Genomic DNA, 72,089 nt, shown 5'->3' with positions numbered 1-72,089 from the left:
CGGGGAAACCCTTCCTTCTTTAACTTCCTCCATCCTCCCTTTCCTATAAATTAGGGAGTTAATACATTTTACACTCTCTCAAAACCAATCCCTTACGCTTCCATCGCCGCTTTTGGCGTTTTGCGCGCTATACCTGCGGACTGCCGCTTCTTATTTTCGCGATTGACAGCGTAGCCCTCACGTGACCTCGGCCTACACCGGCATTGTAACAACCCGGGTCACAGTCACTGCTGTATGTGTTGCTATCACCTGATAGCGCCAGTAACCTCCAAGTTTAAGCTCCCATGGGGGACATATCAGATGGGAGTAGCCCCTTTTCCCTTCTCCTTTTCTCTTGCTGGTAAGGGGCAAGTGTAAATGTAATGGTGATGCGGCTATCTCCGCAAGCATCAGAGTCGCGCGTAACTTCCTCAGGCTGAAACTTGGGTGAGTTTGTAGTCTTGCGAGTGGGCCCGGACCTTAGACTCGTGGTTCTGCATATCATGGTCTCATAATTTCAGGGTGGGTATATTTCCGGTTACTATGTATAAAGCCTTGGACGAATGCACTCTCTCTTCGTACAAAGCGTAGTTCAAGTGACATGAAAGGTATAACCGAAGAGTCAGAAACGTGTTTAAAGTAGCCGAATGAGTTCGCGGGAGTAGAGGCATTACACATTAGTTTCTGGAAGCATCATCTGAACCTTCGGTTTCAAGACTTGTTGCATGTTAATTTATTAGGTCAGCTGCAGCATTACCGTTTGTCAAAATCACTTGTCGTCAGATGGTGTCAGTAACATAGGGTCAGTGCGATCAGCGCTAGTGGAGGAAAGAGAAAAAACGTTCTTTTCACCACAAAAAATTCCACGTTGCTTCTACCGTTTGTTAATATTACGTGCCGTCAGATGGTGTTAGTAATATAGCGTCAGTGCAATCAGCGCAGGGCGAAAGAGAGAGAAAACATTTTCTTGCTACTACAAAAAACTTTCCCATCGCTTCCTTGCGCTCTTTCATTATTTTCACGCCTTTGAAGCATAAACGCTCTCCTTTTGCCCATTCGAACGTGAAACTCATGAAGGCAGCCCAGCGCATCCGTAAAACAGAAAAACAGCTTCTGCACTGCCAGCGATGATGGGTGAACGAGTTTAGAGCAGCAAACCGAAGCAACGTACGGCCTGCTTTCAAAGAGTGCTGCCACTTCAATATAGCGTCGACCCTTACGACGTGTAAAGGCGCGGGCTTCCGTAACGTTGACTTAGCGTATCAAATTGTGTGACTGTCTTTCGTGCCGCGTCGATTTCACGAAAAAACCTTGCACCAATTCGACAAAAAATCGATTTTTTTCTCCATCAGCTTAATTTCCCGAACTACTGCGTTGTACCGGATCGCACTGGCTGTAATGAATGCAAGTCGTTTGCTCATACAAACTGATTTTGTACCCTCCCCAATTCAAACTACATATCAAAATTCATAAATAAGGATATGAATTTCTCCTGCCGCTTTTGCGGGGAGAAAGACAACTTCGATCATATGATCTGAACGTGCAAAGCGCATAAGCCTTCCTCAAAACTCTTGCCTGATCCCTCTATAGAAGCTTGGGATAAGCTAAGGTTCAGCTATGACCCTGACATTCAGTTCAAGGCCGTCGAATGGGTCGGCGTCGCCAAAAGTCTACATGGCCGGCGGCACGCTATAGCTGGCTTCCCTCTATTCCTCCACACTTCTTCACAATAAAGTTTTATCAGCTTCATCAGCAAGATCACAGACATAAACATAAAACATACAAGGTGTTGAGCGCGCTACTTCTAAATATCTTTGTATGCAATACTCTTGCAAAGCTTTCTGCCGGAGTCTGCAGCAACTCGCGCAGATTTTCATTGCGGTGATTCAGCTTTAGGCTAAAATCCGAAATCAAACGGTCGTAGTTAGCTGTTTATTTTTGAAGACGCGGCCCATTGGTTTTTCATGGCAGTCTTAAACACTCGGGGCTAGCGCTGAAAAAAACTTTAAAATAAAGATTTGGCTAACCATAGAAAGACTAGAGTATTGCAATCAATTGCTCATAAAAGCGAAAGACTTTATAATGTTGTACGATTGCTCAAAAATAAAAGCATTGAGCAAGAAAGCTGGACTGAAAAATAAAATATTCAAGAAGACGCTTAGGTACCCCTAACAGTGCTATGCCATACCATGGCAACCAGTGCGCTAAAGTGTGGTAAAACTTGCTACCAGCGTGGAAATGTGTGATACCACTTGGTACCTGTGTGGCAAAAGGTCGTACCACGCCATTATAAAAATAGCTGGTACGATTTGATACCCTCAAGGAAGCACTTGGTACTAGTGTGATAATGAGTGGCACGAAATGATATCAGTGCGAAAATGATCTACCACCTTGTACCAGTCTGTTAATGAGTGGCATTGCTCGGTAAATTGTACCGATTGTTACCAACTGATACCATATTAACTAGTTTGGTACTTAGCAGTTAGTCTTAGGTAGTACCATGGAGTATATACTAGGCATACTAGATGTACCAGACGTTCCTGTTGGCGCGAAGCCACAACCATGTCAACCAGTGCGGGGATTTCAGGACACCATTGGCTTTTTCGCGAAACGGGACCCCTATAATGTCTCATTAAAGAGCACGGAGGTTTAGCTCTTCTTAACCCTAGGTACAGATCGAGAGCTGTGTATGTAATCGCCGACGGTCCCGCCGGGCTCTCAGCTATGGCGAAACTACCGCGTTTGCTCGATTCTAACCATCTTTTTTTTTTTTTTTTTCACGCCAAAAGGATATCTCGGTAAAGGCGAACGATGGCTTCGCCTCTGTCTATGGTTCCATTAAAGCTACGCACATGTTCACATGACCGATGACGAACAAGGCATACAACCTCAGAGGGTCATACCAGGTTCAAGGTCAAAGTCAACGCCAATGTCAAAGTTGAAGGTCGTCGGGGTAATTCGTCAGCCATATGCTAAGGGATTACTTAACTTTAAGCGAAACTGAAAGTTGCTAGCTTCAAGGTCAAATTGTCCGACCCTATGACCTTCGCGAAACCAGGCGTAATAGAGCTCTTGTTCTTAAACGCACGCCCTCGTGGTGAGATTGCTGGAGTTTCTTGTCGAGACAGTTGTCTTATTTATGGACAAAGGGAGCATAGAAGGAGTAGTAGCCTTGTAAACAAATTTCACATAAAGTAGCTTTGTTTCACAAGAAAAACACAGAGAAACAGTAATTCTACTTGAAAGATCGTTATTCGCACCTTGCTCAAACCCACCTTTAGACTTCCCCCGTGTCGAGATTGTGCACTGCACACAACTCGTTTTTCGGGGCCATATGCGACCGTGTTTACCTTGTCGTGGATTTTCCGGAGAGTCAGCAGAGGCTGCGAGCGCGCGGAGCAACATCAAATATGCATATTCATAGCCGCGGGTGATGGCAGTCTGAGTTTCCGAACTTTGTATGCGGCGCTTGCACGCACTCTCCAAAAAAAGTTTGCCGCGGAATGCGTGGTCCTCCTTTTACTTTATGTTTTCGAGTTTTTCTCTCGGCTTCCTTGTTTATATCGAGTTGATGGCAATTTTCCTCGTCTCTGAGTATAATCACTCGTTTCGCGCATGAAGAACGCGGGGGCCTGGCGTGTTTTAACAAGAGACTCGCTCCTGGCTAACTTCGTTTCCAGTTGCCGACTCCATCCTCCTCTCCCCTCTGCTCTCCAGCTTTCAAAGCATGCATTTTCTGCAGCAAATTAATTCCGGTCGAAAGTGCGGAAAGTTCTGCTCGGGAACATTCTGGGTTATTTATTGCATTTAATGTTTTTTTTTTTGTTTTTATGTGGAAAGGAAGTTTTATTCGCATGGGAGTTATAATGAGCGCTAGCGTCCTTACCCGCTGATAATGCTGCTTATGCGAGAATGTTCCAGACTTGTCGAAGTAGGGCGTGAAGCTCTCTATTTAGCAGTACAACTGAATTTTGTTCATTCACATAAAAGTTAACCATGCCCTATTTTCAAGCAGCACATGGTCTTACGTCCGGGCCCGATCAATCAGTTTTAAAGCTAAATAATTTCTTGGGTCATGGGTGGCCTGGACAGGATGTGTGACCACGAGGCGGGCAGTGCAGATAACAGCGATAAGAAGAAAGTAAGATCAATAAGTGAATCGCATCCTCGCCAGTAGTCGGCCCACTGTCTTTCCGTTCCCCAACCGAGCGAGCAAGTCACTATATAGACTACGCCGACTTCCTGAGAACGAGTACGCAATTCTTGTCTAGCATACGAACGCCGGAGGGTGCTGTGGGAAAGGAGAACAGCGGCAATAATGTAAAAAAATAATAAATAAAAAGCCAATAAAAATAAAAATAAAACCTCAGAATATAAAAATAAAAAAGGTTAAAACGAAACAGACTGATCAAAAGTAAAGGAAACTTAAAAAGTAATGTTGGAACCTCCAGAAAAGAAACGAAACGCTCAACGAGCTGATAACGAAACTAGGCACGGAACTCGCATTGTTTTCGTTTTCTGTGCTGAAAACGACAAGTTCAAAGCTGAAAATGTTTCTCTTATCCAATGCTATCAAAATAATTTATAATAAAACTCGTTTTCACGACGAACTGTGAGAGGGCGCGCATAAATAAAAAAAAATGCGTTTTTTTTTTCTCGTTTAACCGCAAAAAAAAAAAAAAGTCATCTAGTTATATTTTAAGTCATTTGGAGTTTCTTGCGATGTGGATTGTTGAAAGCAATTTCTTGCTGTCTACGATGACGAGAAAACATGACATTTTTCTCACCAATAGGCGTAAAATGTTTATGGCACACGCATTGTGTACAACCAGCCTTGTAGTTGAATTGCATTCGGAAATTCAAATGAGCAAGCTTGCTTACTATAAGGGTGTAATAAGCTTGCTATAGACGGATTTCCGTACTGCAAGATCGCAGCCAAAAAATCACGGCGCACTTTACAGCAGTGGTGCTCCGACAAGACTGCCCGCTGTCGTCTTTGTCACTAGCTTCATTTCGCGAACAGTTTTAATGTTGAAGACAACTACCACTGACTCGTTCAGGGTTAATGTTCTTACCTCTGCTGACAGCATCGGCTGGTTTTGCTGTAACAAAAGCAGCGTGTCGTTTTCTTTTTTTTCCTCAAGCAGGTTAATTCAGTTCAGTTTGTTTATTTTGCAATTTTGCTGGAAGGTTTCTTGGATAAAAGCTGCTAGAGCAGCTTGACTAAATCCAGGAAACCGTTGCAAGGCATGGCTGTACACAGCAAGCGTGTGAACAAAAATGTAACAATGAAATAATACAAACAATGAAAACTCGCAATATACAACAGAAAAGAAACATCAGAAAGACTCACGTATATAAAAAAAAACTTTCATACAAAATTAACAGAGCTGTAAGCTAAATAAGTGAAAATAGAAAATTGCTATATTAATGCAAATCAAGTAAATAAGAGAACCGTACAGCCATCTGCACAAAGATAACACAATACATACGAAAATAATGTATAGATAAACAAATCAAAGCGACATATATTCATTTCATAATTTAACAAAATAGCTCAGTAGATCTTTTTTGGTAAAGCCAGCAGTGTTTTTAAAAATATTCAAAGTACGAGGGAGGTTATGAATTAAAGACTGGAATTTGTAGTCCTTAATACGGATATTGCTCTGGCTATAGATAAGAGTTATATGGTTTTTGTTGGGTATGGGGTGCAAAGTTGTTTCGCTGACATAAACTGAAGCTTCGAGGGCTACCACCTCAGCGTCTCCATGCATTATGTGTGCAACAGTGGGTAGTTCGCGATTTGTAGATAATGAAGGATCAAACGTTGGCTATAAGGCGGTTCGGTAGCCAGGAACAGCGGCACAGCGAAAACAAGATTAAGAGAGAATGCAATACAGGCGCATCAACTGTTAATGCGAACACAAAGACCCATGCTTCCTCATTCACACCCAAGCACGTGACTTAGATCAGTCGCGCAAACCCCGTTGATACTAGGCCACGTAAATAGAGCAGACATTTAAAGAAACACTCAAAATCGATTTAGTACAGAGCAAAATGTAAAGAGGAAGTCTGGGTCTTCGTGTGCGCATTCACAGTTGGTAGTGTGCGCCTGTGTTGTGTCCTCTCTCGGCGCTTTCTTCGCTACGCCGCTGTTTCTGCGTATCATGCACCAACGAGTCTTCACTCTGCTGCTCCGTAGCTCCCCCTGGCATCAGTTTGCGGTAGCTTTCCAGCTTCCAAGCTTGACGATTTGTTACAAATTTTGTCTAGTTCAAAACGAAAAGGCTTTTGGATAATTCTTTAAACTTTTTCTATATTTATACAGCAATTTGAATATCCTATTATGCAACGTAGAGGTCAGATTAGTTAATTTATGCGCGAATTGAGGAGATGAAGAGTTATTTTTACGCACCAAAAAAGAGGTGCACTAGTGCGATGGATAATGCAACATAACAGTCATGCTTACCAAGATACTTTGTTGGGTGAGTTGGTACTTATGCATTATTAATATAAACAGCGCGAACACGAAGACACAGGACAAGATAAAAGAAAGCCACAGTACAAGCGCTGACTCACAACTATGCCTAAGCCCTTTACTCCAAGGCCCAGAAAAACCAAACATGAAGAAAACGAAACAGTCACGTGAAACAACCCCTGGGTTAACCTGCTGCACAAAAAATCACTTAAAAAAGACACCTCTTTGCTTGAAAGAGCAAGGGAAGTCTTGCTGACACACTTATTGTTATATTATTTATATTAATAATGAATAACAGTCACGGGGCTCCAAGTTCAATCTCAATTATCTGCCCCCTGGCCGTCAACTGTTTGTTTATTTTCCTTTCTTTTTTGTTTTTATTTAGTCCGAGTGTTTTCACTACTCGCGACGTTTCCACTGAAATCTGGCGGAAACCACCTTTACGCTGAATAACAACGAAAAAATTAAAAACTAAGGAAATGGCTATACATGAGTACGTAGGCCCGGGCGGAAGTGGCGTCGAGCGGTAACATGGCCGTATTTATTGCTCCACCAGCGATACCAAGGTGGCTCATGGCGGCGACTGTGTAGCACGAGAAGCCACAAAGTCGAGCACGCAGCCAACATCCAGGAACGCTCCGCGCGTCCCAGTGAAAAGCAGAGTAGCGGCTAAACGGTACTGGCCGCTGCCAGAAGCAATCGTCTTTCACGGGTACTGAAAGGCATACCCTTTCCTCGTGCACTTCCGTTTCGGCTTTTCTATTATTTTTTTTTTCAGCTAATCGCTACACTTGATGGGCTATGGAGCGTGCTTTCTCCGCTCTATGTTTTTTTTTTTTCTGCTGTTCTCTTTTCCCTTTAGTTTCCTTCATCCTCGCTATCTGTAGATTTTGTCGGCGTTTAGTATGCAACCCTAACATCTGTCTGATGTTTCTTTACGTCAATAAACTCTTTTGACCCGTCAGTTCAATTATTTGCACGCTTGTGAGTCTCCGTATCTTGTTTTGATTGTTTTGTAGATACGTCCCCCTTTTGGGGGGCCCTAAACACGTCCTTTCTTTGCAGTAGTATATATACTTCCCCATCTATTTGGAAGGGTCCCCAGTTCTTCCGTGCAATGCTGTCTTTCGTGCGGACTTTTTCCTTTCTTTTTTGAGATTCGAGGGCATTTCCGTTGACTCCCCGGTCAACCAGTCTCTGCTGTCGTCCGCTTAAATCGGTGAGCGGCACCCCCTGACAGGGACGCCTGAAAGCAAGGGGTCGCTTCTTTACTCTTTCCTCCACTTCCCGGATGCTCCGTAGTCCCCCTCCCCTTTTCTTCAACCCTACCTTCACATGTGCACCCACCCTCTCAGCCCCCGTCTATCTCTATGCTTTGTATTTTTATTCATAAACTGTAAATAAAAACACGCCTAAATCTGTGGGTCCATGACCCATGGCAAGGGAGGAAAGAAAAGGGAGTTGCAGAGTCTATCAAAGAAAGAGCGGGAAAGAGGGAATGGAAAGAGTACACAACGGGCTGCACTGCTGCCGCGCCGGCTCCTAACCATAAAGAACGCTCAAAAACGGGGGTGGCCAATAAAGGCGGGAACCCTTATGCCCAGGCGCGCGCGCGCCGACTACTGGAGGGTCGGGGCGGCGCGCGGAAATGAACAAAAATGGCCGATCTACCCCATCTGCGCCCCGGCGGCTTCCGTCTAGTTCACCCTTTCTTTATCTTTTTGTTTCTTTTTCCCGCTACCTTTCTTTCTATTTGCTTTCTCTGGCTGCAACTTTCTCTTTAGCTTTGCGCATCTTGTTATCTAAGCTCCCTCTACCTTTCCCGCGCATCCCCTTTTGCAACCTTTCCCAGCCGCTTTTCTTTTTTCTTTTGTTTTTCAGATTCGTCCACTGCCCGGCCTGTCTCAGTCGGCTCTTTCTGGCGCGGCTATAGATTGCATAGACGTATCCGGGCGAGCGTGCGGTAAAAGCGAAATACAAATAAAACACCCACCGTCGAAAGGGGGAAGGAATAGGGAAGCTGGGAAAGGGGGGAAGCAATGAGGAACAGGAGAAAACCGAGAGAAGAAAAAAAAAAGGGCTTGAAGGAGCGCGAATGAAACGCGCGCGAAACGAGAGTTCTTACATATAGCTACGTGTTTACTCCACCAGGAGGCTTCGGGGTCTCCCATATAGCTATAGCATCGCATCGTACGGAAATAAGTAAGGACGGAACGGAAGGGGACGAAACAAAAAAGAGCAGCAACTGAACGGAAAGAACATGGCGGCGAATTTTTTCTCCCTCTTTCATCTCTCTCTTTCTCTCGTTCTCGGTTAGCTTGTTTGCCTGCTTTCCGAGTCTCTCACTCCCCTTTTTTCTCCGTCCGTATATATACTCGTCCCGTTTTTGCTGACGCTCGCCGGGCGCGCTCTCGAAGAGATATATAAACGCGTATGGATAGATCCTTCCACGCGCCGCCGGGCGTCGTCTAGTTGGATATATCCACGTATATCTCTTGCGCACGCAGTTCGCGTCCCTTGCTCTTCCTGTTCATCCTGTCTCTCCCCTCTCTTCCCATCTCTCCCCTCGTCCTGCTCTCTTGTTTCTCGGATCCACTCCCATCTCCTCCCTTCGGTTTTCGTGTTTCGTTGTCATCTCCATCTTTCCTCTTACTCGCTCTCTGCAGTAGCTTGCCTTCGGCTTTGCCGTCTTAGTACCGGCCTTTATTTTTGCCCCTGCGGATCCCGTTCCCCCTCTCCCCTCTACCTCTGTCTCCCCACACCTCCTGCAGTGGTCGCTACACTATTTTATCATTTTGTTCTTGCAGGAACGCCGAAGGAACGGATCAATACGACCGGGGGCCTTTCGGAAAATTGATATGATGTATTACTGGATCCGTGGAGCGAGAGCAATGTTCGCGGCGGAAGCGGAAAAAAGGGTTGGACTTAAGGTGAATTGGGGAGGAAGCGTAAAGGTGTGCGAGGGGTCAACAGAGGCTTCTCTCCCAACACTGGAGAATACGAGGAGAGGCTTACGGGACTAAGGAATGCGTTGCAGAAGCTATGAATGCACTTCTTTTTTTGCTGCAATGCCTGAGGAGGAGGTATGCCTGAGTGAGTTTATGTGCAAGGGGTCAAACAATAGCCCGTAGCTAATTGGACTTCGTCCCATCTTTAAACAGACCAATGCTAACTCATTTCTTAAATACTTTTTCTCCCTTCAGATGTCAAACAATCTATTATGCAAGCGGGCTTGACACACGTTTCAACAGCGGTTACCGTCTGTATAGAAATGCATGTCGAGAGAGTAACTGATACTTAAAAAAACATCGTCCGAGCAGAATGCCTATAGCCACGATAAATAAGATACCCTCTTCATGCTCTGGTGATGTCGCAGTCAATGGAAAAGGAGCTAAAGGTCCAGTCATCTTTTCTCCTGAGAACAAAAAAAAAAAAAAAATGCGCCGATTTTTTAGGCTTGTGGATGTTTAAATTGAACTTTTTTATTTATATAGAAATAAATATTTCCTCTTCGCAATAAAAGAAACAAAAACAGGCAAACGTTGCATTGAAGTTTGCCATACGTACCGAAACCAACCTGTTGCCTGCAACACCAAAGCATTAAGTCATAAAATGTGATAATATTGGAGGAAACAAACTTCACCCTAAGTTGCTGCTATGAGAAAGATGCAGAATTACAGGTACATTTAAAGCAGCTGAACCCTGCAATCTGCACCCTACTCCATAAAAAAGTTAGAAAAATTGCAAAACAATGAAATACGACGAAACACGATATAACATTCTTCTTTATGTAAGAACATTGGATTGCTCTCGAAGATACAGATGTTCGTATTAAGCGTAAAATCGACAGCCCTGTGATCTTTAGTTAAACTGTATAATCCCAATACCCAATTTCTCAAGGTGTAACATTAAGAGATAGGAAGCGTGCAGAGGGGGTAAGCGAAATAACTCAAGTTAATAACATTTTACTCGTAACCGAAAAGAAATGGGCATGGCAAGGCGTGTAGTACAAAGAGAGGATAATTGATGGTCGTTAAGAGTAACCAATTGGATTCCTAAGGAAGGAAAGTGTAGCAGCGGGCTTCAGAAAATTACGTGGGTGGATGAGATTAAGTTCGCAGGGGTAAAGTGGATGCAGCTAGCACAGGACGAATTAATTGGAGGAATATGGGAGAGGTCTTCGCCCTGCAGTTATAATATTCCATGCAGCTAATGATAATGATGTATTTTCCCAAACTGCGTGCTTATGTGATAGAGTGTCCATCACTTCTTGAAGCTCCATCATAAACAAAACATTCTCCATTCTGCAGGCCTAAACCTTCTCTGCTGTCTTCCTCCACCCGTAAAACCGTACTGCTCCATAGGGTATCGAGTGCACGAATATTGCATAGGAAATCATTGGCGAGCCGCTTGAAGCATCACGAGCGGTTGACTGGCGTATGTGCAGTGTTTAAAATATACAGAAGCTGCGCAGGCGCTGTTAAGACGCTAAGGTGAAAGGCTTTGCATTGAATCCCACCACTATAGGGCTCTTAAAGGTGCACTCGGGTTCCAGAGGCCAGCGTCGTTTCTTGCACTTCACCTCCCGGTGCAGAGATTCGAACCTGCGACCTTGAGCTCGGCATCCAAATGATGGAGCCACGAGCCGACCAAGGCGAGTGTTACGGTTTAACCCCCAGAACATGCTTTGTGCCGATATTATCAGAGTCGATCATTTGCAATATAGCTTTCCACGATAATCACGGCTTATGAAGGTGGCCTTAAAAAACTAAAAAAAAAGAGAGAAAATGGCACAAGCGGCTGTGAAGGAGGATGCAACAGCGAATACGACGAGGCGGCGCAGTCTTCAAAATGGCGTCGTTACCGTTAAAGGCGGGCGGGCGTCGGCGTCTGCGACGATGCGCCTAGCGGGGAGGACATCGAAGCGAGCATTTCGGAGATGAGGGGAGGGAAGAAGTCTCCGGTAGGGAACGGACTGGGGAGGAAGGAGGTGGAATCAGTAAGGACGGCCGAAAAGCAGCGTCGGGGAGGAGGTGGGGAAGAGGAGGAGGCTCGCTAGAGAGGGGAAGGGAGACGGGGAAAGAATCTGCTAGCGACGGAGCTCTAGATGCGAGAGAGAGCGAAAGCAATCGATTTAAAGAAGGCGGAGCAGAGAGTTCGAAAAATGAGGATGGCTGGGGAAAAATGGGGAGGACAGGCAAAAACGGAGGGGAGGTTTTCTTTCCTTTTCTTTTTTTTTTCCCTCCATACGAGTCTCCGCCATCCCGGGTGGCTGCTTCTGCTGCTTCTGCAGCACCGCTCTCTGCTTGGAGACGCGTATTTCTCGCGTCTATAGTGCTTTTTTATCTTTTCGCTTTCTGGTATGCGGAGCGCTAGCTTCCGTCCAGGATCTTGTTTCTTGTTTGCGTTTGTTTTATGTTTGCTTGTCATTGCTCAGACTGCCGCCTCCGGTCGTTCTTGGAGCAATATCCAAGAAAATAGAAGGAACAAAATAAGAGTCAAAGAAAGCCTCGCGATTTGGGGCGTGGAGGTAAGAACTCAAAGTAAAAAAAGGGGAGAAAAAAAAAGGGAAGAAAGGCCAGCGCTATAAAGATGAACCAATGTCTGCGCGCACGCAATAACCTTCCCTCTTTACTTCTTTCAGTGCTCTGTCCTTTTTATGCTTTGTTTCTTTTCCGCTTTTGTTTCTGCCTTTTGTTGTTCGATTTGTCGACATTTTTTTTTATTCTCCTCTTTCTGCCCCCTCAGCTCTTTTCGTAGTCGTTTTAAGCCGAAACTCTTGTCGGTCGATAAAATTCGCTCGCCATCTAGGCCTTACTTGTCACAATTTTCATGATTTCTTCTCTCTCTGAACTTGAATTCCTCCAGAGACGTTTAAATCCTGTTTTCGGTATCTAGAGCACCGCACACAAGGACGTCTGGAGGACTCGGTGTCTTTTTCTTTCAGATGTTTTTACGTGTTGTAGTTTCGTTTACATTATTTTCCCAGACGCTTTTCAAAATGGGTTTTGAGCAGTATCGCCGGCTCCGTGCGCACTTGTTTTTCTGTATTACGGCGCTTCGGCCTTGGGGAAATTGATGGAAAGAAGCTGCCACACTATTTTTGGATGTGTGGGAAAGGAGGGGGACTTGAAGAACTTCGTTTATGGCCTTATAACGGAAGAAAAAAAAAAAAGGACACTTCTCGATGGGCGAGTACTTTTCGTTTTAGTGTAGCTGATATTTTGTTCATCTTATAAACGCCCTTTCTTTAAAAGAAAGAGAAAGACTTCTCGACTAACACGGCTCAGCAGCCGTCTTTGTTGCGCTGTCTCTCTTTCTCCCCCTCTCTCTCTCTCTCTCTATTTTGCTCTTTGTTGACTCCTTGATACGTTATTTGATTTTTTTCTGAATTTACTGCTCTGGTTTCTCTTTAGGTGTCCGTTATTCCCGGACTCTTTCACTCGTGTAAAAGAAAGACGAGGTCGCGCTGTAGAAAGCCAACCGTTGGCTTCAGATGGAGATCCTGGAGCGGGTCCCTGAAAAAGAAAATGTAAAAATGCGGAGACCTGTTTGGTCTTAAGTGTGTCTCACTCTAAGTTAGGAGAAGTGTTTTCAAAAATGAGAAAGAGGTCTGTTCTACCGAAAAGGGCAGCCGTGAGGTGTCACGTATGAAGCGGTTTGCGAAGTAAATGTAATAGAAATATTATTGGAAAGCGGGAGCGGAAACTGAAATTTGAACACTACAATTTAGAATGACTCTGAAATGAAACAAAAGAGGTAAAAAAGGTTGTTTAGAAAGGGGGTGAAAATGGAGTGAGCTCTGAAGAGGCGCGGGGGAAAACCGGAAGGGAAGCGCGCCGTTCTGGTGAGAAGGGCGTATCGATCGGCCGGGAGGAAGGGCACGTTTGCTGAAAAATTCGCGGAGAGCGCGGCGGCTCCGGCGGCGGCGGGGAGGCTGCGGTGCGGGTTTTCACATAAAGTGAATTTTACAAAGCGTCGCAGGACTCCTTTGGGGAGCAGTGGCGGGGAGGATGGCGGCGGGAAGAAGTGCACAGGAAAAAAGGCAGGAAGGGAGGGTCGGTGGCTGGGAATGCGGAAGCGGGAAATCCCCCCATGTTCCGCCAGACGGCATCATCGTTGTCACCAAAAGCTGGCTGCCTCCTCGTCTGGTCGGACGTCGGGGTTTCGGAAGATGCTGGGGAGGGGAAGCATTTTGTAGTTTTACAGCATTTTGCGCGCGGGATTGAAAAACTCCCTGCCTCGTCGTTGAAAGGGGGAAAGTGGGTTCCTGAATGGGGAAAGTGAGGAGAAGTGGAGCAACGCCTTTGTCGTTGAGTGTTTTTTCAGAGTGCGCGTGTGCGACGGCGCGCGCGTTGAATTTTTTAGATTTTCAATGGGCTCTTTAAAGCGGTCTATACCTTCTTTTTTTCTTTCTCCTTCTGTCTCCCTCTCAATGTCTCGGCGCCGTCTTGCGGCACGTCTGGCGTTGGAAGTAGGCGGAAGGTCGAGGTCGTTTTAAATTGAGGTGAAGGTAGTTCATGACGTCACCAGTGGACAGAGAGAGGAGGCGCACTATGGATTTGAGGGAAGGGTTTTTTCAGGGGCGGAGCGTTTCACAGGGCGGCGCTCTTTAAACGGCTTTTGTGGCGGTGGATAGCGGGCCGCCGCCGGGGTTGTTCGCGCCGCTCGATGAGATTTGTGCGGAGAAAGCTGGTGGTGCTTTCGGTGGCTTCGGAGCACGCTGGACGCTTAAGATGTACATTTATCGCGTTCGCTTCAGGATTTTTGATATTAACGTAGCGTTAGAGCGTTTTTAGCCGCCGCGTGCTTGAAGTTGACATTTCTTTGCTCGAAATCGTGTCGCTATAGGGGACACATAGCGCACTTCCGTGGTGATGTTTGCACTCACGTAGTGACATTTTCACTTCAGTAACTGATTAATATATTTACCACTATTAATCGTGCAAACCAGTCTCAGCTGCTCTTTTCGCAAGTGCCAGCGTTTGCGACAGTCAAGGAAATTCTGCGAAAATATGAACAAACCTTGGCATAAGATTTTAACTTGAACATCGCTTGGTTCTATCAGGACTAATTTTAATTTGCGAATTTCGTAAGGTTTGAATTAAATGTGCTCGAGGAAGAAAATAAAACGAGGAGCATTACTTTTTGGACACAACTCGTAAATACGTGAACCTCATCTCTCACTCCCAGGTTTGCGTAAAATGTGGCGTTCCTTGAGCATTTGCTCAAGGACACACTCAGATTGAGGGGAAGACTGGAATGCTTTGGAGACGTCTGTGTGCAAAGTGTTACATGATCTAAGCAGTTCGAGAGACAAGGACTGCACTCTGGTGTATCTGATTTTCACTTATGCATAGTGTAGGGTTGAACGCCCGTTTACGTTAAGTACATAAGCGCTACTTCACGGCGTAAGTCGGGAAAAAAGGTGTGTGGGAAGCCTCGACCTTTGACCTATTATTTTGAGTTACGTGCCTTTCTGCTTGCTTATAATTATTCTCTGTGAGGCTTCGGCAGTGGCCTATGTGTTACTTTGCCTAAAAGAATACATACTCCAGAGATGAGCCGGACGAATTCAGTTTGCTAACGGATAATCAGCCTTGTCCTTCGCGTTCGTTATCGGACGCTGAGATACACATCGCCAAGCGCCGTGAACAACAGCGAGGGAGAAGACAGTGATAACGTCACCTACATCCACCATCTATCACGACAAACTTGCGTAAAACTAGTGTTTTCTCGTGTTATACTTGTTTGATCACGTTAAATCTCAGCAGCTATGTTATTCTGCTTCTCAGTGGCAGTTTCGAATAGATCTTAATTACTTAATGAAATTCATTAAAACAATATGATACAGAGAAGCCCAGGAAAATTATTTATCTTATTATTTATCTACCTTCTCAAACCCAGCAAAGCAGGCATCACAGAAAACCTAGGGGCGATTTTATGCTAGTACGTGTTAGTGAAGTACTTAAAACTTTGGCTTTAAATTATTGCTGAGCCCATCTTCCCTATACCACGGAGTACTGGGTCAACGATGCCGTGCAAATCCATGGTATTTCCCTGTTAACTATTTTTATCAACTTACACCGTGCCCACTTAAGAAGCAGTGCTAATCCCAGAGACAGGAATATTAATAGGCAGCTGCCACATTTCGCGGCTGACAGACACGCCAAAGCAAGGACACCCCGAGAGAGAGAAAAGCGGACTGAACCTCCGTCGTCTCAGTAATAACAAGCTGCGAGCGCTAGCGGATTCCCGTTTCCATGTTGGCAACACGCACGCACGCGTGCACGACCGCGCTGTCTTCCTCTCTAGTTGTTTCCTGCTTCCGCGCGATATGGCTTCCTGATTGGTGAGCGCCGGCGCTGGTGGACACATCTCTTTCCTTCTGGCACCGCAAAAGGGAAGAGGAATCAGGAAACGAAAAAAGTATAGGGAGAACTCTCTATAGCCGACCAAAACGGGAAAAGGGGATAGAAAGGCTCGCACCCGTAAGAAATGAAATATACAAGGGAAGGGGACAGATGTAGAGTATCGACAGGCGGACAAGCGGGAGCAGGCGCAGTAGGGATGAAAGGAAGCAATATAAACGAAAAGTGAGAGTCCGTGCTCGAGATGAGAGATCTGTCCCCCCTTTCCAGCAGCCTTTTTTTTTTGTCCTTTTTTTTCTCCCTCTCAAAGGGAGAGGAAAGGTGAAAACTGTACAGCAAAAAGGAATAGGGAGAGCAGACCAGAAAGAAGCAAGGCGTAGGAATGAAGGATACAGAGAAAAAGACACACAGGGCATGAACCAACGCTTCGGCACCGAAAGAGGGCACGTGGGGTCCAATCAAAAAGCTCAGGAACGCGGGCGAACGCGCGGTAAGGACACATAGGAATGGAGATACACCAGACCTGCCTCAGTATATAGGGTAGAAACAGCGGCGCTTACCAGAAGAGCTAGACGAAAAAGCAAGAAAGCGAGTGAGCGAGGGAGAGAGAGAGAGATTGTAAGAAAAAAAGAAGGCGGTGAGGGGGTGAGGGCACGGTCACATACGAAAGGCGCGAGCCGCTAGAAAGCAACAACCTGCTCTCCCGTCCCTCCCGTGTGCAGCCTGTGTCTTCTTCCCGATTCCTTTACCTTTCCCCAGCCTCTGCGCTGCTGCCTGTCTGAAGATACAACAAAGCTGCGTTTTTTTTTTAGAGAGACATCTTGTTTAAGGGAGAGGAGAAGGGGCTGACCCGAAGTGGAAATACGCGCCGCGAAGATAGATCTCGCTCCTATGCGAGCGCTATGTGTGAGTGTGCCGATTCTTCGTCTAGTTACAGGAAATCAGAAGAACTTTTTCCTTTTTTCCCTAGTTAACTTGTTTCCTACATTTCCCTGACCGTGTTTAGCGTTCACCTCACCCTTCACATATCTTTTACCCCACGCTGCCTGTATTTGCACGACTGGCCCGTCTTTTCTTTTATTGCTCTGGTTTCGCGCGGCAGTTCTTCATTTCGTCGCAGCACTGGCACCGTCCTTTGGCTTCGGATGCGGCCCGGCTTTGATTTGGCTTTGGCTTCCTTCTTGCCTCGAGCCTCCGCTATAGCGACCCGCCGCTGCACCACGTTTTATCCTTTTTCCTTGTCTTTTATTTATTGCAATGTTCGTTGGGGGGTTTGTTTTGTTCCGGGAGTCAGCTTCGTTCTGATTTCGCTGCTGCCACCACCAGGAGGGCTCTCATAGCGCGCTGTTGCTTTAACGTTTTGGCGCGTCGTGCTTCTACTTCTGCATAGGATCGCATCGTGGTTTTGCTTTTGTTTGTTTCATGACTGGTGCAGTACAACAACGAAAGCAAAAAAACAGAAAAAAAAAAACAAAAAAAAAGATTAACACTGCAAGTGGCGTGGCTTTTTTCTTATCATCTTCAAGGTTTCCGGGTAGTCTCGTTTTTTTCTGTTTTTTTTTTATTTTGTTTTGTTTGACTACCGCTCTTTCATCTATCGTTAGTTTTGCCTTTTTTTCCTCTGAAGGCGAAAGATCCGCTTTCCTCAATCATGCTCTCTGAAAACAAGGCTCACTGGATCCGCCAGTGTTCATCAGTGAGATGAATGCCGTGCGTCTTCTTAGTTTCCGGAGTGTTCCTCCATCAGGGTGGAAGCTGGCTTCATCCGCGTTGTTTAGCGTCACCTCCTGTCAGCCAGTTTAGTTTTTTCCATCACTCTTCCAAATTAGCTTTGTTATGTTAATCTTTTGCATGTCGGTATACTGTCGGTTTGCGCGCAAGTCGAACGTTCTTTCGGCACTGATATTTTCTCAGAACTCTCGGCGCGCGTAGAGATGGAAAATATAGTTGGGGTCTTGAGCGGCGAAGTAAACTGGCTAAAATTTAGGCATGCTGAAAAATACTAGATGCTTTCCGAGCTGTACTCTATAATTGCAGCTGGTAAATGTACGATAGGCTGTAGTCCGCGTGTAAGAACTCTATAACATTGTTACGTATATGCCCCCGAAGAGGACGACGATAGAAAATAGAGACGACGAAGCTGAAGAGACTGTTGGGGCTTGCCTGAACCCCTTCTGTGTTGTGCTCTGCTGTGCTATGAACACTTGCTCATCACATGCTGTAATTTCCTGTGCTAGCCTTCTGCCCCGTATCAATATGAAGCCTAGGGTTCTGAGATAAAAACAAAAAAAAAAGGAAAAACTCCTGTGTGAAATACTACGTTGTAGCGAGGCATGTATAAAGACCAGCAGCTGCTGGTAGTCCCCAGCTAACATAAGTGTTATGCAAATGAAATATTCTGTCTTTTGGAACACCGCTGAATAGCAGCCGTTACGACCCCGAATCAAACCTGGCGCTCTTACACGCGACGGCGATACTAAGGACACAGTGATACAAGCATCTCCCGTATTAGCGACCTATCGCGGGACTCCATTTCTTCGATGTCGGAGCGGATTTTTGGAAAACAAATTGAAGAGCAGACATGTCGATGATGTTTCACGAATTGTACAATTATTTCTCGCGCGCAGCGCTCCCTCTGAAGGTGTCACAGGAGCATAAACATTTTTTTTTTCATGCGAGCTGTACAACGGCAGCCCAGGTACGCAGCCCTGATCGTTGTAGTCGAGGAGAATGTCTTCTACAAGCCCTACCACGGCATGGAGCTAAATCCAAACGTTCCTCTTTTGCGACTCGTGCAACTGCTGTACAGCTCGGACCGAAGCACAACGGAGGCAGTCACTAAGGTCTGCAAGAAGCGGAGATCAACCACCACCGCAGTGGCCTACGACTTCAAAACGCTGCGGCGCACCGCATGTGTGTTATGCTGAATGCGCTTCAGCAGATGGGGGGCCCCGCCGGGGTGGTGCAGTGGTTACGGCGCTCGACTACTGTTCCCAAGGACGCGGGATCGAATCCCGGCCTCGCCGGCCGCCTTTCGATGGAGGCGAAAAGCAAGGTGCCCGTGTGCTGTGCGATGTCAGTGCACGTTAAAGAACCCCAGGGGGTCGAAATTTCCGGAGCCCTGCAGCATCTCTCATAGCCTGAGTCGCTTTGGGAAGTTAAACCCCACAAACCAACCAACCTCAGCAGATGGGTTCCAGAGGATGTACTGTGTAGCAACCAAGCTACAGCAGGACCCTCACCTCTCTGCACTGGCCTCTGGCGATGGCTACGGCTACGGCCTTCTCGTGCGCCCACAAGACGAAACCTCTGTACTGCCTTCTGCCGAATGCAGAAATGTGCAAGTAGAAGACTGGAGCATATTTTGAGTGATAGTGCAATTTTCCATCTGTCGTTCTCCTTACAACTGAATGCGCCAGTTGTTCCTCGGCTCACGGCACAACCCAACAGGAAGAATTGTCAGTGGCACCCATAGTGCACACTTCCTTTTCTTCTTCTAGTTCTGTCACGAGGAGTATAGCACTAGCTTTAGCCTATAGAACAGGCTGCTGTGTGACTCCGGAAGTTCGAGTCTGGCATAATTTTGGACAATACACGAACTGCACAGAGCAAACCATTTATTTTTCTTTGTAGGACAAAAGGAACCAACACAAAAAAAAACGCAAACATATGACCAGACAAGAAGCATTCACGTTTAGACTATCCCAGTCTAGTCTCCATGCATATAGCTCGGGGTAGGTCACCACAGTCACCGCCTTGGTCTTACAACCTGGACCTGAAGGCCAGAAAGGTGTCCTTCGACGCTGACCAGCGCGGCAAGGACGGAATCTTTGGTGGATTCGAAGATGCCATTCGCCATGACCTGTCGGAACACGGCTGGTTCTGGAAAGCGCCAGTCCAGGTGGTGGTGTCGAGGTCCGCCGGACACGAAGCCCAGAGCGGCACTCATGGCGACGAGGACACGCAGGCTGGTGGTGACCATCACAGAGGCCCCTTGGCTCGTTCAGACGGTATGCCGGTGTCCTATGATTCCGGCCCACAACAGCAGCCCAACGCGCACTGATGTGCGCTGCAGCATGGTGGGGACCGCTGCCGCCAGGTCTTGGATTGTTTCCAAGGACACCTGAGACTGTGACGGCTGGGACGTGACAGTAAGCCGGCCTGCCTATCAACGGACCAGCGACCCGTTCAATCAAGGCGGGCGGCTAGAAGTCCAGGTTGCAGGCGGCTGTGAAGAGTGGTGTCAGAGGACCTGTAGCGGCCGGCGCAGCAGCTTCTTCTTCTTTGGTGGAAGTCTCGCGGGCTCCGCCTCACGTGGGACCAGACGCGTTTTCTTCTTTGCAGGAATGGTTTGTTAGTTTTGCTGCTTCTATTGCTTTGATTTTGTTTTAACGCGACAGTGTCAGACACCCTGTCCCGTTCCCCGGAAGATTCGGCGTCTGCGTTACGAGCGAGAAAGGATGGCAGTACCACTTTCAGGTGGTAGTTGGCAGCTGCCATGGCTATGCACTGATCGTGTTGTCTGACGCCACGTTGCGTGGTGTGATGTCACGTGACCCCATTGCCGTGACCGCGTTGGAAATCGCTGCCAATTCGGTCATGGGTGGGTGAAGGTTATCCCACTACCCCGGACCTAGGATTCCGAGTCAAACACGCTGTCCCTAAGGCTACGCAAGCATTTTCGCGTACTGCTTGATTGTGTAGGGCTTCGTATCTACGTCGGATCGTATTTCACATAATATGACGACTGCTCACCGGTAAGAGAAAAGAGAGTATGTGCGAGATAACAGGAACAAATTGAGAAATTAGTGCTTAATCGAGTTCCAAAGTTCATGTACGGAAACGAAGGTACGCAAGGGTAGGCGCAGCTGAGAGCCGTTAACGCTGTTTTTTTACCTTGTATTGTGGAGCTCAAGCTTGCCCTCCAAGCTTTTGTTTTTCTTAGCTTATGGTTTCGCCGTTGCTGAAGTATTTGTAGTAATAATAACAGGTAAATATAGCAAAAACAAAACGTCAACTGAAGTGCGCCCGTGTTATTGCTGTTGAAAGAGGACACTTAAGCTTCACCGTAAGGCCGAACCACGGACGTTTTTTTCAGTGCCACGCCAGCGTCTCGGCTAGCGGCGTCGCCGGAGGCGAAAGTCTGGTATCATCATCAGCTAGACTATATAGCGTGTTGTACAATTACCGGCGCGCTGTAGAATGCTCCTCCCAACTAAAACGCGATATCCTCGCAGCTCGAATTTCGTACAGAAATAGAATTTTGTAGTTAGTATTTTTTAATACCACACATGTTTTGGGTACTTGACTGATTCGATCAGAATTCGGATGTTCCCATTGCATGCGGTGGCGGCCATGCAAGACGAGCCGCTGTCCCAGCTAAGGCACCGGCATCGCCGCCGCCGCATAGAACTGGAACATCCGACTTCTGATCGAATCAGTCAAGTACCCTAAACAAGTTTTTTAATAAAAAATACTAACGACAAAATGCTATTTCAGTGCGAAATTTGAGCGGCGAGTATATTGCGGTTTAGTTGGGAGAAGCATTCTACAGCGCCCCGGTAATTATGCAAAGCGCGAACTTATTCACGTGACGTCATTGCAGCTTTACTGGCAACCATGGGACGCACAACGCAACATTGGAGAGGGGGAAAGATATTGAGAGAGAGGGCGCGAATCATAACACTGCGTCGGTGAAATCGAGCTGGACTTCACTCCTTTTAACTTTCTATTCCCCTTTCTAAAAAACGTTTTCAACTAGCAATAGTCGCCACTCAGTTTGTACTTCATTGGGTACGACACCGTGTCTGCGCAAAGCTCCCCCTTTCTAAACTTATGCCTTGTGACAAACTTTTCGAAAAAAAAGAAATCCGAGCTCTTGTTGGACGGCGTTGCAAACGGCGTCTCAAGTGTCCGACAAATGAACGGCGCGCCGTAGGGAGGACGCCGGTAAGCCAGCGCCGACGCCTCTGAAACATTTTTTGTGTGCTTTTAGTTTGCTTTTTTGTGTGCTTTTTTGGCTATCTTTGGGCAATCTATTCAATACATTACTGAAACCTTTGGTTATGAGTACCTAGAAATGCCAACGCGCGTGCAAGGCGGAAGACAGCTGCGATGTCATCGCGTGACACAACTAGAAGAAGAGAAGAAGCCCCTTAGGATCAAGGCTGCTGCATTCCTTCGTCGCTGAAGGGGGCCTCCAGCCTAAAGACGGCATCAGTCCTGAAGCAGCAGGGGCCCACCTGGAGACACGGTTCACAGCTTCGCAGGGCTAAGAAGCCGTTGCCATCGAACAAGAACAGGGCAGGAGAAAGAAACGAAGGCGAGCAGCAGCGATGTTCCATCCGGCACAGAACTGCTGCTGCGCAATCACCAAGCCCTTTCTCCTGTCTCCGACCTCCATGCACTCAAGTCGCAGATCAAGTCGACTGTGATGGGCGCCCCGTTCCCTCAGGTCCCGGCGATCGCCTCCATCACGCTTGGTTCTTACATGTGCACAAGCCAGGGGTCGCTCCAGGTGGACATTGGACACCAGCACATGACCCTGTACAGTCTTGCTCCACCAGCTTCTTCAACGACAGCATTCAAGCTGTGTACATTGCGGGTTCTTGACTCTCCGTCTCCGTTAAACGTTTTTGTTCCCTAAGATGGCTGGATATGGCTGGAACATTAAGACTCACAGGCACGGACTCTGATACAACTCATTGAGCAGGAAGAAATCGTGGCACAAACTGATGTATATCTTTATGTGTAAGTGTCGTGCAGTGCTATGTTAAGAAGTATATGTTGCTCTCCAGTCGAAGCCATCTATCTACCTGTCTGTGGCTCGGTTTATTTTTTTCTGATATCCTCGCGATCCCTGACAGCCTCACGATGCCACTACATCGTCTCGAGTTTAGAGGAAACCTGCTACCGGGGAAATGTCTAAAGTGCCCTAGTGTTTTATGGTCATCTCAGATATTAGTCCTGATGGTGGTAGCTCAATCTAAGAGGTGTTGAAAAGGACCTTGTATCTATAAGCCGAATGTTGGTTCATGCTAGATTGATTGATTTATTGGAAGGGAAAAGCACGGTAACTGTCTCACTAGCTTTTCTGTGGACACCTCACACGTCCAACACGAACAGAAGTATTGGAGAAGGAGCACACTACAAGGGCATCTGCCAATGATAGTTGGTTCACAGGAAGGGAAAGGCGCAGTATCTGTCACACTTGTTGCTGTGGACACCTGCACCGCGCCTTAAGAAAAGGGAAGGGAGGAAGGTGGGAGTAAAAGTGAAAAGAGAGAAAAAGGAGCCGTAGTGGAGGGCTGTGGAGTTATGTGGACACCTCACACGTCAAACACGAACAGAAGTATTGATGAAGGAGCACACTACAAGGGCATCTGCCTATGATAGTTGGTTCAAGGAAGGAAAAGGCGCAGTATCTGTCACACTTGTTGCTGTGGACACCTGCACCACGCCTTAAGGGAAGGGAGGAAGGTGGGAGTAAAAGTGAAAAGAGAGAAAAAGGAGCCGTAGTGGAGGGCTGTGGAGTTATGTGGACACCTCACACGTCAAACACGAACAGAAGTATTGATGAAGGAGCACACTACAAGGGCATCTGCCTATGATAGTTGGTTCAAGGAAGGAAAAGGCGCAGTATCTGTCACACTTGTTGCTGTGGACACCTGCACCGCGCCTTAAGGGAAGGGAGGAAGGTGGGAGTAAAAGTGAAAAGAGAGAAAAAGGAGCCGTAGTGGAGGGCTGTGGAGTTATGTGGACACCTCACACGTCAAACACGAACAGAAGTATTGATGAAGGAGCACACTACAAGGGCATCTGCCTATGATAGTTGGTTCAAGGAAGGAAAAGGCGCAGTATCTGTCACACTTGTTGCTGTGGACACCTGCACCGCGCCTTAAGGGAAGGGAGGAAGGTGGGAGTAAAAGTGAAAAGTGAGAAAAAGGAGCCGTAGTGGAGGGCTGTGGAGTAATTTCGACCACCTGGGGATCTTTAACGTGTGCTGTGATCGCACAGTGTGTAGGAAGGGAAAAGCACGGTAACTGTCTCACTAGCTTTTCTGTGGACACCTCACACGTCCAACACGAACAGAAGTATTGGAGAAGGAGCACACTACAAGGGCATCTGCCAATGATAGTTGGTTCAAGGAAGGAAAAGGCGCAGTATCTGTCACACTTGTTGCTGTGGGCACCTGCACCGCGCCTTAAGGGAAGGGAGAAAGGTGGGAGTAAAAGTGAAAAGAGAGAAAAAGGAGCCGTAGTGGAGGGCTGTGGAGTAATTTCGACCACCTGGGGATCTTTAACGTGTGCTGTGATCGCACAGTGTGTGTGTGTGTGTGTGTGTGTGTGTGTGTGTGTGTGTGTGTGTGTGTGTGTGTGTGTGTGTGTGTGTGTGTGTGTGTGTGTGTGTGTGTGTGTGTGTGTGTGTGTGTGTGTGTGTGTGTGTGTGTGTGTGTGTGTGTGTGTGTGTGTGTGTGTGTGTGTGTGTGTGTGTGTGTGTGTGTGTGTGTGTGTGTGTGTGTGTGTGTGTGTGTGTGTGTAAAAACTTTATTCGGAGGAAGCTTGAGGTAGCCGGAGCAACCTCACGCAAACACAAGGTGGGCTCCTCATTACAGGAGCCCATTGGCGACCACTGCGGCTCGGGCTCGGTGAACCAGGGCCTTCTGGCTTGCCAGATCGGAGCAGCCGAGCAGGGCTGCCTCCCAGTCCTCCCGGGTGGAGTTGGGTTTGGGGGTGAGGTTCGGGGTTGACTGACATGCCCACACCATGTGGAAGATGTCCGAAGACTTCTCCGCACAGTGCGGGCACTTTCCTGTACAGGCAGGATCAAAGTGTTTTAAAACTGCCGGGCACAGCAGCGTTTTGGTGTAAAGGCGGATGAGTGTGCGTTCCTCCACCTTTGTAAGACCCTTAAAAGGCTTAGGATAAATTGCATGGCCGAATTGAAATAATTCAGTAATTTCTCGAAAAGTGAGAGCCGGATTGGGTTCGAGATCCGTATCATAAGGGTCTGAAGGCGTTGCCCGGAGAGTGAGCGCGCGGGCGGCGTCGTCGGCCGTTTCATTGCCTTCGAGGCCCATGTGAGCTGGAGCCCATACAATCGTTCGAGACGCGGGGGCCCCGAGGTAGTCGCTGTTTTGAAGGATGCGGTGCGCAAAGAGAGGAATGTACCCCTGTTTAATATTTCTGCAGACCCCTCTCGAGTCGGTGATGATGACTCGTGAGTCCTTGTCTGCGGCAGCTAACGCGATGGCAACTTCTTCCGCATGTGTTATGTCTTGAGCTCGGAACGTTAGGCCATTCACCGTGATTTTTTGATGGACGACTGCGGCTGTGTACCAGCCCCCATGGTGAGGGCCGGAGGCGTCCACGTAAAAAATTCCGTGTTTGTTCCCATAGTGACGGGCCAGTGCCTCCGCCCGCGCAAGGCGCCTGCCACTGTGGTCGTCACGTGTCATGTTGGCCGGAAGAGGGCGTACGTGCAGGGCTTATCTCCAGATTTCAGGAATGCGTACGCGCTCTTCCGTAAATGTTTGGTGGTGGATGTGTAGTCGGGCTAATAGGCGGCGTCCCGACGGCGTTTTTGAAAGTCTTGTGTATTGATTGGTCAAGTGCGCCTCTCGGAGCTCCGCGAATGTGTTTATCATCCCCAGGCCCATAAGACGCCGGTTGGATGTGTTGACCGGGAGATCGAGGGCACGCTTGTACATCTTTCTGAGAACCACTTCGAGGGTGTTCTCATCACACCTGCGCAGGTGGAGGTAAGGAGTCGAGTAGAGTACTCGACTGGTCACGAATGCATGCGCCAGCCGCAAAGCGTCTGTGCACCGTAACCCCGCGCGTTTGTTGGAAACCCGGCGCACCATCCAGCCCACCTTGCGCAGTTTTGCTAGTGTTGTATCAGCCCGTCGATGTTTGGGGGTAAGGAGACCAAGTACTCTAATCTCATCGTGTTCGGGTATCGGACCGCTGGCCAGGGATAGTTCCATTTTTGTGGTGCACTTAGGCGACGGGCGAATGTGCACTGATCGCACAGCACACGGACACCTCTCCGTTTCGCCTCCATCGAAACGCAGCCAACTATATTTTTTCGGCACATTTACTGTCAGCTATAAAAGCGCGGGAACTGCATCAGGAAAGTTTAGTTGGTAATCGACGCACTTTTCTGTCGAGTGTCCGAACGTCTAAATTTCTGTACGCACTGAAGCTCACGGTGTGTCAAATAGGAAAACATCGAAGTGTTTTCAGTTTCAAAATGCGACGCTGTCAGGGCGGCTGCAGCAGCTGTAAACATCCGCCTGCGCCACATCGTTCTACTGTTTTACGCGCATTTCTCTCCTTTTTCTATGACACTGTAATACCTCAAATCAATGTCGTTAAGCTCTCAACTGATATAGTTATTGCTGGTTTGCTTTTGCGAGCGTAAGCGATTTGGCAGATGTTGTTGTTGTTGTTGAAAACTTTTATTGTCCAACAGAGAAGGACCACACCGCCTGGGCCGCTCTGTCTCACCCCCCTGTAAGGGGGAGGGGACTTAGCGGCCCAGCCGCACGGGATGGTCGCATTAGATGCTGGCCGGTTTGGTTTCGCCGGCGGCCTCTGCTGCCAGTTGGACGGCGGTGAGTTGGAGCTCAGGGTCTGAGCTTCGCAATAAGGTTTCCCAGGCTTCCCTACTGCTAATGTTTTGCGCCCTGCCTGGGGAGTAAGCGCACTCCCAAATTATATGGTCGAGGGTTCCTCTCGCCCCACACCTTTTACATTTATCGTCCTCGCAGTCCGATCGGATATGTTTATTTAGTACTGGGTTTGGGTATACTCCAGTCTGCAGGCGTCTCCACGCCATTGCCTGACCTCTATTTAACGCCTTGTTTGGTGGGGGGAAACGCCTCCGGCATTGCCTGTAGTGTTCTGTAATGTCTTGATACGAGATTAATCGCCCTTCTCTATTATGTTCTGCCTGAGCCGAGCCATCCTGTACAGCTCGGAGGTAGAGATCTCGAGCTGCACTGTGGGCCGCCTCGTTACCGCTGACAGATTCGTGCGCCGGGGTCCAGATGATGTTGATCGTCCTATCAATCACTCCTTGCGTTAAAATTTTGGTGGTGAGGGGGTTTACCCTCCCCCTACTGAAATTTTGGATTGCAGTTTTACTGTCGCTAATAATATATCTAGCTTTGGTGCCAACGCAAGCGATCGCTATCGCAGCTTCCTCCGCTATCTCGGTTTCTTTCCCTAGTATGGTAGCCGCCGTGATGAGGGTGCCTCCCCCATCTACCGCCGCTATGGTCATGTATCGACTGCGGCTGTTTCCTGCCGCATCTACGTAGGCAACTTCATTTGGGGGTTTGCTCCGATATATTGTTTCTATCGCTTCCGCCCTTTTCTGTCGCCTTTCCCTATTAAACTCAGGGTGCATGTTTTTGGGTAGGGGAGGGATTCTTAGGTGCGCCCTGATTTTCCTGTCAATGTCAACCCTTTCCTTTTGCCCCCTGTCTGTGGCTATTCCAAGGTTACTTAGCGTAGCTCTTCCCACTCGCGTCGTGCTGAGTCTTTCAAGTTGCGAGGTTTTAACCGCTTCCGTGATTTCTGAAATCGTATTGTGCAGTCCTAGGGCCAGTAGCTGCTCCGTCGATGTGCATGTTGGGAGGACTAGGGCCTTTTTAACGCATTTTCTGATGAGCGCGTCTATCTTTCTCCTCTCATCTGCCTTTAGGTTCAGATATGGCGTGGCGTAGCCCACTCTGCTAATGATGAAGGCTTGTACCAATCTCAGGAGGTTTTTTTCCTTGAGGCCGCCTCCATTACGTGAGACCCTCCTGATGAGGTTTAATGTCTGGGTCGCGTGGTTTTCTAACTTTTTAATGGTGATCGTGTTCCTTCCGTGTGTTTGTAAGTGGAGTCCCAATATTCGTATTGTCTCTACTTTTGGTATCTCCCTTCCTTCCACGTACACCTGTGGGTCAGAGGGAGGTTTATTCCTGAGTGCCTTGTCATTATACACGAAGATTTCTGATTTTTCAGGCGCACATTTAAGTCCTCTGTCCGCCGCGTACTTAGAGATGACATCTGCTGCCGCCTGCAGCGTTTCATTGATCTCTGCGTCGCTCCCTCTGTTGATCCAGAGATTGATGTCGTCCGCGTACAGGCTGTAATTTAAGTTGTAATTCCCAATTTTCCGCAGTTCCTTCGGGAGCCCTCTCATGGCCATGTTGAAAAGGGTGGGTGACAGTACCGATCCCTGAGGTGTCCCCCTGTTGCCTAGCCTGATCACCCCAGATTGTATTTCCTGGAAAGTTATAACCGCCGTGCGGTCCGTTAAGAAATTTCTGACATAGCGATAAGTTTTTAGCCCTATTCCTGCCTGCTGGAGCCCTTCCAAGATGGCTTCGTGCTTGACGTTGTCGAAGGCCCTTTTTAGGTCCAGTCCCATAATGACTTTCGCATCTTTGGTTCTGGAATTAATTATGTCTTGCTGCAGCCGCAGCATGACGTCCTGTGTGCTCAGATGGGGCCTGAAGCCATACATCTCGTCTGGCCATTTCTCTTTTTCCTCCATATAATTTGAAATTCTGGTCTGAATGATGTGTTCCATTAACTTTCCTACACATGACGTGAGCGATATAGGCCGGAGATTTTCCAGTTTCGGTTGCTTCCCGGGTTTTGGGATCAGGATCACGGTAGCCTCTTTCCACAGCGGTGGGATCTCCCCTTTTTCCCAGCATTTCTGCATGTAGCTGGTAAGGGCCTCTATCGAGTTGTCATCTAAATTCCTGAGCATCTTATTCGTGACTCCATCTGGCCCTGGAGCTGACTTGGTTTTGAGTTTCGCTATCTCCGCCCTTACTTCAGCTATCGTGATGGGCGCATCTAACTTCTCATTTGGAATTCCCTGGTAGTCGGGTAGCTCTCTAATTTCGGTGTCCCCTATGTATGTCTCGACGAGTTTCTTCATGAATATGTCATCGTCCTGCTCTTCGCATGCGTGTCTAACCTTAGCCATTTTGACTCGTGCTTGTGTTTTGGACGTTTCAGGGTCTATTAAATGTCTTAGGATATTCCACGTCTGCGGGAGGTTCATATTCCTTTCCATGTCGCCACATTTGTTAGTCCAATTTTGTTCACATAGTTTAAAGGCGTAATCTTCTATTTCTTTGTTATGACGCGCCAGTCTTCTTCTGAGATTTTTGTTGTTTCTGCCTTGCCTTTTAAGTCGACGTTCCATGCCCTGTTTGGCCTCCCACATGTGTAGGAGTCGGGCATCCGCTATTTCCGGAGCTTTTTCCCCTTCTAGCGTCTTAGTTGTTTTCCTGGTGTCTTTCTTTACCGCTTCGCACCAGTCCTCTATATTTCCTATCTCTGTTAGATCTCTGTTCCCTCTAATCTCTCTAAATCGGTCCCAGTCTGTGATTTTCGTCCGGAAGCACTTTTTTCCTTTGACTTTACTCCTGATTTCAACCGTGGTTTCCACTATTGAGTGGTCGCTCCCCAGGTTGAGTTCCGTATTTAGCCATTGCGTTGTTTCTACGTTTTTAATCAGGGTCAGGTCCGGTGAGGTATCGGCTGTAACGCTGTTCCCCGCCCGCGTGGGGTGTAATGGGTCAGTCAGCAATGTTATCCCCAGGTTATGCGTGTCCTCCCACAACTGTCTCCCCTTTGCGTCTTCCTTAGTGTACCCCCACTCCGGATGATGGGCGTTAAAGTCCCCCGCTATAATTAGCGGCTGGTTCCCTGCTATCTTAAGTGCCTTGTTCATTATCGCCCTGAAGCGGACCTTCCGTTGTCTCGGTGGGCTGTAGATATTGAGTAGGAAAGTGTTTGATTCCTCCTTTTTTCCTGTTAGAATTTCTACAAAGACGTGTTCTATGACGTTGTCTTCTAATTCGTGTTGGATTGTTGCTATGTTTCTCTGCACCAGTGTTGTAACTCTCGATTTGTCCCCTTTCCCACTGTGGAAGGCGCGATACCCTTGCAATTTGGCCGGGCCGCCGGTCTCCTGCAATGCTATAGCAAGGGGGGCTGATTCGCGGATCGACAGCGTGCTCTGCAATACCGGTCGCTTGCGTCGATACCCGCGACAGTTCCACTGCCAAATTTGGATGTTATTGGGCGGTCTGTCCATTATTCAACTTTGTTTTGTTCTCCTCAAGTATAGTCACTCTCGCATTTAGGTTGGCGGTTTCCCCCTTTAATTGCTGGAGCGCCTCCGTCATGAGGTGAAAGTGATTTTGCATCTGTATCTGCATATGTTGAATCTGCTTGGCTAAGTCCTCAAGCTTACTGTCTCTTTCCTTAGCGAAATTCTTAAGACTTCTGTCCAGTTTCGCATTTACTTTCTCTAGCTTTTCATCCACTGTTAGGTCTGAGCTGTTATCCTCCCTAACTTTGCGTTTAGATGGGGGTGGAGAGGTATCCTCGACCAGCATATTATTCTCCGCTCCCTTGTTGTCGACTTGAGCTGTAAGATGTTGGCCTTCGATTTTGTTGGGCGCCCCTATTTCAGATCCGCCTGCTTTTGTTTGAGATTTAGTCGCCACTGTATTGCGCTCTGTTTTTAAATTTTGTATTTCCTCCTTTAAACTAAGGATCGTTGCATTCATGCTCTTAATAATGCTTGTTAATTTTTCTATTTCCTCGTCTTTTTTGTCCTTCTTAATATTTCGGCCCTGGGTAACCTTGCCTGCGAATCTCACGCCTTTGCTCTCACCATTCTCGGTTGTTGGTTCGTCTCGGTCTCGACTGGGGGTCGTGGCTCTCGAGCTTGACAGTCCCCTGGATTGGCTCCTCCGCCTGGAAGAGCTTCGTCCCCTGGAGGCTGTCCGCTGCTCCTCTCCTAGTCTAGGGAAAGAGCTCGTCCTGGGCTTGTACCCTTCCTTCTCCCCTTCTTGTCTGGCTCTAGGGCGGCTTTGGTGTTCTTGGGTTTTTGCGATTTGGTTGGTTGCTCCCTCCGATTCCGCTTCTTTTTTCATCTTCTTTTCCCAGATTCTCTTTTTGATTTCGTACGGTGTACGATGGATCAGCTTGCATTTGCTGTCCCCCAGCATGTGCTCTTTCCCGCAGAGTTGGCACTTCAGCTTGCAGGTGTGGTCCTCTGGTGGATTTTCCTGTCCGCAACCACGGCACTTGATGTTTGTCGGGTTTGGACATACGTCGATTCTATGGCCTAGTCTTCCGCATGCCTTGCATACTTCATATTTCTTCTTATACAGGTAGCATCTGTGCGGGGCTCCCCCAAGGATGACGGTCCTCGGTACTTTCTCCTCCTTGAAGAGTATTAATATAGTCGTGGAATCCTTCCCGAGTCTTCTTACCCCGATAGCCTCCGGGTTTGCCTTGTGCCTTAGCATTTGCATGATGTCCTCTTGGGTGAAAATCCTATCCACCCCGTGCACCACTCCCTTGCCGCACCCGTCCGGAGTGCCCACGTAGGCGAAGACTGCCACCTCTTCTTCTTCCCCTAGCTTAATTCGGTTTATGCTCGCGTATTTCATTTTCCTTTCCCCACTTGTTGTAGCGATGAGAATGGAATGTTGTTTCGTGTTGGGTAACACGATGTCTTCCTCTTCCGTTTCTTCAATATTTACGCCCGCCGACGCCCTGATCATTCTTGTTAAATATGCGGCTCCACGTTTAAGGAGTCTATCTAGCCCTCCTTCGGGTCGGAGAATAATCTTGTCCGCTCCCTCCGGGATTCTTGCCTCTTGTCTTTCTACAGAAAATGCTGCCAGTTTTCTTCCGGCCTGCTTAAGCCTGAACTGCTCGGCCTCGATTTCCTTCTTGCTCTTTTCAAGCGGGACAACCTTCTTCCCTCTGCACTGGAACCACTGTCCCGGCACCGTGAACTCCCGCGGGTCCACTTCTTCACCTTCAACCACCTCCATGGCTGCACTCACTTCAATTTTCTCGCGCGCTTCGTGCCGTGCTGAATTTCTTCGCCGCCGGTGGCGCTGCTGCACCCTCGGCTCCCCCGTCGGGGCCTCGACCACTTATCGTCTGGGTTAGGCTTAGCTCGCTTCGCCCCAAAAATCCTTGATGATTCGAGAAATCGGACTCACTTGGTGGAGAACTTGTTATCCACGTATTCCCAGCGGGTTCCGACATCCGATTCTTCACTCGTTTTCAGTCGATGGGCAGGATTTCTCCCGATAACAGCATCAAAGCACTGAGCTGTCGCGATTTGGCAGAAACAAACATTCTGCAAACGAGTGCGAGCAGCGGCGATGTTTATCAGCTGCAATCTTCGAAGAAGTTTGAATATAAAGACAGACTGATGAAAAATGCTTTGCTATAGTAAAGTAAAGTGGGAAGGATAGAGGGACCGCGACGAGCTCTCGAGACGGGGCAGCTTCCAGGTCCCATTCTACACTACTTCCGCTTCAACGACAGAGCGACAGCTCTGCTTCGAAGCCTCCCAATACTTCTGCATATATTTGCAGGAGGTTAATATTAGCGCATTTACCCGCAGAATGTCGGTCAGATTTGCATGTTATCGTAGCTTAACAGGTCTCAGAAGCCGGGGCCATTGCAGATGGAGAGGTCAAGAGAGAGCAACGAAGGGCAGCAGCAGGCATGCTCCACAGCACATCATCCGATACAGAGCTACTGCTGAGCAATCACCAGTTCCTTCTTCTGTGCCCGACCACCATCCACTCAAGTCGCAGATCAAGGCGACTGTGGTGGACGTTCATTTCCTCCAGGTTCGGCCGATTGCCTCCATCGCGCTAGTCTCAACACATACCAAAGCCAGGGCCACACCAGGCGAACTTATCCCTCCAGCACTTGGCCTCAGCGTGGCGTGCGCAACCAACTTCGCATTGAACGACAGCTTCGGAGGCTCTGTAGATAGTAGGGTCTTCTGCGGTAAATATTTTGACTAGCTCTTTAAGATGGCTGCATACAGCTAGAGGAATACCACTAACTGGCAGGCACGCTACTTCCAACTTCATGAGCAGGAAAGAATCGTAGCGTACACTGATATCCATTATCGTGTTTATGTGTAGATGCCGTGTTGTGTTCATAAAGCAAATGTTGCTCTCCAATCAAAGCCATCTACGTGCCTCTGGATCGGTCTCTTTTTTTTTCTGATATCCGTCTGAGCCCAGAAAGCTCGTCGGTTGATTATATATGCTACTACATTGTTTCGCATTCTAAGAAAAACTGCTGTCCGTGAAAATGTCTAAAGTATCTTACTGTTTTACGTCGTATTGCAGGTATGAGTCTTGACGGCGGCAGCTCCGTCCCAGAGGTGTTCAAAAAGAGCCGAGTACCTATAAGCAAGAATGCTGAATTGGGCGAGTTGGTGCATTTCCATTTTAGGAAACGTAGCGCAAAGAAGACAAGGACAAAGTGAGGGATACACACACGAGCGTGTGTGTATCCCTCACTTTGTCCTTGTCTTCTTTGCGCTACGTTTCCTAAAATACCTATTAGCAACATGTTGGTAAAACCTAGAAACAGGTCCACTACGAATAAAAGAGTAACAAGAGGGTCGCAGAAGGAACATACGACAAAGGCATCCGCTAACTGTCAACTTCAGCCTAAAGTTAAAATGTTCATGAATAGCGGGACGTTGTGATGCGCCCCATTCTAGCCACTACCATTGAAGCGGCAGAAGTGGCATGGGGTTCTAGTCCAAAGAGGCTCTGGAACACAATATGAATTAGGGTTAATGATTCGCCACTATTAGGTTTGGGTTGCGTGCACCTGGGTAGCGCGTGCACCGCTGCCGCCAGTTACTACGTTCGTGGCTCGCGTGCTCAGCCCACCGCTGACACCAGTTACATGCGGCGCGCGGCCCCTCGGTAGCGTTGGCCTGGAGGCTCCGTGGACGGCGGACGGCATCAACGGTCCCAGCAAAGACGAGGCGTCTTCTAACGAAACAACCTTTACTACAACAACGTGAAGATACGGGCAGAGAAGCTGACCCGGAGAGAATACAGACACTCACACACAGCTGGTGTCTAGCGTCGTGCCAACGGCGCGTCAAAGTAGTCTCTGTCTCAGCGGAGTCGGCCGCTGCTTTTTATAGGCTTGCCAGTTCACAGGGAAAGGGAAAGCCCTCACAGGAAATGGAGAGCCCGACAAGTCTGGGCAAGATGGGATGACGCAATCGCAGGTGGTCAGACCGCATCTCCTCCAACTCCTGCAGACGGGCGAGGGCGGCGCACTCTCCCCCGAGCTCCGGGCTTGGCCGGCGTTTGCACACACACGCACGCACACACATTTGGCGCGTGGCAGGATCACGTCGAGACTTGCCCGCGGGAGGAAGCGTTGCGCGGCCGATGAACGGCGTCGAAATGGCCGATCCGCTCGCGGTTCTGCCTGTTGCTATGTGGTGGCCGCGTCAGCTGTCCCACTTGTCGGTGAAGAAACGTAACACCACATAGCTTACCTACGTTGTGTGATGTAGCGGTCAGGGTAGGTGGGGCATACAGAGTGAGGCGCTTTGGGTATGCGTTGCCTTGGAGGTTGCTGCAGGTTGCTGCAGGCATGCTGCTGAGTCTTGGACTGCGTGTATCTCGCCGGGTACCTGCGGCGGTCTAGTTGGTGGGCTTGACTTATCGGTAGTAAGTGAGCGTATCCTTAGCACACACACTCCATGCCCTCCTATCCGCTAGACTAATTCGCTGCCAGTGTTATAGACGGGGGTATTTCCAGGTGACAGGACATGCACAGGGCACTATATGGGACTATCAAAAAAGGAAAGTTTGGATGCATGTTAGAATGCGCTGCGATAAGGCAGACGTTCGGCTAAGGGTGTACTAACGGATGGAGCGTTTGCAGTCGTTTATAATGTCGGTGGATAGGGCACGGGCGATGGCTGTTTCTCCTGCCGCCACTTTTTCATTTACGAAGTTTTCCCAAATTGAAAACTGGAGCCATAATGAATTCCCAGTTCCGAATAGATGCTCTTTCACACACACACACAAACACACACACACACACACACACACACACACACACACACACACACACACACACACACACACACACACACACACACACACACACACACACACACACACACACACACACACACACACACACACACACACACACACACACACACACACACACACACACACACACACACACACACACACACACACACACACACACACACACACACACACACACACACACACACACACACACACACACACACACACACACGCACACAAACACGCACGCACGCGCGCGCACACACACACACACACACACACACACACACACACAAACAGGTGTGCGTGCGTGTATGTTTATGTGTGTTGTTTTCAGTCCTGCTACTTATGACTTGCTGCCACGCGCAGAATCAGCCCAAGTTTCTGCCCAAGAAGGCAGGTATTGATTTTACCTTTTGTGCGTACTGCCCCTACACATTATTACTTCTACAATTACTTCATCTATGACAGCCCCACCGAAATTGAACAGTGGGTAGGCTGCTCGCATACTGTGCCCAAGAATGCGGGATTGAATCCCGGTCTTTTCGAATCCCAGTTTTTCGATTAAGGCGCAAATTAAGGCGCCCGTGTGCTGTGGGATGTCAGTGCACGTTAAAGAACCCTAGGTGGTCGCAATTTTTGGAGCCCTGCACTACGGCGTCTCTCATAGCCTGAGTCGCTTTGGGACGTTAAACTCCATTAAGTAAACTAAACTTCAACCATGACAAAGTCATAAAATATGCTAAATAGAAAAGCAAAACAATAGAAGCAGCAAAAATAACCAACATACTTGAGCCATCATCTGCCAAAAGCAGAAAACAAGTGCAGTAGCACGTGAGGCAGAATCCGCGAGACTTGCGCCACAGAAGAAGAAGCTGCTGCTGTAGCCGCCGCAGGTACTTGGCCTCCGCCCCTAAGAGCCACCTGCGACCTGGACTTCAAAGCAGTGAGTCTGGGTTGAGCGGGTCGCTGGTTCGTTGATAGGCGGCCCGAATCACCGTGACGGCCCAGCTACCCAGCTTCAGGCGCCTGTGGGAAAGATACGAGAATCAGCATCAGCGCCCGGGGCCATGTTGCAGCGGAAGACGGCGCTCACTGGGCTACTGTTGAGGGGCCGGAACAACAGGGCGCCAGGATGCCACCTTCACGAATCTAAGGTCACTGTGATAGTTGCCTTCAGTCTGCTTGTCGTCATCGTCATGCTCGTCGCTCTGGCCTTCGTCTCCGGGGCATCACGACAGCACTTCCAGGACTCGCGCCTGCCGGAACCGGCCATGGCCCCACTGCAGGTCCTAGCAAGCATTAGCTTCTATGCCGCCGCCGGTTACGTGACGGTAGCAACGGCCAGCGGCCCCAGTCATGAGCTTGTCTTTTCTGGACTTCACTTAAAGGGTGCACTAACCAAGTGGTGAACACAAGATCCCTCCATAAGCTGGATTCATGAACACATGAGTGTGATCGTATAAACACTGCTTGTTGTTTGCCCACATAAGTTTCTTTTGACTCCGTCCTTTTTGTCATGCATGTATTAAAATAAATGGTTTCCTCCGTGAAGTTCATTATGACGCTTAGGACTCGCAGATTAGAACTTAGAACGTCTCACAATTCAGCTCTTTGCTCAAACCTGAAGACTTTTGTGAGGTGTGATTTTTTTGGTTCGCGCTTCAGTTTGCCGGACTTGTCAGGCATTTCACCAGGCAACTTTGTGTCATGGTGTCATGAGATGGTAACTGAAGTCGACGAAGATTTAAAGGAAGGAAAGGACACGCACGCTCTCGGAGCTGGAACGGGACAGATATAACTTAACGACCTTACGCGGTATAATTCTATTTATGATGCCTGCATGTGTGGCCAATCCCTCTCATGGGTATTTGTCATTATATAGGGACACAACGCAAGACAACACCGAGCGTTTGCTCGCCTTGGCTGTCTAGTGATATTTACTTCCCTGCCATCTTTTTGATGATTGAGGATAAGGATTGAATGTGAAATGTATTTTGGGAATCTTCTTAAATGAAGATTGAAAACTTCTGTTGAAGGTCTGTTTTGCTTTTTGTAGAGGTAGGAGGCCTAGCTCGAAACCACGCCCAAAGCGTGTTCTATTCGTTAGAAGAGTACAAGCTTTCATAGAATGATTTGCAAATACATTGAAGAACAATAGGAACGTTTTCCCTTAATCACCGAAGTACGTGACTTTTGGCGTACAAAGCCCATTCATGCTCTGGCGAAACCTTGTTTAGCATACTTCTATTTGCTTGGTTTGTTGATATTTCTGACCACAGAAGCACAGTCTCATAATTCGTTCTTTCAGCAAAGGGGCCCCACCGGGGTGGTACAGTGGTTAGACGCCCGACTACTGTTCGGAATACCCAGGTTCAAACCCGACTGCGGCGGCTGCGTTTCGATGGAGGCGAAACGAAGAGGCGTCCGTGTGCTGTGCGATGTCAGCGCACGCTAAAGATCCCCAGGTGGACGAAATTACTCCGTAACCCTCCACTACGACTCCTCTTTCTCTCTTTCCACTTTAATTCCCACCTTCCTCCCTTCTCTTACGGCGCGGTTCAGGTGTCCACAGACACAAGTGTGACAGATACTGCGCATTTCCCTTCCTGTGAACCAACCAACCAACCATCAGCAAAAAGGGTATATGAAAGACGTCAACATTGCTAAGCCTACACCAAATTCTTGCCGATCATTTACGGCGTAAGCTCAGCGTTCCAACAGTCGCAATGTACACCTTCTAAAGTGAGGTAGAGTAACAGTTGCGAACGCAGCAGAAAAGTGTTCTAAAGATTACAAACATACTTCCACTTTGATCGACACATGTAAGCTCTTATGTACAACCTCAGTGCACTGCCGAATGTTTACAGTCCTGCTATTATTTTCCTAAACTTCAAGGGCTTCGCTGAGTATTGCAAACTGGTTTCCCTTCCCATAGAGCTAGCGCTCCTAATGTATGGGGACACTTTGGCTAGGCCTTTAAGGGAATGATGCGACGGTGTTAGTCTCCCGCCTGCAGCTCCTTTTATAGATCTTCCTGCACGACTTGCACTTTGCGACTCTCTCAAGCACAAATCGCTTCATTCATGCCTAATATATCTAACGGGGAACTCAAAGGGGGAGCTTTCGTGGTATTTGTTCTTACATTGTAATACTTGATTTGCATGTCCCAATAAAACAATACTCAAATGTAAAAGGAGCATGTTATTTGGATATGCAAAAAGACACACGTCACTGCGAAATGATGGGCTACCACGGTATGCTCAAGAACACACGGCATAGATGTAAAGCTTCACTTCATCTAAGCTCTACGATCGTGAGTCCGTGGCCTAGGGGTACCCATATTCTCACTCATGATCCAGATAAAGTAGTTTCGGTGACTTCGGCGCCCGTCACACCCTCCTACTCATAGCAGCTACTTGAGTGGCAGCCACAGCAGGCGATACAATACTTGCGAAAGGAAAAAAAAAAAAAAACGTGGTGCATGAAATGGAGTGCGCGTGGCATACGCCGGAGAAGAAAAGGTTGACTCAGTAGCTGTACGTCATTTGCAACCATTCCTGAAAAGCATGGTCATCTGAGCCTTGCTTCATGGTTGAACGGGTCGCTTGGAGTGCAGCCTGAACTTTATCGTCGTCCAAGCCTCCCAACAGCTCACGTACCATTAAACGGAGGCAACGTTTGAGAGAAGAGGTTATGGGGCATCCCACGCCATCTGCTGTCACGCGCTCGGGAACATCCGACGCCGGCCACAAAGATGGTTGCGGCCAGCCTGCTTGTCTCGCCATATTCGTGGCTTTGGCTTCGTGTTCGGCGGACAAGCAGAGGAATTCCTGGACTTGCCCCTGTTGGAACATGCTGTGGCTCTGCAGGCCATCGCCAACTTTAGCGTTGAAACCATCGGGGAGACCATCGCTACTGTACCGTCCGGCGGCTTCCTACTTTGTTGTCATGGCGAAGCGGTTTAAGAAACGACGTATAAGCTGTACCCAACTCAAGCATGTCCGGTTTACAAGAATCACGAGACATAAATGCGTCCTCGAAGGGCACTGATGAACGAGTGGGTGCAATTGATAAACTAAAACTGAACTGCCGTCACCGTGCATAATTGTGCCAACATTCTATATCACTTTTATTTTTCTCACCAATTTATTTCTGTGGATCACCTAGCCAAATTTCGCCATGTGATACCTTTTAAACGGGGCTATTTCATGAATACCGCACATCGTATGAAAACAGCACACAAAATATAATACAGCGCAGCTTATTTGGGCCTTTAGGTCGCGGTGCTTCGATTTTCTCCTATTAGACAGAACTAGCTTCAGTGTGTACAGAAATTTAGACGTTCGGACACTCGACAGAAAAGTGCGTCGATTACCAACTAAGCTTTCCTGATGCAGTGCCCGCGCTTTTATAGCTGACAATATATGTGTCGAATAAATAGTTGGCTGCATTTCGATTGAGGCGAAACGAAGAGGCGCCCGTGTGCTGTGCGATGTCAGCACACGTTAAAGATCCCCAGGTGATCGAAATTACTCCGCAGCCCTCCACTACGGCTCCTCTTTCTCTCTTTCCACTTTAACTCCCACCTTCCTCTCTACCCTTACGTGACAGATACTGCGTCTTTCCCTTCCTATAAATAAATCAGTTTTAATAAATCAGTTTCTGGAATGAACCAACATGCGGCTTACGGATACAAGCTCCTTTTCAACACCTCTTAGACTGAGCTACCACAGTCAGGGCTAATATCTGCGATATGACCATAAAACACAATTGCCCCGCCGGGGTGGTGCAGTGGTAAGACGCCCGACTACTGTGCCGGAGTTCCCGGGTTCGAACCCGACCTCGGCGGCTGCGTTTCGATGGAGGCGAAACGAAGTGGCGTCCGTGTGCTGTGCGATGTCAGCGCACGTTAAAGATCCCCAGGTGGTCGAAATTACTCCGTAGCCCTCCACTACGACTCCTCTTTCTCTCTTTCCACTTTCATTCCCACCTTCCTCCCTTCCCTTATGGCGCGGTTCGGGTGTCCACAGAGCAAGTGTGACAGTTACTGCGCCTTTCCCTTCCTGTGAACCAATTATTATTATTATTATTATTATAAAACACTAGGGCACTTTAGACATTGAATTGAATGAATTGGTTCACAGGAAGGGAAAGGCGCAGTAACTGTCACACTTGCTCTGTGGACACCCGAACCGCGCCGTAAGGGAAGGGAGGAAGGTGGGAATGAAAGTGGAGAGAGAGAAAGAGGAGCCGTAGTGGAGGGCTACGGAGTAATTTCGACCACCTGGGGATCTTTAACGTGCGCTGACATCGCACAGCACACGGACGCCTCTTCGTTTCGCCTCCATCGAAACGCAGCCGCCGCGGTCGGGTTCGAACCCGGGAACTCCGGCACAGTAGTCGGGCGTCTTACCACTGCACCACCCCGGCGGGGTTTAGACATTTCGCCGATTCAGTTTTCCTCTAAATGCGAGACGATGTAGTGGCATCGTGAGGCTGTCAGGGATCGCGAGGATATCAGAAAAAAAATAAACCGAGCCACAGACAGGTAGATGGCTTCGACTGGAGAGCAACATTTACTTCATAACATAGCACTGCACGACACTTACGCATTAAAATATACATCAGTGTGTGCCACGATTTCTTCCTGCTCAATGAGTTGTATCAGAGTCCGTGCCAGTGAGTCTTAATATTCCAGCCATATCCAGCCATCTTAGGGGACAAGTCAAATTGTTTAAAGTAAACGGAGAGTCAAGAGCACGCCATGTACACAGCTTCAATACTGTCGTTGAAGAGGACGCTGGTGGGGTAAGACTGTACACGGCCAGGTGCTGGTGTCCAATGTCCACCTGGAGCGGCCCCTGGCTTGTGCACAAGTAGGAACCAAGCGTGATAGAGGCGGTCGCCGGGACCTGGAGTAAAGGGGCGTCCACAACAGTCGACTTGATTTGCGACTTGATTGGATGGTGATCGGAGACAGGAGAAAGGGCTTGGTGATTGCGGAGCAGCAGTTCTGTGCCGGATGACGTACTGTGAAACATCGCTGCTGCTGGTCTTTGCTTCTTTCTGCTGTCCTGTTCTTGTGTGATGGCAATGGCTTCTGAGCCCTGTGAAGCTGTGAACCGTGCCTCGAGGTTGGCCCCTGCTGCTTCAGGACTGATGCCGTCTTTAGACTGGAGGCCCTCTTCAGCGACGGCAGAATGCAGCAGCCCTGATCTAAGCAGCTTCTTCTCTTCTTCTAATTGTGTCACGCGATGGCATCACAGCTGTCTTCCGTCTTGCACAAGCGTTGGCATTTCTAGTCACTCATAGCCAAAGATTTAAGTCATGTATTGAATAGATTGCCCAAAAAATATCAAAGATGTCTGAGAAAATTAGTTTTCTAGGCATGGGGAATGCACAGTAAATATCTCCCTAATCGGTGGACACTCAAGCCGCCCATTGATAGGAGGAGGAAGATGGACGTACAAGAAGAGAAAGATAAATAGAGAGAGAGAGAGAGTAAACTTTAATTGCTTACCGGAATGCTGGGTGGTTTCCTCAGTCCAGGATACCATTGTCTTGGGCTGCCTCCCGGGCCCTGGTGAGCAGGCCGCGCTGCTCAGAGAAACCCGTGCGGGCCAGTTCTACCTCCCACTCCGCTTGGCTGAGTGCTCGAGCTTTATATCTCTCTAATTGCTCTTTGCAGTTCTATATCATGTGAAGGATGTACGAGACTTCACCATATGCAGTGCATGTGTCATTTTTTAAAATTTCGGGTCAGATTTTGTGGTACTTTGCTAGGTTGGGGAATGTTCTAGCCTGTATGTTCCTTCAGGTCACTGCCTCCTGTCTTCTGAGATCTTTGTGTGGTCCTGCGTATTGTTTTCTTTCTAATCTGAATTATTGTGCTGAAAGTTCGCGGAATAATTTATACCGCTTGGGTTTCAAAATTGAGAGCCAAATTCGCACTCCGCATGGGCAATTTTCACGTCTGGACACCATGGAAGCTCAGCCGCCACGGTCGTGTTCACGGCCGTGTACTTTCGTCAGAAGCCGACCACCCTAGCCAGTGAGAAACCGCGGGTGGTAATTTTTTTTTCTTAAGCTAGCAAGAGACAGGAGGTCACTGCTGCTCACAGACGCTTTTAGTGTAAAAGCACACAACCGTACCCAGTGTGCCCATTCAATTTTGTGTGCGACATGATCCGCCTTAAGCTGCTCATATGTCGCGTTGTCTTACGGGTGTGTCGGAGTTACATGATCAGCCATAAAATATGCAAAATAAAATAAACATTTTAGTGTACTGATAAAAGCCTGTCTACTTCCAGAAGTGACAAAAAAAAAAACAGGAACAACACGCAATTTAACCTGATACCGCCACAACTTTGACAAGGGTTTCGACATAGCGATGAACGCTAGTTTAATTATATCTTGGGTTTACTTGACACCTCTTGTTACTTAAAACATGCCTTTTTTTCCTTGACGTAAATATACCCGACTCCGTCTGAGCTGAGACCTGTACCTCGGGAATAAAAAGGAAAAGCCACAAGCAGCGTGTCTTAAATTCACTCTTGATGCCGTTCATCGTGCGACCATTTCAGTGGCAGATTCGGTATGGCCACAATGAACCCACTGCTGTGGTTTCTATCCTATCCTTTGTGACGAGCCATGTAATTATGGTTCTTGCAGCGCTGTGCAGTCTGTCATGAAGGACTTCAAAACAGCTTATGAAGGGACAACTGTCGGAGTGCGGTAGCACCGCGACCTAAATGACGCAAATAAGCTGCGGTGTATTAGACTTCGTGTGCTTTTTTTTTTTTTTTTTTTTTAGAAACGATGCTCGATATTTGAAGCCAACTATTGGCGAAATTCAGCTTCGTTATCCACCAGGATAACTGGCGGGAAAAAGAAAGTGATATAGAACGGTGACGCACTCATCCACGGTGACCGGCAGTTCCCTTCACGTCGACAAGGCTGTCAGTTCTCATATTTCCTCTTTGTTGATCACCAGGAGCGTCAAACCAATTTTTGGTGTTCTACAAGTAGCAAAGCAAACTGAGATACCCTAAAACAAATTGCAGACGAGGACGAACTTAAGACAATCGCACATTCGAACACACGCGTGCAATTCGCACCCGCTCATTGTTTAGTTCCCTTCGAGGACGCCTTGGTGTTGGCGTCATTCTTGCAAACTGGACATGCATCAGTTGGGTATAGCTTATACATCGTTTGTGAGGAACCGCTTCACCATGACAGCAAAGCAGGAAGTCGTCAAATGGTGCAGTAGCGACAGACTCCCTGAAGGCGTTGATGCTGAAGTTGGCGATGAGCTGCAGAGCCACAGCGCGTTCCAGAAGGGGCAAGTTCAGGAATTCATTTGCTTGTCCGCTGAACGCAAAGCCAAAGCCACGAATATGACTAGACAAGCAGGCTAGCTACGACCAATATTGTAATCTTGGGCTTCCAAAGATGATGAGCCAGTGTCGGATGTTCCTGGGCGCGTGACAGATCTTGAGGGGTGCACCATGGCGGCGGCTTCTTACCTCAACCATCGATTTCTGGACAGGGAACGCGAGCTGTTTGGAAGCTTGACGCTGTTGATGTGAGTGGGAGGGCGAGGTGGACACCGAAGTCTCAGTAGCCACTGGATCTCTGATGAGACTATGGGTATTTCTAGGCCAAGGACTTACAATCATAGGGCTTGGTTAACGCGGAGCTCTACACCTATGTCGTGTGTTCATGCGCATACCGTGGTAGCCCATCACTGTATGGCGACGAATGTCTTTGAGGTAATAGAGGCAAAAATGAAGCTATTGTTGGTTGAGTGAATCGCACAGTGCAAGTAGCGGAGGATGATCCGCAAACGCAGCTGAGGGCTGGAAACATTAGCACTCTCTCATCATTCCCTTAAATGGGGAGCCGAAGTGTCTCCCATACATTGAGGGTGCTGTCTGTTGTGAATGGAAAAACAGTTTGCGATAGGCAGCGACGCACTTGAAATTGAATATTTAGGAGAATAATGAAAGGACTGAGGATATTCTGCAGTGCACTGAGGTTGTACTTAGCAGCTTACCCATGTCACTCGAAACGGCAGTATAGTTGTAACCTTTAGAACATTTATCTGCAGCCCTCACAACTAGTACTCTGCGTCACTACAGAAGGTGCGCACTGTGAATGTTTGACCACTGAACTTGCGACGTAAAATATCGGCAAAACTTTGGTGTAGGCTTAGTAATGTTGACGTCTTTATTATACATTGCTTGGTGAAAGAGGTGAAAAAACGAATTATGAGACTGTGCTTCTGTGGCCAGAAATATCAAGAAACGAAAATATAGACGGTATGCTAATTAGGGTGTCGCCAGAGCACGCACGTGCTTTGCATGCCAAACGTCGATATACAGTCGCGGACTTGGGTCATTAAAGTAAAACGTTCTTCTTGTTGTTCTTCGATGCAATTGCAAATAATTTTCCTACTCTTCTATGAAATAGAACTCGCCTTGTGCGTGGTTTCATGCCAGACCTCCTAACACTAGTTAAAAGTAAAACAGATTTTCAGTAGCAAAAGCGATGTTTTTTAATGCTTACTTTAGAAGGGTCCCAAAATACATTCCACATTAGATCCTTATCCTTAAATAGAATAAAGATGGCGGGGACGTAAATAATACCACTGTACAGTCAAGGCTAGCAAACGCTCGGCGTTGTCTTGTGTTGTGCCCTTGGATAATCGCACATACCCATGAGTGGGATGGGCCACACATGCTAGCATCATAAATAGGACTATACTGCTTGAGGTGAATAAATTATATCTCCCCCGTTCCAACTCCGAGAGCGTGCGTGTCGTTTCCTTCCTTCAAATCTTTACCATCTTAAGGTGTCACCTGATGATACGTAGAAGTTCGGCAAACTGAAGCGCCAACCAAAATATCACACCTTCTCACGAAACTCTTCGGGTTTGAGCAAAGACAGGTATCGTGAGACTTCCAGTTCGAATCTGCGATTGCTAAGGAGCCACAGTGAACTTCACGGAGAAAGCTTTTTTTTAATACAGGTACGACAAAAATGGCGAAGTCAAAGAAACAAAAAGGCAAAACAAGAAGGAGGCCTTGTTTAAACGATCACTGTCTAGTCCTCATGGGTCCAGCTTGTGTAGGATTATCGTAGTCCCTACTTGGTCTGCACAACATTGATGTGAAGTTCAGGAGAGACAGGCCCATGACTGGAGCCGCTGGTCGTTGCTACCGTCACGTAACCGGCGGTAGCGTTGAAACTGATGTTCACAAGAGCCTTTCGGGCCACAGCCAGTTCCGGTAGTCGCGAGTCCTGGCAGTGTTCTCGTGGTGCGCCAGAGACGAAGCCGAGAGCGACGAACATGACGATGACGTCAAGCAGACTGACAGCAACCATCACAGTGATCTTGTATTTGTGAAGATGACATGCTGGGGCCCTATTGTTCTGGCGCCTCAAGAGTAGCCCAATGAGCGCCGACGTGCGCTGCAACATGTCCCCAGGCGCTGGTGTCGATTCTCGAATCTTTCCCACAGGCGCCTGTAGCTGCGTAGCTGGGTAGCTGGTCCGTCAGAGTGATTCGAGCCGCCTATCAACGAACCAGCGACCCGCTCAACCCAGACTCGCGGCCTCGAAGTTCGGGTTGCAGGTTGCTCTGGGGAGCGGAGGCCAAGGACCTGCGGCATCCAAAGCAGCAGCTTCTTCTTCTGTGGCGGAAGTCTCGCGGGCTCTGCCTCACGTGCTGCTGCGCTTGTTTTCTTCTTTGACAGGTATGGCTCGAGTATGTAGGCTATTCTTGCTGTTTCTATTGTTTTGCTTTTCTATTTAGCATATTTTATGACTTTGTCATGGTTGAAATAGGATTAGAAGTAATAATATGTAGGGGCAGTACGAAAAAAAAAGGTAGAAACAGTACCTGATTCTTGAAGAGGCAGCCACTTGGGCTTATTTTATGCATGGTGGCAATAATAAGTAGCAAGACAGAAAGCTAGGAGGCACATGAACATACACGCACATGGCTGTGCGTCTCTCTCTCTATCTGTGTGTGTGTGTGTGTGTGTGTTTGCTTGTTTGTTTGTGTGTGTGTGTGTGTGTGTGTGTGTGTGTGTGTGTGTGTGTGTGTGTGTGTGTGTGTGTGTGTGTGTGTGTGTGTGTGTGTGTGTGTGTGTGTGTGTGTGTGTGTGTGTGTGTGTGTGTGTGTGTGTGTGTGTGTGTGTGTGTGTGTGTGTGTGTGTGTGTGTGTGTGTGTGTGTGTGTGTGTGTGTGTGTGTGTGTGTGTGTGTGTGTGTGTGTGTGTGTGTTTGAAAGAGCATCTATTCGGTACTGGGAATTCATTATGGCTCAAGTTTTCAATTTGAGAAAACTTTGTAAATGAAAAAGTGGTGGCCGGAGAAACAGACATTGCCCATGCCCTATCCACCAATATTATAAACGACTGCAAACGCTCAGTCCGTTACTAGACCCTTAGCCGAACGTCTGCCTTATCGCAGCGCATTCTAACCTGCATACAAACTTTTCTTTTTTGATAGTCCCATCCTGCTCATGAAGTTGGGAGTAGTATCCCTGCCAGTTAGTGGTATTCCTCTAGCTATTTGCAGCCATCTTAAAGAGCCAGTCAAAATATTCAACGGAGCGGGACAGTCAAGACCCTACCATATGCACAGCTTCCGAAGTTGTCGTTGAATGCGAAGGTGATGGGTTGTGCACGCCGCGCTAGGCCAAGTGTTCGAGGGATAAGTTTGCCTGGTGTGGTTTTTGGCTTTGGCACATTTAGGAGACTAGCGCGATGGAGGCAATCGACCGAACATGGCGGAAGTGAACGTCCACCACAGTCGCCTTGATCTGCGACTTGAGTGGATGGTGGTCGGGCACAGAAGAAGGGACTTGGTGATTGCGCAGCAGCAGCTCTGTATCGGATGATGTGCTGTGGAGCATGCCTGCTGCTGCGCTTCGTTGCTCTCTCTTGACCTCTGCTTCTCCAATGCCCACGGCTTCTGATACCTGTTAAGCTGCGATAACATGCAAATCTGACCGACATTCTGCGGGTATATGCGCTAATATCAACCTCCTGCAAATATATGCAGAAGTATTGGGAGGCTTTGAAGCAGAGTTGTCGCTATGTCGCTGAAGCGGAAGTAGTGTAGAATGGGGCCTGGAAGCTGCCGGGTCTCGCGAGCTCATCGCGGTCCCTCTATCCTGCCTAATTTATTTTACTATAGCAAAGACTTCATCAATCTATCCTTATATTCAAACTTCTTCGAATATTGTAGCTGTAAACATTGCCGCTGCTCTCACTCGTTTGCAGAATATCGTTTGCCAAATCGCTCACGCTCACAAAAGCAAACCAGCAATATCTATATCAGTTGAGAGTTTAACAACATTGATTTCAGGTATTGCAGGGTGAGAAAAAAGCAGAGAAATGCGCGTAAAAGAGAAGAACGGTGTGGCGCAGGCGGATTTTTACAGCTGCTGTAGCCGTCCTGACAGTCTCAGATTTTGAAACTGAAAACACTTTCAGAACTAACTTCAGTGCGTACAGAAATTTAGTCGTTCGGACACTCAATAGAAAAGTGTGTCGATTAACTAACCTTTCCTGATGTAGTGCCCGCGCTTTTATAGCTGACAATAAATGTGCCGAAAAAATATAGTTGGCTTTGGCTACGTTTCGATGGAGGCGAAACGAAGAGGCGTCCGTGTGCTGTGCGTTGTCAGCACACGTTAAAGATCCCCAGGTGGTCGAAATTACACCGCATCCCTCCACTACGGCTCCTCTTTCTCTATTTCCACTTTCATTCCCACCTTCTCCCTACCCTTACGCGCGATTCAGGTGTCCACAGTAACAAGCGTGACAGATACTGCGTCTTTCCCTTCTTGTGAACCAACTATTATTGGCAGATGCACTTGTGGTGTGCTCCTTCTCCAATACTTCTGTTCGTGTTAGACGTGTTTCTAGCATGAACCAACATTCGGCTTATAGATACAAGCTCCTTTTAAACACCTCTTAGATTGAGCTACCACCATCAGGACTAATATCTACGATATGACCATAAAACACTAGGGCACTTTAGACATTTCCCCGGTAGCAGGTTTCCTCTAAACTCGAGACGATGTAGTGGCATCGTGAGGCTGTCAGGGATCGCGAGGATATCAGAAAAAAATAAACCGAGCCACAGACAGGTAGATAGATGGCTTCGACTGGAGAGCAACATATACTTCTTAACATAGCACTGCACGACACTTACACATAAAGATATACATCAGTTTGTGCCACGATTTCTTCCTGCTCAATGAGTTGTATCAAAGTCCGTGCCAGTGAGTCTTAATGTTCCAGCCATATCCAGCCATCTTAGGGAACCAGTCAAAATGTTTAACGGGGACGGAGAGTCAGGAGCACGCCATGCACACAGCTTCAATGCTGTCGTTGAAGAGGAAGCTGGTGAGGTAAGACTCTACACGGCCAGGTGCTGGTGTCCAATGTCCACCTGGAGCGGCCCCTGGCTTGTGCACATGTAGGAACCAAGCGTGATGCAGGCGATTGCCGGGACCTGGGGTAAAGGGGCGTCCACCACAGTCGACGTGATCTGCGACTTCATTTGGTGGTCGGTGACAGGAGAAAGGGCTTGGTGATTGCACAGCAGCATTTCTGTGACGGATGATGTACTGTGGAACATCGCTGCTGCTGCCTTCGTTTCTTTCTCCTGTCCTGTCCTTGTGCGATGGCCACGGCTTCTGAGCCCTGCGAAGCTGTGAACCGTATCTCCAGGCGGGCCCCTTCTGCTTCAGGACTGATGCCGTCTTTAGACTGGAGGCCCTGTTCGGCGACGGCGGAAGGCAGCAGCCCTGATCCTCAGCGGCTTCTTCTCTTCTTCTACTTGTGGCACGCGATGACATCACAGCCGTCTTCCGCCTTGCACGCGCGTTTGCATTTCTAGTCACTTAAAACCAAAGATTTTAGTCATGTATTGAATAGATTGCCTCAAGATAGCCAAAAAAAGGTCTAGTAAGTTCACCGGAATATCAGAAATATATCTGAGGAAATTAGTTTTCCAGGCTTGAAATGAACAGTAAATATCTCCCTAATCGGTAGACACTCAAGCCGCCCAGGATAGGAGGAGGAAGATGGAAGTGCAAGAAGAGAAAGATGAATAGAGAGAGAGAGAGAGTAAACTTTAATTGTTTAACGGAATAGCGTGGGTGGTTTCCTCTGTCCAGGATACCATTGGCTTGGGCTGCCTCCCGGGCCCTGGTGAACAGACTGCGCTGCTCAAAGAGACCCGTGTGGGCCAGCTCTGCCTCCCACTCCGCTTGGCTGAGTGCTCGAGCTTCATATCTCTCTAATTGCTCTTTGCAGTTCCATATCATGTGAAGGATGTCCGAGACTTCACCGTGTCCGGGTATTTTTTGAATTTTTCGTGCCAGAGTTTGTGGTACTTTGCTAGGTTTGGGAATGTCCTCGCCTGTATGTTCCTCCAGGTTACTGCCTCCTGTCTGCTAAGGTCTTTGTGTGGTTCAGCGCATTGTTTTCTTTCTAATTTGAAGTATTGGGCTGAAAGTCCGCGGAATAATTTAGACCGCTTAGGTCTCAAAATTTAGAGCCAAATTCACTCTCCGCATGGGCAATTTTCACGTCTGGACACCATCGAAGCTCAGCCGCCACGGTCGTGTTCATGGCCATGTACTTTCGTCAGAAGCCGACCACGCTAGCCAGTGAGAAACCACGGGTGGCAATTTTTTTTCTTAAGCTGGTTCAAGACAGGAGGTCACTGCTGCTCACTGACGCTTTTAGTGTAAAAGCACACAAGCGTACCCAGTGTGCCCATTCAATTTAGTGTGCGACATGATCCACCTTAAGCTGTTCATATGTCGCATCGTCTTACGGCTGCGTCGCATTTACATGATCAGCCATAAAATATGTAAAATAAAATAAATCGTTTAGTGTACTGAAATAAATCTGTCTGCTTCGAGAAGAGACAAAAACAAAACAGGAACAACACGCATTTTAACCTGATATCGCCACAAAGTGGACAAGGGTTTCGGCATAGCGATGAACGCTAGTTTAATTAAATCTTTGGTTTACTTGGCACCTCTATGTTACTTACAACATGACATTTTTCCCTTGACGTAAGTCTACCCGACTTCGCCTGAGCTGAGACCTGTACCACGGGAATAAGAAGGGAAAGCCACAAGCAGCGTGTCTTAGACTCACACTTGGTGCTGTTCACCGTGCGACCGTTTCAGTGGCAGATTCGATATGGCCACAATGAAACCACTGCTGTTGTTTCTATCCTATACTTTGTGACAAGCCATGTAATTATGGCTCTTGCAGCGCTGTGCAGTCTGTCATGAAGGACTTCAAAACAGCTTATGAAGTGACAACTGTCGTAGTGCTGTAGCACCGTGGCCTAAATGACGCGAATAAGCTGCGGTGTGTTAGATTTCGTGTGCTTTTTTTTTTTTTTCAGAAACGATGCTCGATATTTGAAGCCAACTATTGGCGAAATTCAGCTTCGTTATCCACCGAGATAACTGGCGGAAAAAGAAAAGTGATATAGAACTGTGATGCACTCATGCACGGTGACCGGCAGTTCCCTTCACGTCGACAAGGCTGTCAGTTCTCATATTTCCTCTTTGTTGATCGCCAAGAGCGTCAAACCAATTTTTAGTGTTCTACAAGTATCGAAGCAAACTGAGATATCCTAAAACAAAGTGCGGACGAACTCAAGACAATCGCACATTCAAACACACGCGTGCATTCGCACCCGTTCATTGTTTAGTTGCCTTCGAGGACGCCTTGGTGTCGTCATTCTTGCAAACTGGACATGCATCAGTTGGGCATAGCTTATACGTCGTTTGTGAGGAACCGCTTCACCATGAAAACAAAGCAGGAAGTCGTTGAACGGTGCAGGAGCGACAGACTCCCTGAAGGCGTCCTTGCTAGAGTTGGCGATGGGCTGCAGAGCCACAGCACGTTCCAGAAGGGGCAAGTCCAAGAATTCATTTGCTGGTCCGCTGACCCTGATGGGGCTGGGACAGGTAGGTCACCGCCGCTCTCGGCGGGGGCTAGCCTGTTACCGAATTTTTATCTGTTGTGGGCCGTCATTGCACCCGCCGCCGCTTCGGTGGTGGACGACGGCTGTTGTTGCGGCACGCGTCTTCCTCTCCCTCTCCCTCTACCTTTTCTTTCTTCTCTATTTTCTCTTCTGTCTGCAGGAGGCAGCGAAGGTGGCTTAGCTACAGAGCCAGCAGCAGGCCCGTTCATTTTCTTTTCCTTCTTCCTACAGCCACAACAACAACAACAACACGAAGCCAAAGCCACGGATATGACTAGACAAGCAGGCTGGCTATGACCATTATTGTAATCTTGGGCTTCCAAAGATGATGAGCCGATGTCGGATGTTCCTGGGCGTGTGACAGCAGATCTTGAGGGGCGCACCGTTGATTTCTGGACAGGGTACGCGAGTTGTTTGGAAGCCTGACGTTGTTGATGTGAGTGGGAGGGCGAGGTGGGCATCGAAGTCACAGTAACCACTAGATCTCTGATGAGACTATGGGTATTTCTAGGCCACGGACTTACAATCGTAAGGCTAATGCGGAGCTCTACACCTATGTCGTGTGTTCATGCGCATACCGTGGTAGCCCATCACTCTATGGCGACGAATGTCTTTGAGGTAATAGAGGCAGAATTGAAGCTATTTTTTATTGAGTGAATCGCACAGTGCAAGTAGCGGAGGATGATCCGCAAAGACAGCTGAGGGCTGGATACATTAACACTCTCTCATCAAGGCCATAAATGCGGAGCCGAAATGTCCTCCATACATTGAGGGTGCTATCTGTCGGGAAGGGGAAAACAGTTTGCGACAGGCAGAGACGCACTTGAAATTGAATATTTAGGAGAATAATAAAAGGACTGAGGATATTCTGCAGTGCACTGAGGTTGTACTTAGCAGCTTACCCATGTCACTCGAAACGGCAGTATAGTTGTAACCTTTAGAACATTTATCTACAGCGTTCACAACTATTACTGTACATCAGTTCAGAAGGTGCACACTGTGACTGTTTCACCGCTGAGCTTGCGATGTAAAAGGTCAGCAAGAATTTGGTGTAGGCTTAGTAATGTTGACGTCTTTCGTATACCTTGCGTGGTGAAAGAGATGAAATAACGAATTATGAGACTGTGCCTCTCTGGCCAGAAATATCAAGAAACAAAGAATGTGGAGAGTAAGCTAATTAGGGTTTCGCCAGAGCACGCACGCGCTTTGTACGCCAAACGTCAGCATACAGTCGCAGACTTGGGTAATTAAGGTAAAACGTTCTTCTTATTGTTTTTCGACGCAATTGCAAATCATTTTCCTACTCTTCTATCAAATAGAACTCGCCTTGTGCTTGGTTTCATGACAGTCCTCCTAACACTACTTAAAAGTAAAACAGATTTTTAGCGGCAATAGTAATATGTTTTCGAATGATCATTTCAGAAGAGTCCCAAAATACATTCCATATTAGATCCTTATCCTCAAACATAATAAAGATGGCGGGGACGTGAATAATATCACAGTACATTCGAAGCGACCAAACGCTCAGCATTGTCTTTTTAGCCCTTAGATAATCGCACATACCCATGAGAGGGATGGGCTGCACATGTTAGCATCATAAATAGAACTGCGTGAGGTGATTAAATCATATCAGCCCCGTTCCAGCTCCGAGGGCGTGCGTGTCGTTTCCTTCCTTCAAATCTTTACCGTCTTCAGGTGTCAGCTGATGACACCAAGTTGCCTGATGGAGTACATATAGAAGTTCGGCAAACTGAAGCGCGAACCAAAATATCACACCTTTTCACGAAACTCTTCAGGTTTGAGCAAACGCAGGTATTGTGAGACTTCAAGTTCGAATTGGCGATTGCTAAGGAGTCACAGTAAACTTCACGGAGCAATTTTTTTTAATTCACGTACGACAAAAAGGACGCAGTCAAAAGAAACAAAAAGGCCAAACAAGAAGCAGGCCGTGTTTAAACCATCACTGTTTAGTCCTCACGGGCCCGGCTTGTGTAGGACTATCGTAGTTCCCACTTGGTCTGCACAACATTGATGTGAAGTTCAGGAGAGACGGGCCCATGACTGGAGCCGCTGGTCGTTGCTACCGGTGCACGTAACCGGCGGTGGCGTTGAAGCTGATGTTCACAAGAGCCTTTCGGGCCACGGCCAGTTCCGGTAGTCGCGAGTCCTGGCAGTGTTCTCGTGGTACGCCAGAGACAAAGCCGAGAGCGACGAACATGACGATGACGTCAAGCAGACTGACGGCAACCATCACAGTGACCTTGTGTTTGTGAAGATGAATTGCTGGGTCTCTTTTGTTGTGGTCCCTCAAGAGTAGCCCAATGAGCGCCGACGTGCGCTGCAACATGTCCCCGGGCGCTGGTGTCGATTCTCGAATCTTTACCACAGGCGCCTGTAGCTGCGTAGCTGGGTAGCTGGGTAGCTGGACCGTCACAGTGATTCGGGCCGCCTATCAACGGACCAGCGACCCGCTCAACCCAGACTCGCGGCCTCGAAGTCCGGGTTGCAGGTCGCTCCGGGGAGCGGAGGCCAAGGACCTGCGGCATCCAAAGCAACAGCTTCTTCTTCTGTGGCGGAAGCCTCGCGGGCTCTTCCTCATGTGCTCCTGCGCTTGTTTTCTTCTTTGCCACCTATGGATTGAGTATGTAGGCTACTCTTGCTGCTTTTGTTATTTTGCTTTTGTGTTTAGCATAGTTTATGATTTTGTCATGGCTGAAATAGTATTAGAAGTAATAATATGTAGGGGCAGTACGAAAAAAGGTAAAATCAGTACCTGACTTCTTGGAGGGCAGACACTTGGGCTTATTTTGTGAATGGCGGTAATAATAAGTAGCAGGACAGAAAGTAAGGAGGCACATGAACTTACTGTGCGTCTCTCTATCTCTCTCTATGTGTGTGTGTGTGTGTGTGTGTGTGTGTGTGTGTGTGTGTGTGTGTGCGTGCGTGCGTGCGTGCGTGCGTGCGTGTGTGTGTGTGTGTGTGTGTGTGTGTGTGTGTGTGTGTGTGTGTGTGTGTGTGTGTGTGTGTGTGTGTGTGTGTGTGTGTGTGTGTGTGTGTGTGTGTGTGTGTGTGTGTGTGTGTGTGTGTGTGTGTGTGTGTGTGTGTGTGTGTGTGTGTGTGTGTGTGTGTGTGTGTGTGTGTGTGTGTGTGTGTGTGTGTGTGTGTGTGTGTGTGTTACCGGCGGGTCAACACGCAAAGCAGCCCACATAGCGTAGATAAGCTATGTGGCGAATCATTAAACCTGATCCATATTGTGTTGGCATGTGCGCAAATATCAACCTGATGTTAAAATATCCAGGAACAGTGGGAGGATCTGATACGCCCCTTTCTAGCGCTGCCGTTGAAGAGGCAGTAGTGGCATGGGGCGCGGAGTCCACCCGGTCTCTAACTCTTGTGGCCCTCTAATCACCATTATCCCTACTTTATTTTGCTGGTAGAAAGCCTTCGTTCATCAATCGGTCTTTATATTCCAACTTTATCAGAGAAGAAAGCTGATAAACATACTACCACTGCGCTTACCCGCACGCGGCGTTTTGCTTCTACACAATCGCATATGCTCAGAAACGTATATCAGTAATAACAGGGGCCTTGATGAGAGGCTGAGGGAGCATTGCAAAGACGGTAGACGCAAATCAGGCAGCAAAATCGTTGAACACCTAAATGCCGCTACTCCACGCCCGCGCTGAGAAATATTGCGAAGTGGCGCAAGTGCAGGACACAACTACGCCGGGAAATACGCCACAAAATCCTAACCTTATATCGCCACAAAGAGAAGATGACGAGAGAGATAGTGGAATTATATTTTATTTCAACGGACAATAAGTGTGTCAGCAAGACTTCTCTTGCTCTTTCAAGCAAAGAGGTGTCTTTTTTAAGTGACTTTTTATGCAGCAGGTGAACCCAAGGGTTGTTTCACGTGATTGTTTCGTTTTCTTCGTGTTTGTTTTTTTCTGGGCCTTGGAGTAAAGTGCTTAGGCATAGTTGTGAGTCAGCGCTTGTACTGTGGCTTTCTTTTATCTTGTCCTTTGTCTTCGTGTTCGCGCTGTTTATATTAATAATGTACCTGTGCCGTTTCCTCTCAGATCCATCGTTCCCTAACTACCCTGCGCGTTACGCGGATCTTGTACGCTGCCTCTTTAACTGCCTTGTCGCTGTCCAATCTCTTTTTTATCACCACACCTGATCCCCATCCTCTCCGTGCTGGCTTCCTCTCGACCGGGTGTTGCAGGCGAATCCCATTTTGAGCACTTCTGCTCCGAAATTTAGCGTTTTACTACTACTACTTACTAGCATTCACCAATGGAGCAGAATATCGCAGCCTCATATTCGTGACAGTGCAATGGTTATGGAAAGGGAAATGATAGGTTCTTATACAGTCCTTGATGAGACTATATCGGGTCACTGAAGACATATGTGTTGATCATATTCTACTAAATAAAAGGCAAGGTAAATTGACACTTACTGGGATTTAATGCCTAGAAAAGGTAACGGACAGTCTCATATGATAACGTCGTGGATTCCACTACAAGCAAGTCCAGCAAGGGACGTGTGTCAGCTGATCCTATAAGATAGGGAGTTTGAAGTGATTAATTATGTGCCGCAACTCTGAAAGAAAAGAGTTGATTTGAGGTAAACTACTGAGGCATATATTTTAGATGCACGTAGTTTAATTTATTATGATGCTGATGTTTCTTCAGCTTCTAATCCTAGTTGTGTGCGAGAGAACCTTTCCTTCATCAGTATGCAAGAGCAAGAAAAATACCGGCGCTCCAATACTTATATAAAAAAGACAAATCAAAAGCAAGGTAAAAATAGAGGCATATGATTTTAAACGAAGGAGTTTGGGAAAGTGAAATATTATCTGTGCAAATATTTTTCAGGGAAGAGATCTTTCATCTGGAAAAACTATTGCTTCGAATTTTTCACAGATAAGCAAGAAGAAATCACATATCCTCATGTTATCCGTGCTTTCGAATAACGCTGGTGTCTTTCGTGTGCCTTGCATGGCAAAAAACCCAATTCAAGTGGACTTCGGTGGCAAAAAAATGTCAACAAAGTAAGGTGATAGAATTGAGCCTAAACAAGGCTTAGTCGCAGAATGGAGGTTTTATATGTGAGATGTAGATGAACTTCTGCGGACTTTGGTCATGACGTTTTTTTTTTTTTTTTCGAATTAAAATTCATACCTTGCCATCCGGCGCTCCGCTCTGAATTAGCAGACGTACGTCTGCTGCATGTTTTACGGTTAAACCTTTCACTTCTTGTCGAGAAAACATGCAGGTACCTTAAGAAACAATTCTGAAATGGGTTTTGCATGTCCATGCAAGAGGCTTTCGTAGTTATGTTTAGCATTCTCTCTACAAATCACCACCGAAGCAATGGTGAGGTTTCAGATATGATACCTGCATAGTTAGACGAATTAAAGCGCAAACATAAAGAAAATACATCTTACCACAATTGCTTTTCCGCTTGATGCCGACAAGCCGTTTCGTGAATATAGAAGTTCAAATCTGGCATGCATTGTCGTCGACAATACATCAACTTCATACAGCACACATTTCACACATTTATTATTCTCCTTGAAACACAAAATAACAAAGACAGAAGAAGCAAAAATGGCTGAACAAGAAGCAGGCCCGTAAAAAGAATCATGGTCCAGCCTTCGTGCGACCATCTTACGGACCGTCGCTGTAGTCATGGGCTGGCAGACTCTTGCAACCTGGATTGTTAAGCGGGCAGTGAAAGACGGCCTTCGCCGCTGGTCGGTGTGTAAGCGGCAGAACCGCTGATGGCGTCCAAGCCGACATTCGCCTGGACTTGTCGGGCCACGGCTGGTTCCGAAAGGCGCGAGTGCACAAGGTGATGATATGGCTTTTCAGACATGAAGCCCAGACCGAACCTCATGACGACGAGGATAAGCAGGCTGGCGGTGACCAGCACAGTGATTTTGGGTTCGTTTAGGCAGTGCGATGCCATGCTCTGGTTCTGGTTCTACAACAGCACTCCAATGAACGCAGATCTACGCCTCAACATGGAGGTGGTCGCTGTCACCAATTCTTGTACCTGTTCCGAAGACGCTTGCAGCGGCTTGGATAGCTCGAACGGTGTGGCGCTTTGGGCCGCCTGTCAACGGACCAGCGACCCGCTCAACCCAGAATTGCGGCTTCGAAGTGCAGGTTGCAGGTGGCTTTGAGGAGCGATGGAAAAACACCTGCGGCAGCCGGAACATTAGCTTCTTCTTCTGTGGCCAAAGCCTGGCGGGCTCTGACTCGCGTGCTACTGCACTTTTTTTCTTCTTTGACAGCTATGGTTGCTCTATGCATTGGCAGAAGTAGAAAACATTTATTCGACCAAAAGTTTTACTGTTTAAGAGCGCCATTGGTCGGGAGCACAGTCAGGGATTCTATGGGATGAAGCCGTTGCTCGAGCTTTCTAATCCGATAATGAATGAACCGCGATGTCTAAGCTGAATAGTGGCACCTCTGTGATATTCGGTACTCCACCTTTTTCCCGCCTTTTCGGTACTCTACCTTGCAATGACACTTCTTAAGAACCAGCGTCCAGCGATCGAGACGGCCAGCTGAGATATGCAGCCGCGAAAGCCATTCCAACCAGATGATTGATTTGAGTGCTGAAATCGGCCCGCTCTAAATACGGGTCAAACTTTTTGAGGGCAGAAATGACGAAAAACGTTTTCTCTCAGTTACCGAGTAGTTAATTTCCGCTTCTGAGAGGGTGTGACTTGCGAATGTCAAAGGACAGAGGTCACAATTTTCATTGTGCTTCTGGAGAAAAACAGCACCGATGGAATGCTCTATTTTATCGGTCTGTACTAGAAAGTGCATGTTTACACCAGGAAGCTGCAAGCTTGATGTGTGAGCCATGGCATTAGAGAAAGTCAGAAAATGAGGGTTCCTCCAGGCAGTCCAGGTCCAGGCCACTCCCTACCGCAACAACTGGTGCGCGGACGCGAGATCTGCGCAGTTACTTAAAAAGCGCTACAGACTTTTCATGTTCGTCGGCTGATGGTACTGCAGGATTACTTCCAACTTCTCGTTTGGCCTCACAGTTTCTTGTTTGACGATGAACTCTACAAGCTCGATCTGTCTACCCGCCAACTTTCCTTTGGTTCATGGTGAGTCCTGTGCACCCGCTGCAACATGTCCTGGAATAAGAGAAAGAAGAAGAAGAGGATGAAAAAAGAAAAAGAAGAAGAAGAGAACGAAAAAGAGGAAGAAAAAGAGTCTCGTGCATTCTATGCAACATGTCCTGGAAGAAGAGGAAGAAGAAGAAGAGAAAGAAAAAAAAGAAAAGAAGAAGAAAAAGAGGAAGAAAAAGAAGAAGAAGAGAAAGAAAAAAGAAAAGGAAGAATAAGGCAAGAGAAAGAAGAAAAAAAGAAGAAGAAGAGGAAGAAGAAGAAGAGAAAGGAAAAGAAGAAGAAAGAGAGAAAGAGAAAGAAGGAGAGGAAGAAAAAAGAAAGAGAAAGAGAACAAGAAAAAAAAAGAAGAAGAAAAAATACCTCTGGTAGTTGGTAGAGGTCAACTGCAACAGCGAGTTGCTAGAACAGAAAGTTCGTTCGGACGTAGTGACGATGCATACCACTAGAAGTCTCCGAATCAGTTTTTCAGGATTCGACGAAGTTCATGGATTCGAATTCACTAGTCTTATCGATCAAAGGTCGATGCCAACTCTTCTGGTGCTGTCATCTAAAATATGTGACGCAATAGCCGATCGAAAATCCAACGACATTAAGGCTTTTTCACGTAACATCGCCCTAGTGAAGAGAAGCCTCGCTATGACGTCAATAGCCTCATATTTCACATTTATGCTGCTTTCACCCGCGCCAGCCGTGACTCGTAACATCCGTCAAAAGGCGCTCTGCAAGCTTAAAATTTAATGAAGTTTGTTTCCTTCGGCAAGTAAGTCCTGCGCTCGAAATATAGCGCAGCCATCAATGACGTCATCAAAATGCCCCTTACGCGGTGCTCTGCGCTTCGGGATGGCCTGCATTTCCTCACGGTTTTAACCGGCGATTAATTGACTTCTAACGCGAGCATAAAAAAAAAAAAAAAAAGGCTTCGCACGCTTTGCTAGCAATTCTCACACATCCGTTGTGTTTAGGATTGTCTAATATTGAGACCTTGTTAGTTGAGTTTTAAGTGTGGAAATACAGTTCGTCGGAGAAAATAATCTTATCTCTTTCAGCACTCTCCCATTTTAGAGTGTTAGACACACCCCAGGGGCATAGAGCATAATGAGGATCTCTACACAGGAAGCCGTAAATATACATACATTTTGCAGTAAAGCTTCGCCATGTTCATACCTCCCTACGAGACTATCGCAATAAAAAAGCTAATTGTCAAAATCGAGAACACGAATTCTCTCCACGCCTTAAAGGCTTGGTGGCTGACATTAACAACTTTGGCTGACCAGTTCATGTTGGTTAAACATAAAAGACAAGCATTAAAATTCATCAAGACTATTGTCTTGGTGCATTTGTAATGCTTATCTTTTATTTTTCTGTATCCTTTATGTTATATAAAAAAATAGGGGCTCTGTAAAACCAGTTTATCAATAAACTTTCCGGTTCTCTCTCTTCGTGCGCTTCATCCACGATTATAGACGCGATCTAAATCTCGTACACAATTTGCAGTGTCTGCTAAATGTGAACAAAACAAACAAACAAATAAACAACGAATTTCGAAGAAATCACTTGCAATCAGTACTCACGGAAACTATTTGTAGATGACACCGCGTATCTGGAGAAGGGATTGTAATCAATTTTTCGATTACGTGGGATTCTTGAACGTGCAGCAATGACACATGTACGCAGGCAAATTGTATTTCTTCTCCCTCGAAATGTGACCATCTTGGCCGGGATAGAAGCTGTATCCACAGGCTCCGCAGTCAGGCACCCAAACGACTGAACGAGCGAAGCAGTTTCTAATGCTATTGCATTATTCACGTAACTTCAGAGTAGGGAGTTTAAGCTAGTGGAAACACGACAATACCGCATGACCTTGATCATACATAAGTTCCCTAAAACCTATTACAGTCACCAGATTCGTGGACGAGTGGTTAAGGCTGCTTAACTCCGCGAATATGGGAGGCGGTGAGGTTCCTGGCGATTGGATGGGCTTATAGCGCTCCATGTCGGGGTTCAAACCTACCGCCGCTGGGGTTGCTGTGCTTCCCGCCACCTTCCCACTGTCTTCCAGAGGATGGCAGCTTGAGGGACGGGGCGAGCAGCAAAGTCCGACCGAAGTGCAGCCTGACGGTCTCGGAATCCCGGGATAGGAATGGCTTCGCGCAGCCCCTGTCCGTGTAGTCATTTTTTCTTTTTCTACACGTTTATAAACCTACACTCTGCGGTGCCTGGACGGGAGCTCAACATCGATAATATTTTAAGCGTCCATCCTCGTGTCCGTCTACGCAGCTCCAGGTCCCGTTCTCCAAAATACCTGGCGTCGGCGTTCTGACCGAATGGGCAGGTGACACGTACGCGCACTGATTGGTGGTCGGGTTCTGTGATGTCATGGAAACACCTCACGTGTGCAAAGTTAGCAGGCGTTGCCAACTCGAGCTTCACCTTTGTGACAGGTGGTTGAGGCATGAATCAAGATGCGCCGGATAACTGGATCCCGAGTTAGGCACGCAAACCCAAAGATACGCAAGCATATTCAAAAGGCTCGGTTAAAGTATGGTTCTATATAGGGTGTCCAAGATAGCTTTAGAAAAAGATTAAAAAATGAAGTATTTAAGGTAGGCCAAAGAAAACACTTGTATACAGATGCCAGCCATCTGTCGCACTACATGTAATGTTTGTTGCGAAAGCTATTTTGGCTACAGTATCGCCATTTCGCCGTGCCTCTCCGAAGAGCGCGTATCTTTCCGAAGAAGACGAAATAGTAGAAGAAGAACAACAACAACGCTCGGTCACCTGCAGCTAATGCTTTCGCTCCATATTCGGTTCAGCAGAGTTGAACCTTTCTCATTTTTTTATCATTATTATTTCGCCCCTTTGCCTTGGAACGTCGAGAAAACTGTCCACGGACCGCAGAGGAGAAAAACGAAAGTGAGGCATACCTTGTACGAAGTGATTTAAGAAATGGTTTCTGAGGGGGCCCTACAAATTTGCGTGCTGTACTTTAGGTCTAGAGCCTGTTTGACTTTTCAACAATTAAACGTAATAAATCACTTAAAAGTAAAATAAATGAAATTTTTGAGGCTCTTAGATTGATTTTAAGTACGGTAAGACAAAGCCTTTCCTGTAACTCTTCGCTCTCATTTAGCGTGTTTTCACTCATTTGGTAGTTTCCTTTTTCATTTCTGCTCATTTTTCTCTTTTCCTCTTTTGCCAAGCGTCGGTGCGTTGTCTGCAAAATTTCGATTTCCTGCACCTGTTTTGAAGTCTGCACACTATATCGATGTTCTTGGCTATTTTGACGTCTCATTTACTTTTTAGCTGTGATTAATTAACGAAGCACTGCATAGCAACAAAATTACGTACAGATTATTTCACTTTCTACCTTATACATTTATTCTTTCACTTATCAATCAATTTATTTTTCGGCAATGACGGTCTTGACACCCTTCGCGGATGCTCAATCTTGTCCACACTCATGAGCCAAAAACATTTCGCCTTAAAGTTGTCTTAGTTAGTTTAGGCTCGGATAAACAGCATGTGTCCGGTTCGAATCGCGTTCATCTAGGCCTTGGGAAATGTTGCGAGAGCAGCGCGTTGTAAAGTGATGGCTGCCCCAGTGTACCTCATGGTACAAATTACTGTGCGCAACTAGCATCTTGACGTCCTATGCAGACCCATGTATTGTTCGTTTAACAGAGCAAGCGAAACATGTATCGGGAGACACAGTACAGGCCAACACAAAGCCGATCACGGCTTCAAACTGAAGGGTCCAGTCACGCTGGTTCATCGCTCAGTTCTCTTTCAAGGCCTTCGCTGCGTCCGCCTGGTTCTCGCACCATGAGCTTAGAATTGCTCACGATTCCAGACGTCGTTTGCGAGCTGCAGGCCCTTCATCTAAAGGGCGTTTGAAGATGCCGGACGGTGCAGCAGTGGCAGGGCCCGTGATGACATGGACGCTGTCACTCGCCCTGAACTGTCGGGCCGCAGCCTGTTTCGCAAGATTCAAGCCCCAGTGTTCCTGTCGTGTTCCGCCGAATACGAAGCCCAGAGAGAAGCACACCACCACCAGGACAAAAAGGCTGGCCGCGATCATCATTGTGGTCTTGGGCTTGCACAAGTGGTGCGTCGGCCTATGACGGTTCTGGGCACCTAACAGTAGTCCCGTAACCGAAGACGTGCGGTGAATCATGGCGGGGCTGCTCTTTTCAACCGTTGTCCAGTGGATAGGAGACGTCTGCTGCTGGAAGACTTCGGAGATCGCGGTGATTCAGGCTGTCCTCCCGAGCAACCCGTTCAACTCAGGCTCACGTCTCTGAGGACCGAGGTTTTTTTAGAAGCGGTGGCAGATGACGTGGAGACATTTGGGCAGCATCCTCTTCTTCTGTGGCGGACGGCTCACGAACTCCCACTCTAGCGCCACTACCCTTCTTTTCTTTGCCTGCTGTGCTCCCGTCAAGTCGGACATTAAAAAATTAAATTAAAGTTGGTTGGTTGGTTGGTTTGTAGGGTTTAACGTCTCAAAGCGAATCAGGCTAGGAGAGACGCCGTAGTGGAGGACTCCGGAAATTTCGACCACCTGGGGTTTTTTTTTTTTTAACGTGCACTGGCATCGCACAGCACACGGGCGCCTTGCTTTTCGCCGCTATGGAAAAGCGGCTGCCGAGGTCGGGATTCGATCCCGCATCCTGGGAACAGTAGTCCAGTGCCGTAACCACTGCGCCACCCCGGCGGGTTAAGTATAGGTGGATTTTGTTGTTGCTGTGGCTACCGGTGCTGTTAATTTCTTGAGTTCTACGGAGTTTAGAACTTAGTCTTGTTCGTATGTATTGTAGAACGCATGATAGGCGTTTATAGTAGAAACAATAAACAGACATGTTCTTCCGATTTATAAACTTCCAAACTGACGACAAAAATAAGACTTAGTCTTGTTCGTATGAATTGTAGAACCCATGATAGGCGTTTATAGTAGAAACAATAAACAGACATGTTCTTCCGATTTATAAGCTTCCAAACTGACGACAAAAATAAGGCAGAAAATATCGCAGGGCTTCTACTTGTATTTAGTCAGGAAGGGAACTGGCGATCATTGCTGTGGTGCTCATATTACCAGAGTTTTCGCAATGAAATTGCCGTTTTACCCTTTTTTAAAATAATCCCCCCCCCCCCCCCCTTTCAAGTTTCATGAAAGGGTCGTAACGGACCTGTAACGCGTAATCATGGGGGATCAAAGGTTTTAGCTTCCAAGAGACGACACTGATTTGCCAGATAGTGGTCAACGTGGAAAGGTGCAAACTGATTTTCACAGTTCCTTTGGTCGTCGAAAAGGCTCTTAAATGTTTCACAATGAAACCATTTTGCGTTTGGCAAGATATCTGTGATCCCGCTTCTATAACAGGAGCATAGACATACCTGGTAAATTACAAATCGTTGGGGGACACTCCGGACATTGTCCTAACGATGATACACTAGAAAAACTAGAGGTACCGTGAAGTTCTGCTTCCGTCATACGACGCCGCCTCTTACGCAAAAACCTCTTCCTCCTACACAAACTCTGCTTAGAATATCTTCATCACTACTACTGCTACTGTAAATCCAACACAAAGGCCTATTTTGGCAGCGCACATCGTGCACGTTTACGGCAACCTTGTCGCCGCACCAAGCGGCGGTCTCAATGCAACTTTCACGGACAAGCCATTCCGTAGTAGAATACCTAAAATATTGTCTCTTTTTTTAAAATCGGTCTATTAAATATTGATGTATGATGCACTTCCTCCATACGGGCTCTGCTTTCGCAGTACCACTAGTTAGTCACCCTCGTCCAGTCTCGTCGTGCTCAAGCAGTGAAGAGCCTTAAAGCATTAAAGGCACTTAAGCTACGCCTCCATCAATTTTTGTTGTGAAAATGGCATTACGCTTGTCTTCCGTGGTGCCCATGCACCACAGTTCACCATTCAGATGGGCGGCGCTTGAACGAAGCCAAATCTTCAAAAGCTGTATTAGCTTGCGTAGAGCCAAGTGGTAGTAGTATACTTCATCTCTCTTATAGACGTCGCGAGCCGCTGGCATGTGCTGAAGTCGGCCATCGCCTGCCGGACTACTGCCGGCTGCTGAAGGTCCAAGAACAAAAAGACCTGTCGCGGCCCACTGAACACGATGGCCCGGAGTCATCGGGGATTATCAGTGACCTTGTACTCGCGAAGTAAGTGCGCCGGCGACAATCTGTTCAGGGCTGTAATCAAGGGCCTGGCGAGCGATCACATACGGAACAACATGGCGACGGCCGCTCCTTTCAGCTCCGGCGTGTTCTGCCGGGAGTACCCGTTGCAGATAGACGTGGGAAGTCGCTACGGGTTGGGTAGTCGTACGAGTACGCAATGGCCCGTTCAGCCTTGTCTCGTGGCCTGGAGGTACAAATTGCAGGTCGATGTATACAGAGCCGTTCAGAAGACCTGCAGAGCACATAACAAATTCTTCTTTCGAGGCGCAAGCCTCGCGGGTTCTACATCTCGTGCTATTATGCTTGTTTCTCCTTTGTTTGATGCTTAAGATGCTTTGAGACGTTAAACATCCCCCCTCCCCGCCCCCCCCCCCCCCCACTCGAAAAAAAAATATTATGTTTTAGATGTAGGTTTGAGTTTCCTTGTAAGGTCGGATGCAATCGCTGCTGTGGTTGTCATTATTCGGCAGTTGTGTATTGAACAGTTTCAGAAGACATTGTTGTAGGTGTAGTTGTGGCATTTCTAAAATTAGCATGCGGGATTGATTTAGAAGAAAGCGATAAAAATCCTGTCCCATACTTTACTAAGCACACTAGGAAGTCTCTGTGCAGCGTACAACGTCCAGAATGTTGAGAAATGTAAAAACGATGGAAGTATAGGTGATTGCGCTTCTAATAATTATTGAAAGTAAGTTTGCGACGTTGCTAAATACCTTAGAAAACAAAAGCGTACACATGAAAATATTGATTGTAATTGTGTGCTAAACATACTTTTCTCGCCGATAGTACCTGTGAAAGCGTGCTAAATAAACATGCTCTTGTAGAAAAATAAAACAATATTATTCTTAACCATCAATATGTCACCTCGGATATCGAGACTCTCGCGACAGTCGACACACTATTAAGCTTCTCCTAAAGAATTAGATCAATCTGATTGAAGGTTTGCCTGCAGATATTAAATTTTCTGCCTTCTTTCAAAACCCGCGCAGTGCACCGATTAGCCCTAGTAAGATTCCCAAATTAAGAAAACTCCTACACTATTTAGTGAGCAGTACAAAGCTTCCTGATTACTAGATTTTGTCAACGTTCGCGCGACTTACTGTAGCATGGTGATTAATGAATCAGAACAAAGTTGAATCCATTGTCTCGTTAATTTTTGTGCTGTACAAATGAAGTTTTCTTTTATTTTTCTAATTGTAATCCGCCCCCGGTACTTCCCTCCCTTCCCCAATCTTACATTGTCATAGTCAAAGCAGCATACCTCTGAATAAAAAATCAAGAATTATAAAAAACTATAAAATTCAAACAAGGATACATATTCTTGATGACCTGTAAACAGTAGAAAAAGTGACTAAATTTTCGTATATTAGTAAAATTGTCGCCCTTCTTCTCGCCTTTCTCCCCTTTAGTCAGCGATCACTGAGCTAGTCCGTTGTAGGCGACCAAATGCGTTTGTTTGTGCACTTTTGCTCCATGGGCGTGCGTTGGTTTTCACTCGAGACATGTTCTGACTACCCTGTTTGTTTGTTTTTTTTTTCTTCCGCGCCGTTTTTTTCGCATGGCTGCCCGTTATCTAACGACAACCATCCGGCGCCAGTTCGACATGCTGCCTTCGCAAACTGAGACGACACAGTGCCGAGAGCAACGACCGTTGGGGAAGAAGGGAGCGCCGGGTGTTGTGTACGTTTGTCAACCAGGAACCGGAAGTGCTTTGAGCCGGTCGTCTCTCCCCAGTGGGTATTCGACAGGACGGGGTGAAAAAAAAAAAAGGGTATACAGGAAGAGTTGCAAGCACTAAAGCGTTGGAGTGAACGAAAAAAAAAAGGAAATATCGCATCCGTCCCTTTTTCTAACCCGGGGTGTGTGTATAGTTGCTCCGCGACCAACGTAAAAACATACTTTTACGTATTTTCTTTCACTCCATTTGTTTGGATTCATGGGGTGGTAAGGGAGGAGTAAAAGAGGGGTGCCCGCATGGGGTCAGTGATAGAAATGCTTCTCCATGTCGAACGGGTTCTCTGACGTCACTTTGCGAAATGTCATACGTCATACCTCCAGCCACCGCCGCCTGCTGGCGTCAGTGTTAATTCATCACACTGTTGCGGAAATGCAACAGAGCGAGCCGAAGTCACCGCGTTGTAAGGGAGGGGGCTTGGGCACAATGAATCGGTCATGTACCGTATAGGTAGCCAATCAGAAAACTGAAGTAGAAGCCTAAAAAATACCCACCGCAGACAAGAAGGGGAAAAAACGCCCTTGCGTCTGCCAGTTTTGATGATTAGTTGGCAAGCAAACACAGACGTTGCATAATAAACAAGGTCAGAAAAAGAAAGTAACCAGAACTATTGTAAAGGTGACACCGGTTCCCACCTGCCCGCTTAGGGAGTCGCATAGACGGATGTGAAAAATTGCCAGTCCCTGAGAGCGGTATGAATAAGAATGACCAGTTTACGCATGTACATAGTATGTCTTTTATCCTAGGCATGCTGTGCGATGTCGGTACACGTTAAAGAACCCCAGGTGGTCGAAATTTCCAGAGTCCTTCACTATGGCGTCTCTCATAGCCTGAGTCGCTTTGGGACGTTAAACCCCACAAACCAAACCAACCAAACAAGTTTGAGGCTTTTGATAACGGTGCTACCCCAACATTATTATTACTCTCAAAAAATTAAAATCCGACATGAACAACGCCGCGTGCATGAAGACTCACAGCATGGAATCAGCATTACAAACCCTTGTTCAATAAAATACATGTTCAGCCACGATGGTATAAATATAGTATCTGCAACGTAACTGTAACGAACAAAAGAATACGCGGCAAGCGAAAATGAGCCAGACCGTAACTTGTTCGCAGTAAATCCGTATGGGACTGGTCACGTCACTAACGGTCACGTCACTAACGGTCACGTCACTAACGGTGACTTTAATAGAAAAAAAATGAAGGAGTAATCCCTGTTAATCTGGGTGCTTAAGTTGCCTTGGTCGAAACCGAAGGGCTGCTCGAAAGTCCTCTTCATCGGGTTCGGGCGGGGCCTGGGCAAGGTATATTTGTCTCGGGCGGGCCGGACCGGGCCGGCCATTCCGGTCTCGAACACATGCTACTTTTGCGACTTGTCGTTTCTTCCAACATTATAAACATGCGATTCTCACTGGAATAGCTAAGTTCCGTAACACAAAAGCACCTGTACAAGGCCTTTCTTGATGTAATGTTGGCAATGTATGTGCACCGTTCATTACAGTGTGGAGGGGAAGGTAAGGATGTCTTTAAAAGAGTTATAAAGATGCCAGTAACATTGTCAGCAGAAAATTTCCTCTTTCTTTCACGCATTGGTACGCTACCTGTTAAACCTTGATTGAGGAGAAAAGGCTTCTTTGTCCCATGTTCGGTAGACTGCTCGATTTGTCATAAACCGCGGGAGCCATACACCATATTTTTTCTTGGCTGCTGGGATGCAGTATTTCCCTGGGACATCTTGCAGAAGACTTTAAGAAAGGCGTTGCCAATCACGCCGTATGGTATATGGTTCTTGCCTGTCCATAATCAAGGGGGTATGCCATACGGCTTAATCATATCGATCTGCCTCCACAGTGTACAGAAGACGAGAATTACTGTGCGACACGCTTATGACGATGCTCGTTCAGCGATGAAATATTACATTGCAAGCGTTACTTGCCTGCAAGCAAGCTGTAATGTTCAAGGCGAGGAACCTGAAAGTATGCCAGTTTTGATCGAGTTGGCTAACATAAAATGTTTCTGAAACACTATGCAGACTTACTTTTTCCACAATGTAATTTGAATTATTAACAAGAAATGAAAGGAAAAAGAGCTACAGTGGCACAGTGGTTAAGGCGCTTGGCTACTCAACCATATTACGCGAGTTCAAAAAACCTTCAGTGACCTTTTTTAAAGTTTGAGAGCATTACCAGAGGTCATAGTCAGACACTCGCTCTATCACTCTCTCTGTTAGCTGGCGAACTTGAAAAACCCGTCAGGCAGCCGCGCGCGTTGGAGCCGCTATAGCGGACATAGTTTGAATTACCCGCCCGAGGCCACGTGATTGTGACCTCATGAAACATCTTAGCCAATCGGAGCGGCGGCACAGACAAGATAGGAAAATATTCTTGGTTGGTGGTGGCGAGATTGTGAGTGTTTTCGCACTAATTGGGGCTGTGAACTGTGACCAGGTGCCAACTCGCCCAAACTTCAGTTCTAACCTTGCGAGAAATCTACAGGAAGCTGATCCACCATAGCGAAACTTAAATATATTTTACCTATGTCTGGGCACAGATCTGGGACTTAGCGTAGCTGCACCGCAACGCACGCTAATGCCCACAATATTCATCAAGCGCTCCTGTCTCCATTTCTGTCTTATACTTGTTTTCATGTTTTGTACGCTCGCTGTTTTCTGGTAGAAAATTAACGAATGGCCCGACACTCTGCTTTACTGAAACTAACTTGTCATGCCAGCTTATAGAATTATTAGGCACGCAATTTATTAGTGATTGCATCGCTCTCTTTTTTTTTTTTCATGCATAATATTTATCTTTTGTTTTACAGCTCTCATTGTATTGTTCCATTTCATACAGCATTCCGGATTTCTCTATTAAGGCGAAACCATTTGTTGGCTGATCACTAAAGTGACAGTCCGCGGAATCTGTGACCAAAAGAGAGATCCGAGGCCAATCCAACACAATCCACATAACAAGCCAAAAGATATAAAAACTGAATCAAGTCATGATTACTTGTCTATAACGCCTTAATGAGGGATGTGTGAAACGAGACATGTTTATAGCTGCTCCAACTATAGCCACATAGAAGGCAACCTTGGCTAAATTGGCGATAGTTCTAAACATTGGATAGATCAATATCCTAATGCCATACAAAAAGAAAAATAAATAAAAATTTAAAGATAGCAAAAGGAAATAGAATAACGATAACTGAAATAGAATATACAAATTGAAGAATAAATAAATTATAAATTAGAATATATATGAAGGCATTCGCCTTACTGCATCCAAGCAGTCTTCAATGACTCCTAGAATTTTTTTTTTATATATCTTGTGAGCATAGACTTACAGGTGCAGTTGCACTGAGGCAAAGAAGACAGGTCGTCGGGAAAAGGAATGAGCATAATTTATTTATTCATTTATTTGAAATACCTTACAGGCTCATTAGGCATTGTGTAAGGGGGAGGAAAACAAATATACAGTGCTATATATAGATATATCATCGATCTGGCTGGTGAAGGAATTTTGGTTTGCTTTGCTGCTTCCCGGAAAGCGATCCCCTCGACGCAAATCTTATCATAGAGTAAAAACTAGCCATCAGCTCCGCTTTCAGGGTACAACGCGATAGCGTTATCCGGTCTCTTAGCGGCCTTGGGTCCCCTTTGCATTACACCTGGCTGACATGGACACTGTTCTTATTTTTACCTACCACAAAATACGCAAGGCCTCCTTTCAAACAAGTCGAGCGAAAATGGCGCGATGGATTGGCGCGAATCGAACAGGGGGTCGCCAGCTCGATACCTAAATCTAATTAATTCACTAATGTTTTATTGCGTTTCAGTCACGATGTGACCTTATATCAATATTTACACGACGGAGCTTATTACTGCCATTTATCTGATATTGTAATAATTTTCAATTCCAAGTGGCGAAACGACTATGTCGCTCAGCGTTTAATTGCTCTACGCGCAGCCAACTGTACCGGGTACGGTGGCAGGTAGTTAGCAAGGGGAGGGGGGGGGGGATGCACACTTAAGTTTCGTCTTTAAAGTTATGACCTGACCGCGTTAATGGCTCCAGTCTGCCGGATCCTCTTACGGATTCTCATTCACGAGCGTTCACTTCCCTTACCTACTAGCTTAATTGCCAATCTTTTATTTCATCTTCTGCTATCAGGCACATATTCTTTAGCATACGGTCGGAAGATAAATTGTTGAGGTTTAACCCTGTTAAGCCAAGTTAGGCGAAATTAAAGCGTCGTTCGCTTGGCTGTTCTGCTTCTCATAAAGCAGTCCCCCTAAGCAGCTGTTATCAAAGGGTAATAAACTGGATAAGAGAAAGAACACTCCTGAATAAACCAGTGCAGCCGACCTTTGCTTTCAGCGCCCCTAGCGGGGACGGGAAAGTGCACCATCTTTAGAGATGGCCGGCTCGCTGCCAAATCTCGGAGGCGATCGTTACAACAAGTCTTGCCCGCAGCCGCATTTTAATTCCTGCTAGTGCGAAAGCATTGCTTCATCGGGTAAATTGTAAAAACAGTAAGCCTCGACCTTTGACCTTTCAGCGCTGCCAAGTTTGGCTCCCCCATTGAGATTGGGTTGCGGCAAGGAATGCAGCGCAAGCGCATATAAATGTGTGTGTGTGTGTGTGTGTGTGTGTGTGTGTGTGTGTGTGTGTGTGTGTGTGTGTGTGTGTGTGTGTGTGTGTGTGTGTGTGTGTGTGTGTGTGTGTGTGTGTGCGTGTGTGCGTGCGTGTGTGTGTGCGTGTGTGTGTGTGTGTGTGTGTGTGTGTGTGTGTGTGTGTGTGTGTGTGTGTGTGTGTGTGTGTGTGTGTGTGTGTGTGTGTGTGTGTGTGTGTGTGTGTGTGTGTGTGTGTGTGTGTGTGTGTGTGTGTGTGTGTGTGTGTGTGTGTGTGTGTGTGAGAGAGAGAGAGAGAGAGAAAGAGTGAAAGAAAGAAAGAAGGAAAGAAAGAATAACGGGGCTTAAAACAAAGATAATGAAATCCTCCAAGCCTGTCGCGTCATAGCCGTAAAGGCGAAGCTTAAGTGACGGCTAGTTTACGTGGTGTGAATAGCATCAGGCGAGAAAGCAGACAAGGACAATGTCAGCTAAATCTATCTTCTACCAAGATAAACTATAAACCACAGTACTGCTTTTGCACGTTATACTAGGTTTAGATACATTAACTCTCTGCAACTTATGAAGCAGGTAAAGTTGGCATTATCGAAAAGCTTCCCCACGTTTTTACAATCACATATGCAAATAAAACGTCTTGCTGATGACTGATAAGCGAAACACCATTCAGGGAACATTTATTTTTGGATCGATTTACCAGGATAAATCACTTCTTTTATTTATTTTTTTTTAAAGATCAAGCTTTGAAAAGTAGCCCTACTTGATAGTTTTATAAATTTGAAAGCGTTCAGATTGGTATGTATCCTAATCCTTTAATTTGTGCCCCTGTCGTCTCACACAGAGTCGTTAGCGTAAAGTCTTAGGATACCTCATTATATTCGAGAAAACTCGACATAAGTAACAAGCCGCACTTTAACCAAGCCGTATAAAAGGTGCTTGGGTGGCATATACGGACAGCATGCCCGACTCGCTATTCAGAAATCCTGGCTATTCTTATCATTTCACTCGCCCATCTCAAAGCAAGAAAAGTACCTTTAGCGGGACTTGTTGGTACATATTCAAGAATGTACATCAGCGAAAAAACAAACAAAAAGGTGCATGAACGTAGAAAGGGAACGAGAAGAACGCTCGTTCTGTTCCCTTTCTACCTCCGTGTGCATTTTTTTTTTTCTCCTGCGTATTCCTGTGGATTTCGAAGCAGCTTACACGAGCGGGTATCTCCTGCGCCAACTCACCATATCATTCGTTCTCATGACGTCAAATTACTTGCCGACCAGCCAGTTCCCGATCATATCGCCTTCCAACTGTCACCTGACCTCGTAATTTTTGTCGCGCCGACAACAACGGTACTTCCGCCTGACGGAAGAGTTAAAACATTTGCATTGAAACTCTGAAGGGCTGCATACGATGTAAGTGCATGTAAGTTTTCACAGGCTCGATACACACTTTCGCTGCACAAAACCACTCCGCTAAAGAAAGCCTCCGCACCAAGAAAGCCTCATGTGTATCGTTTTTCCAAGCACTAAGCCCACGAAATACAAAAAATATCACGTCGCTA

General features: G+C 47.2%; 2 pseudogenes; both read right to left on the bottom strand.

Annotated features, from left to right (window-relative positions):
• Positions 1–21,565: 21,565 nt before the first annotated feature.
• LOC146181792 (U4 spliceosomal RNA) lies at positions 21,566–21,647 on the bottom strand (annotated as a pseudogene).
• Positions 21,648–24,436: 2,789 nt separating this feature from the next.
• On the bottom strand, positions 24,437–25,693 carry LOC146181791 (uncharacterized; annotated as a pseudogene).
• Positions 25,694–72,089: the final 46,396 nt, after the last annotated feature.

Source organism: Amblyomma maculatum, chromosome 8 (assembly GCF_055883805.1).
Source record: "Amblyomma maculatum isolate TAMU_Amacu chromosome 8, ASM5588380v1, whole genome shotgun sequence".
NCBI classification, from domain to species: Eukaryota; Metazoa; Arthropoda; class Arachnida; order Ixodida; family Ixodidae; genus Amblyomma; species Amblyomma maculatum.
Note: the sequence above shows the minus strand (reverse complement) of the source record. Positions and strands in the feature narration are given on the sequence as shown.